Raw genomic sequence first — 66,741 nt, 5'->3', positions numbered from 1 at the left:
ACAGCTGACCATGGACCCCCCTCTATCTCGGGTCAAGGAACAAGCAGGGGGACGAACGAAGATGTGGAGAGTGGGGTCTGCTTCTCCCTCCCTTCCTCCCTCCCTCCCTGTCCAAGGCCTTGCAGGAAGAGGAGCACAACCACGAGATCCCTGCTCACGTATGAAGGTAAAGGCTAATAGCTGCTTTCTTTACCATGCAATCCATCTGTCCTTACCAAGTGACACCTAGCCTTGGCCTTTATCTGCATCTTAACTCCATCCATATCACACTGTACTGCCTTGGATGCTTTTGCATTTTGAATTCTCTCTCTTCCCCCAGCAACTCCACAATCAGTCCTTTCACATGTAGTTTAATTTTTCTTCTGAAAGCACTTAAGTCTTTTTGAGTAGCTGCCTGTGCTTGGATGGTACTGTCTCATAGAGGAAGACAGTTCTGATGGAAGCAGATCTCAGGCTCTGAATTTTTCCTCTCCCAACTGAGATACAAAGTCGGGAAGGGACACTTTGCAAGTATCACCAACCGGATATGTTAGATTCACTGACCTTTCATGTGTCTTTTAATCATACAGCTCCTGTGGCAGCGGCAGATGAGGCTGCTTTTAACTAAGTTGCAGAGGTATGGCATCATCACAAATACAAGGCTCTAGCCCACCTAGAAAATCCAGCATAACATTTTTTGCTTCACAGAAAGAAAAGAGGGTATGATGCACTACACAGGGAAAATATCCATTGATCGACATTACGTCGGCCTGAAACAAAGATTTACTTATTACCCAGTTTGAACAGCAGAAGCGCGTAAGAACCCTTGTAATGCATCTCTTCAGCACTTCACATTGCAAGTAATGTGTGATCAGTCCTCATACACAGCAAAGAAAAATGTAACTTCTACTAGAAAGTCAGTGTTACTAATCTCCAACCATGTTTTTTTTAAGGTGCTGCCAATCTCACACTTGCTCAGTATCTGCCAAAGTCATAAAAAGGGTATATAATCACAGTGAATATGCCTCTTGGGTGGTACACACAACACCACACTATAAAGAAATTTGTCGAAAACTACTGAAGTATCGAAGATTTTAGGTGAAGGCTAAATTTCCTTAGCCCAGTTCTGGAAAATTTCTGTCCATATCTAGTGTTCCTACTAACAAGTCCATTCTGCTCAGACACGAGGCTCTGCCTGCCACATGGGCCTTCCTTTCCTGCAGGAGAACTGAAGAAGGTCATCTGATCTGTAGCCTCTGGAAAGCATTTTTTTGTTTGTTTGTTTGTTTTCAGCAGTTAAGGAGCACTTGACCATCAAGAGCTAGGATGGATAAGGTGAGAGAGATGGAAGCTCATGCTATGTCCACTTTAAAAAAAGAGGTATGCCTTAGGTTTCAGATTGAAGGTTGGAATTCAGGGCATTAAAATGTAAGCTTCTTAGTATGTAAAGATAAAAGAATTTACATTTTTATAAGACAAAACCAATTCAGTATTCTAACTTTTGGACAAGGGCTTTTTAGTTTCTCAGTTTAATGTTTCAGAAGTTTATTTTCTGCCTGATTCATTTTACTTGTTTATTTCAGTCTGCCTGAAAGCCTATTATATGGTTGTCATCTGTAGAATGAAACACGATGTGGTACTGAATCTACTAAAATTATATACTCCCCAAAGTACTCCATTGAAAATTACAGTAAAATCATATCTAGAGTAAGCCCTAGAGAAAAATATTTACTGCTCTGGTGATGCCCTCTATATCAGTAAGAAAAATGTGAATGGTGAGGCATGTCCTGCAGTTAACAGTTTTGTGCTTTGAAAGTCCAAATTGAGCAGGCAACTTAAAAATTGGAGAGAGCAGACAGATTTCTTATAGTTCAAAATCCTCTTTGGCATAGCAACTATCTGAAATTTATACATCTGCAATAGGAAGTCAAGGAAAAGGGAACAGCCATACTACTACACTTCATAAACTGCATAAATACACTGCCTTTCTCTGCAGTTTCATTGATTTTCTATTATTTCAGTTACTCAGTTCCCCTGTGATATTTCAGAATTATTTTCATCTCATGTCCAAATTACTGTTTTTATTCCCTATGAGGGCATGTCACAGATTACATTGTTAAAGCAATAGCGTTGCCACAAAAACCTTTGTTAGATCTTGCATTTTTTCTGCAAACCTGTATTAAGCTACCTTGTTGTAGCAATGTAACCACGTTATCATGCAGCTTGGCACAGATCGCTTGGTTTTGCAGTCCTGGCTTTGCAGTCCCAGCTCCAGTCTCTGTTGACTTTAGTATATCTGGCTAGATCTGCATTGTGTTTTAAAGCTACCCTTGACACTGGGCTTACAGCCAGGTTTGCTTGCTATCCATGCTACATACCTGAGATAGTGTCCCTCGCGCTGGCTCTGTGGTAATTCTGCTGATACTGTGTGTGGGGGGAAGGACTTTTCAGGTGCGTACTTTGCACTTCAGAGTCGTGCCAACTGCAGTGTGGACTTGCCTCCGCACCCCATACTTGGCACAGCCACTTCCATTTATCTCATCTGCGGGAACATTGTATTGACATCACACAAAACCCTTTTTAAGAGAAGTCTATGTTTCTGCTGCAGTTACCTGTAGTGGTAATCTGTGTATGGAGCAGTGGAGTCTTTGGGCATTCTGGGTGTCAAACTGATCCTGAGATCACACAACCCAAGTGTTGCCCGAATGGGAGCTAATCAGCTTGCGACTGTGTTGGTGCTGCATGTTCGAGTGACAGACAGGTTTTTGCAGTAGTATGGATGGAAATAGGTGTGATTGGCAAAGAGCTCCTGGAATTTCCTGGAAGAATAAAGCACTCTTCACCTGGTCAGTTTTGCTTCCTTGCAAGGTTTGGAAATGGGTTAATACTGACAATGTTTTTGGCTTTACTTCTAATATCATCTGCCCATGTTGCCCCTTTTATCAAGAATTATCAGACTACTTTATTTCTTTATTTTTAAGATTGCCCACTACATAATGATACCTCAAAGTAAAAAGCATACTATTGGGACAAATCTCTGCCACCATCTGATTTTGAAGATTAATAGGTATTTTAAAGATCCGCTGCTAATAATCAATTCAATACCATGTCACTTAGGCTGTATTTTGCTACCCTAAATTCCTTTCATGTACAACAGCAGTTGGAACAGGATAGTAAAAGGTGACAACAGTAACCATATTGATAAAATACATAAATATAAAAGATAAAGAAATATAAAGAGCTTACTCACTGAATAATCTTATTATTTTTTTCTCTGTGATATGTGAAAATAAAATATTTTAGATCTTTTTTCAGATATGGTAGTCCTCACTTTTCTACCAATATGAATAATTACATCCTTCTTCATTACTGGCATTAAATGTGGCATGGTAATTCTGTTAATGCACATTCTTAATGATCTGATTATCTTTTACCTTCATCTGATTCACAAAGTACAACAGACAAAGCTGTCAACGTTTAGCAATTATTTCTTCAAGATTAAGCCCTGTCTTTTCAGGGCACAGCATTACTTGGAATTACACCAGCTGTTGGTCCAAAATGTCAGTTAAGTTTTGTTTTGAGACAGGCTTACTCCCAAAATTTTTTTTAGATTGTTAATGTAAATGTACAAACATATGCTTTGCCAGTCAGACAGAATCTCACCAAATGGGAGAGGGCTTTTTTAATCTCCTGGCTTCAAGCTGGTTAATGACAGTGGTAGATATGTTAAATTGTACCTGGTAGAATCCATTTTGTTGACTGAAGGTTCATGAACCTGAACATTTATAGCATTTCCTTTGTGAAATAATTGATCTGCATCTCTGGCGGTTACTCTTCCATCATCTTTATATACACTAGGTTTTGTGGGATATTTAATGTTTCTACTTAATTTTTCCTTTGAATCAATAATTTTTGGTCGTATGGGACACCAGTTGCCATAGTGAAGATAGTTTTGAGTGTTGTCTGTACTGTGCCTTTTGCTTGACCCACAGTTTATGTTTACGTCTTTAATGACATGCACATTTTTGGATCAAGTAAGCGTTAGTCACAAGCTACTTTTGAAAGAATTCTCTATGCAAGTCCTTCTTTGGATTGTGTAGTTTCTCTCCAGTTCAGCATAACTCTTCTAGTTCCTGTAATCTTGTTATATATTCAGAAGTCACTTAATTTCTTTCTTTATTTTGTTTATAAGGCAGAAATATTTTATAAAAAGTTGCGTTTGGGGGATCTGTAGAGTTTCCACAATCTCAAGTCTTTCGCACTCGTAAGAGTTTGTACACTACCCAGCAGGCAGCATCTTCTCCTGTAGCCATATATCTAAAGGGGCACCTTTGTCTTTTCATGTTGTTAGCATGACGGACCTTTCCAGTTTGTCTAATTGGTTGGACAAAGATCTAGAGAGCAACCAGACAAGTCTAGGTTCCCCAAGTAACCAGGTTTTTTGAAGTCTGAACATTTTTTCTCCTGCAAATGAGCTGTTTATCCTTGAATGAGTTGAGCTTGCTTCCCGGTTGCCATCTGTGCCGTTACACTATCCTTTGTTGACTTCATGCTTTGGCATACTGCCTCTGTCCCCAGCTATCTTGGCTTTTGCTTTTCTGCACAATAGCTGTAATAAATGTATATGTGTGTGTTCATATTACTAACATCTAATAGTACTCACTTGATGTGTATATTATGTGATTATATGATATGTGATGTGTATATTATATATATAGGTGCTGATAGTAGCTCTGGTAGGATGGGTGAGATTTTCTGAGCAGTCTTTTGTGTGGACCATGCAAACCATGAGCACATGGAAGTTCACCTGTGACTCGCAGGGGTGCTAAAACATCACCCTGGAGGAAGAGAGGGCTTCCCCCAGCAGGAGGAAGGATTGCAGACAGAGCAGGTCACATTTATGCTGGAAGAGTTATGGTGAGATGCCTGGTTCCTTGCAGAAGGGCCGGCCTTTGCCCATCAGTACACTGTGGCAGCCTTTTCCACACTCGAAGGTGCACATTGTGCTCAAGGACTTTTGGTAGGATGTGATGCTTCTTCCACAAATGGGAGTAATTCAATTTTTTGAACTGTACTGTATGGTTTATTCTTTGTAACTGATGTGCATGGAATTGCAAATGCTATTCGTTTTGTCAGACAATCACTATTTTATTACGTTAAGACCTACTTTGCTTCTAATTGTAAAGTGTATGACTTTTTTGTAATAACTAAAGCAGTAGTTTACAGTTTACTGATAAAAAGGGAAAGCATCTGACGCATTTTAATAGTCAGGGCAATGAAACACTTATTAAGCTATCGAAGATGAGTCAAAATCATCCCTGTTGTCACATTCTGAGAAGAGAAATGAGCTTGCAGTAACGGTCTGTTTTCTCTCTGGTATTACATAGTTCTTCTTAGTCAGCTTGCTGAAGACATTAAAATCAGCCAATGGCAATATTTAAATTAAAAGAAGCCTCAAGGAATAATAGATAACATTATTTTTCTTAATGTACCTGTCTTTATAGGCTGCAAAACCCTCTGAGCTGTCTGTTTCGGGATTGTAGAAATAACTCTGTGTGTGAGAAGGGTTTGCTCTGTACAAGTGGGCTATTCCACGAGGGAAATAATTGCCCGGGAGCTGGGGGGTGGCGGCAAGCCAGTCGGAGGCAACATGGTCCTGCAGCAGTCAGACCAGGAAAGCAGAGCAGATCAGGAAGAGCCAAGTGTCTATCAAGGAGACAGATCCAGGGTCAAGCCAGGAAAGCTGGCACAGCAGGTCAGGTATAGGATCAGCAATGTATCTGTTTGTGCTCAGTGATGCCTGTAACGTAGCTCAAAGGCCTGAGGTGAGCAGCAGCTCCCTGGCAGAGGTGAGGTACCTTGCAGCCTCCTCCACAGCCTGGTGCAAGCCTTGAGGCTTCCTCCACAGCCTGGTGCAAGCCCTAGTGGCTGCAGCGTGCCAGGGCTGTGGCCACCAGAACAGGCAGCCAGGCTCCTAGCCGTGGGGGGGCTGCAAGTTGCAGAGGCTCTTGGTGCAGGCAGGGTTTTGAGCTGACATCTGTAATTGTGTAGCACAAAGCATGAAGCCTAGCGTTGGTGGATATATCATCAGGTGAGCAAGTTAGCCTTTAACCTTGAAAAATATGAATAGATTATTTAGAGCTACACTCTGTAGTGTTAATTTAAATACAACCAAATTCTTGCCCTCTCTGCTCCTTTCTCTGTGTGAAAAGCAGGTGCTTCTATCATGTTTTGCCTTTGCATTTTCTTTTGACATGCTTTTCTGTTTGGCGTGCTTTCTGACCAACGCTGGAAAATGTAGTTCCACTCTTATTAGGTGTATCAGCAAACTATAAGACAGAGGAAGTTATTACAGAATTTTAAGGAGAAAAGAAATATCTTCTGTCTGTTCTTTCACTGTCAGCATCCATCTCCATTGTATCTATTTTTAAATCAATCACCCCGGTCCTCAGTTCCCCAGTTCTAAATATTTTATTTTGAGGATGTAATTTACTAACTCAAGAGCTCTTTCAAAAGCTTTCTAACTTGATTACTGTCATTTGGAACATCTGCCTGACAAACTTCTGCATTAGCAGCTACTGAATGAAATGTGGGTTTTGTTCCTCAAGAGATTCATAGGTTTAATTCCAGGAATCCTTAATCCATAAGTGATTTTGCATGAAGTAAAGAATTATCCCTTGCTTCCTGTTTCCTTAAAATGAGCAACTTTTTTTTTTTTTTTTTTTTTTTAACGGAATAACAGAACATAGAAGAAAGAAGAATTCCAGAGCACAGACATTTTTAGCTGGAATCTATTGTCAGTATCTTTGAGAGACCAGAATGAATAGCCTCATCATGACTCCAGGTCTGGCGACACCTGCACAATTAATAGATTATATTCATTACAGGAAAGCTGAGTGGCAATTGACCTATTTTGCAAACAAATACATAAATGTGTCTGAGACATTTAGTAGTTACAAAACTGTTTCTTGAGTCAGAATTTAGTGCTGTACCATCCAAAGGAAAGCAAAAGATGGAAAAAAGGGTGTTTTCTCTTTTCCAAGTTATTTGTCTTTTTTTGGGATATATACCACTAAGAGTAGGGTTTGTGTGACTATTTGTTGATGGGCTGTAAAATGAATAGTCGTTGAAAGCTGGGGCTAAAAAATCAGTAATTTGAACATGGTTTTATTAATAAAGAATGATGCAATGGAAAATTATTCCCTGCATGTTTTCAGTGGGTTCAACTAAACGGCATTGGCAGTATTACTAAGAATTTCAATAGCTGAAATCCTTTCCATTTTTCCTAATAAATTTTGGGGGTTACTTCAAAGGGGAATGACCACGTGCATTATTTGGGGTTCAGAAAAGAAAAGGGAAAGCAGAACTCCAGTGTCAACTGCAGGACTATGGTTTTGAGCCGTCCGTGTTGCTAGATGCAATGTCCTATCATCTGTAAGAATTTACAGTGAGAGAAGCTCCACGATGACCAGCAGCTGCCAGATAATGTGAATAAGCAGTTGTAATACAAATTCTAATTCAGAAAAACTTGTAGTAAGATTAAAAAAGCCTGCAGTTATGGAAACTGGACATACATTTTTCAAGTAACTGTTTCTGGGTGACTCCAGTCTTAATGTCACAGCAAATATATAATTCTCTTGCAGCTCAAGAAAGATATATGTAGAACTATTTTTTCAACAGAATGACATCAAAATGAGTCATATGTTTGTGTTTCAATATTTTATTAAATGCGGCAGGCCCCATGCTATCTGGTATATTGCTTCAGTTGATTTCACTGTTTCAAGGTCCTGCTGGCTCCTGTACAGAGAATACCTAACAACTTTTTATATGAAACAGAGACAGGATGGTGGTGAAACAAGGCAGGATACTGTGATTTATGGGATGCGAAGAGAATGATTTCCATTTAAATCCTGCAGATCCCTGAATATACAGATTCTGAACGTAATTGTGGGAATTGCCAACAGGACATGTACAGTGCAGCTAACACGAGGGTAATTGTTATCTAGTGCCTGGCTGTGTAAATGAAGACTCACCTGAAAAAGCTACTGGTAATTCACTGGCAGTCCTCATTTAGTCCTGGAAACTGTTTTTCTCTAGAAAGAGTTTTTAGAAGCTCCTTTTCTGACACTAGTCTTTGTCTACCAAAGCAAGGCAGAGATTATCTTAACTAGGTCACGTGTTGTCTAAGAAGAACAATAATTCTGCTGAACACAACATAGAGAGGGTCACAAAAAATACAGACCATAAGATCAACATTTCAGTTAGTGAGGTCTTCTCTTCGTCTAATGTTGTCATCCAGCTGAACAAAATGAGTCATCTCAAAAGTATTTGACAATATTTTGCTTTCTTGTATGCCACATTTCTCTAAATAAATTTAGTTTTAATATAGCACAAGAGGAAGCCAAAAGGTCTTTAAAAATAGTCTGTACATCTGGAGAAAACTTACTACCTCCAGCTAGCTCAGAATATACCTGACAAATGGCACAGGGACTCCTCATTGTAGCGGACATGCCATTATAAAAACGGACTAAGACAATGGTGAGTCATACTTAATGTTATTTTGAATGATGAATTTCCCAACAAAACCAGTTTGTTAATGGCAGATTACAGGTATTTGGGTAGATGTAAGCTTCTCTTCACAAAAATTGGATTTTTGTGGCCAGCAAAATAGAAATGGAGTCATATTGCTTATACTTCAAAAGAGGTTTTCCTCCTCTTGTGACACAATATGGCTTTGTTCCTGCAGTGATATATGACTGATTATAGTGCTTTCACATGCCATCAATAAATAATTTCCTCTCCTATCTTTAATTTATAATTCTAATGAAATGCTTGGTTAGAAACTGAGCTGAATACATATAGCTATCCTTTTGCTGACAATCTGTAGAATTAGAAGCATTTGCAAAAGAATTGTTTTTGTGTAATTCCAGGAGAGAGCTCAAATATCTCTGTGCTCCCAGCAAACGAGAATTAGATTCCTATGTGCTGGCAGGAGATGGATTTAAGACATAATCCTCTTCTCACTGTTCCCCAGTAGTTGATTTAGGCAGTTCTTGCTCTTTGAGCTGACTTTTGTGGATCCTATTCTCAGGGATATAACCCCCCCCCTTAGATTTTTTTAAGGCGCTGTCATCCAATGGGATGGACGGATTTCACTAAGCATCTGAGCTCTTCAGCTAGGCACTGAAACAATCCCTGTAGCAACCCCATTTCCTTCAGCTATTCAGCTTCAAAAATGAGCATCATTTGCTTCTAAGTGTGATGGCTTCAAATGAAGTAGGAACTCAGATCTCTCTTGGTTTTTTTTATATATGTATATATTTATGTATATATAAAAAGATACGTATTTGAAGATATGCTTAAAACAATAAAAAAGATGGTAAAGCTGGAAGATTATAGGTGGAACAGCCCCAAGTAGTAGGACTTCAAAATGCACTGCACCCTTGCAATTTGATGCAAACTTTTCCAAAATGATAGTCTCTTAGTCTCTTTGTATCCAAGATTTTGATTTGGATTATTATGGAAATAAGGATCCACTTACAAATCCAGGGTACAGACCAATTTTTCATATCTAATGTTTTCATTCTTTTTTTTTTTAAAGAATTTTCACAGGCTAAGGACTTCATCCCACTTTCTTATGAAACCTTACATAGCCAGGAGTAAGTGCTAGTCTCTACCAGAAAATGGTAAGGGGTTTGAAACCACCTTTTTCCTCCCTGTATCTCACTCTATCTGATTGGCTTTATCACCTCCAGTTCCCCAACTTGCAGTGGCTGATTTGGGATATACCGTGTTGACTGCCAATTTGCAGCTTCTTTAACAACTTTATTTTAAAAAATGTAGGAAAGGTATCATATGTTTGCACCATGACATGCACCTAATGGAGATATTTAAGTGGTGTCTTTTTCAGCTACACACACGGTGTTCATTTAATTAGAACTACAATAGAATTATACTCTAGAAGTATTGAATTTCATTGTAATGTTAGTGAAGTGGAAAGCAATCTACAGTTCCTGCATGCTGTTTTTTGGAGCTGACAGGCCTAAATACCTTTTAATTTTAAAGCTCTACTTTGACATTTGAATTAATGACAGCATTAGCTTTTTCAGCATCCACTAAAGGTGATAGCTGGTAGTTTTCCTTGATAAAAAAATTAAATGTCAGAAGACAATTTTGCTGTTCATGTCAGTTTTGCTGCCTATGAATACTCTTTAACTTCTTGAGAAATCTTACCATTCAGATGTAACTGAAATATAGATCTGAGAGGGCTCTCATGTACTAACGCAAATGTGTATGTGTAGCATCCTGTTCCTACGTACCTTTAGGACAAGAAGCTGGTAGAAAGAGCTAATGCTCAGGCGTTCCTCTCTGGAGAGCTACGTTCAAATTCATGCTTTTACAATTCCAGTAAAAATGAATCCTTATACATGGAGAGTTCAGTTTGGCACAAATTAATCCCTCTCCGCGGTTTGCTCATGAGCTACGTATAACTGGTATAGCACAGGTGTTTCTACCTGAGCTGGAAAAGCTGTGTAGAAAAGCATGTCCAGTGCAAAAAAACCCCCCTAAAACAAAACCAAAAAGCAGTAGTATAGATCAAGTCTTTTACTAGTAAAGTGCAGTCCACTCAGTGGAGAAACTGTTAGCATATGATGGAAGGCAGGTGTGTTAATACATTGTTAGAAAAGTACTGCAAGGTCCCTAGTAGAAATGTCTTCAGAAAAGAACCCAAACATTTTGGAAATATCTGGGTAGCTAGGCAAGTGTTTAATGATCCCATAGCTACCTAAATTTTATTTAGTTATGTTGGCATTCAATAATATTTTTTTAAATTAGTGTGGTTATGTCCTGCATTTGGAGAAAAATTTGTCATTCACCAGATTTTCAAAGGCAGGTACTTGGTAGTCTGTGTGCTTAATTTCTGTGCTTTTACGAACCTAACTAGTCCAACTTATTTTAAAAAAACCCCGAGTACATTTTCACATATCTGGTATAAGAATGTGTCCAGATTACTAAGGTCAGTACTCATTATTTGGTCCAGCAGAATTCCCTTGTGACATGACCAGTTTCAGGATTAGTGTGCTCTGGTCCTAACTTACTATTACCAGTTTTTAAAAAAATTAAGGATGCAAGTATATTTTGTTATTAGCAAGGAGAAAAGAAAGAATGAGAAAGGAAGGATAAAAAGAAAATTGAATGGAAATTGTGCTAATCACTACATGTTTTTCTTGAATCATGAGTAACAGTCTAGTTGGCATTACTCACAAAGTCATCATTTAGTTTCTCTGCCATCCATCAGTCTGTACAGGAACCTTTTGCTCTTTACATAAGTATTTGTTTAGGTTGAGTAACTTTAATCAGAAAATATTATCTTAATGCCCATGAACACTTTCATCTTTAAAGCTGTAAAGATCTGCACCTGTATATAACTGTCTGATTAATTATTGTTAACATAAGTAGTGTCAGAATTTCCCAATTACACATACCGTCCATGTAAACTAGATTAAATGAGCTTGTCTGATTTGGGAACCAGTGAGTCTATTTTGGCCATGTATAGTTAGCAAAGATGCACGAATACCTGGAAAAACAAGATGAGTAATAAATTTTACCAGACAAATAAATGTATACCAGAATAAGCCTTCTGGTTTTGGACCAAATCTGCTCTTTCAGATGGTATTTTAAAACCAAAAGTATGTCCTTCTTATACAGTGAGCACTGTAAAAGACAGCTCTGTTTATCTGTACTCAGCAGGTTGCTCTGAATGAGCAGGACTCTTTTCATGTTAGAATTCCCATCAAGGCATTCACTCCTTTCTTGCAAAATATGCTTCAAATAATTGATTGAGTACTCTGTGCTCAACTTGTTGTAACATGGGGTTTTTTTGGTTTTGTTTTTGGGGTTTGTTTGTTTTGGGTATTTTTTGTTTTGTTGTGTTGTGTTTTGTTGTGTTCTGTTTTGTTTTTAAGGTGAACTGAGCCATTTAGTTGACTTCTAAACCCAGAACCACCACAAAGAGCAACGTACCAGACTTGGCCAGTCCTACACAGATAACACTGTCCATACATACTTCCAAGAACTATTATTTTTGTCAGCATCGCAGGATCAGTAACTTGAAGAAAAGTTGACAATGACAACAAGTGGGTTTTTTGCCAGTCCAAGGGCTCTTTTTATAGGAATTATTCCTGTATATGGTGCAGCTGACATAATGCAAACCGCACCCCTCCCCGCTCCCAGACTTGTAATGCAGGACTGTGCAATAACGGGAGCTGTGCAAACCTCATGGTGCCAGCAACAGGTCCAGAAGGAAATGGGTCAAAATATGGCAGCGATGAAGACTGCTTTGTTACAGTGCAAAAGCAATTCCTGACCGTTCAATTTGAACTGTGCCTGATGCAGTCCTTGGAGAAACTGAATGAAGACTATTTCGGTAAAAGATTCTCAGACTGTGGAGAACTTGTGGATTTGTTAGTGATACAGACATTTCATTTCACTCTGATAATAACCTGTTTTATTTAAAACTACCGTTGCCATCTACATCATATAATCTAGTTGCCCAATTAAGGGTGTAGTGTGTAAGGTATTATGTCCTGAATACCAGAACACAATCGGATGATCTTCTGATGTTACCCTTATGATGAAATTAATTATCAGACTATGCTGTCAGTTACTGACAGTACTGCTAATAATATACATCACATTAAATTTGTTCCTAAAATTACTACTATTCATGTACAACTTTCTTTGGCTGTCTACTGAATCTTTGAATCTAATTTTACTAAAATAAATAGCATTTTTTGAGATAGAAAATTTTACACAGAAGGACCTTATTTACTTGAAAGTAGTTTTGAATTAATGAATAAGGTATGTGTCATAATTTCTGTTGTGTGTGAGAATGCAATGCACGGTTGCATTGTTAGCTGGGGACAGGCTACTGAAAATGGATCATCACTTTTTTTTTTGTCTTTTTTGTCTTTCCTCCCTTAGCCACCCAGTATCTTTTAATTTAAAAAATGCAAACAGGATTGCTCCTTCCTTTACCTCCTTTTTCCTCCACAAAAAAAATAATATGCCAAACCAAGAGTAGAAGACATTTTCTGTATGTTGTCTGCAGGAAATTTGTAGGTCAATTGAAATACATTCTTTATGGTGGCTGTTACAGGTGTGGGAATGCTGGTGGAAGTGTGAGGGATGGTTTAGATGCTTTATCGCTTGAAAAGCTGTATCTGCCTGACTTGATTGAGGACAATAAAATTCAGGCCATGATCTGCTTAGGAACTTTGCATTTTTTTACAGTTTCCTGGGGAACCTGAGAATGATTTATGAAAAATAACCCAGGCTATAACTGTATTAACTGTACCAGATTCACTAGGACAAGACAGTGGATATGTGTTTACCCTTGGAGAATTTTACCTTCCCTAAATGAGAATTCCAATCTCATTTTTTTTTAAAATAAACATTTCTTTCATCATCAACCATCCCCAGTTGCAGAGGAAAACTTCACAGCATTAAATCTCAAAAATAATTGCTTTTATTTATTTTAATCTCCCTGTCTCTTCGTTTTTTAATATGTGAGGTTAGCAGTGCAGCTCTCCATCCACACCTCAGCCACCTTCAGCTGCTTCTTTACCCCTAACGACATGAAATGAAACTTCACGGTCACATACTGGGGCATAATTTTGCAGCGACACTCAAGCCATCAGCCCTCAGCCACTCCACGTGTTGATTGGGGTATGAGGGTAGGAAACAAACAGGTTGGTCCAAATATTTTCTCATTCTGAAAGGAAGGCCCTTTCTGGTGTTTGATGTGAACATCATTACCATTCAGCCTAACTTCAGTGCCTGTTCAACAATTTACATATCCATGGGAAATGTGACATTTTGCTGCAACATGCTCCAGTGCATCTGCTGGCACCTAGCCTACTGGCTAAGAGAAAGGAAACTACTGGATTGACAATTATACACGGTTTTCCCTTTAGGAAATACAGAGCCTATGGGTCCGTAGATTTTCCCTTTATTATTTCCTTGATGTCATAAGCATCCTGTCTCTTGAGACAGTGCATGGGAGTAAGGAATTCTGTATTTCTCTAGTGGTCACAGCTGGGAAACAAACACCTGTAGGCTGCTCAAGCCAGCCAAGTTAAAAGATTCCTGCTGCTGCTGAAATGCACCGCAGAGCTCAGAAGCACCAACTGGCTGCCCTAGTAGTGGACCGACTGTGAAAGTTAGCACACGTGCAGTTTTCTTCCTCTAATGCACTCTCCTCCCTAACCACTCCACACAGGATCCATCTTCTTCATCTTAGGTACTTTACAAAATAAGCCACTGAATGGTGACACTCATGAACATGTTTTTGTTTCCTTTTTTTTTTTTTTTTTTAAATATGGAAAGGTATTTACTTGTTTCCTTATTTGTTTTTCATTTTTTCCCCCTCTCATTTCTGCTGCATCTGAGTGGTAGAACCTTTTCACTAGTCATAAATAGTATCAAATACTGTAAAGCAAAATAAATTCAAAAAAGTCGTAAATCTGATATGCAAGCAAGCTAAGCATTTGATTTCATTATATTAATTTATATTCTATTACAAGATTAAACATGCTACTGTGGAGCTCAGGGTACTTTTTTTTTAAATGATTTTTAAAATAAATTATTTGCCATAGGGACTGCATAATTTTTACTGTTGTAATAAAAGAAAAGGGATCCTGAAGTATATTCAGCACACACTTATGGTAAGATTGGCATAAATTTGCTCAAAATTATAAACTAACTTGCAAAGTTGTGTTTAACTTTATGGTAAATACTTGATTCTTAAATTTGCAGTTATTGACTAGGAAAGCGCAACTATCTGCAGAACAGAGCAATGGTACTTCCCTCTGTCTGAATAAGCAGCAAACCTCCCCCAGCTTTCTGTCATAGACAACCATTTTGGGAACTACATAAAGAAACAGGTATGAAAAGTGGGACTGCTCAGGAACTGCTAGACCATCGTGATCCCTTCCATCCTTACCCAGCAGTCCTCTCCTTTCACCTTTATGTACTTAACAATTACATTAACATCTACGCCAACATAAAGCATGATGTTGGCGTAAGTACTGTTTGGTCTTGCTGCTTTGTAAATCACAAAATTGCAAACTCGCTTATTCAGAAATATAACCAAGCTATGAATCTTCGTCTGTTTTTTACTGCATCCTTGGTTTGGGTTTTTAGAGGAAAATTATGAAAATGATAATCAGAGGGTCAAAAGCTGACACAAGTTCTAATGTCATTAGATGAACAAAGTAGAAAGGAACAAGAAAAGATATTTTTTTTAAGTATGTTACATCCTACTCTTTCATAAGAGCCTGGTTTAATACCACAGTTATGATAGAAGAGAGACTTCTGATGCCCAGTGTTGAAGAGAGTCACCCTTTCAGTTATTCTATGATACTGCTTCCAGCTGATCAAAGCTGGCATCACAATCCATTAAAGGAGGACACTGTGCAAGTAGTGCTTCCAAACAGGCTACAAAACAGGCTTTACCCAATCAGACTTAAACTGAGACAGTACGGAATTTGGTTTAGATAATCATATACTTTATTTAAAAACTTTTTAAAAGCAATGCATTAGAACATATGATGTAGACTTTTAAAATTTCTGCTCTATTTTATACTCATAAAATAATAATCTCTGGCAGTCATTAGTACGAGTAAGGAAGCTATTTGTTAGTCAATATGCATGACAAAGTGCTGTAATAAATCTATTTATGCTATATAAGTGATTTTCCCCATTAAGTGTGCACATTTTCTCTGCCTATTATTGTTTTGATGCTAAACATTTCACAAAAGTTTGCTCTGTCTTCAGAATTTGACACTCCAAACAGCCAGTTTAACAAATGAAGGAGCACAGATTACGGCAAAAAAATCTCAGCAGTGATGTTAGTATAAACCTCTTAGTTTTGTGTTTGGAGGGCTTCTGCTTCACGCTTTTTCATCTTATGTTCCATCAGAAAAGTCATCTGCAGATTTTTTTCTTCCAACCACTATCAAATCTTCATTTCTTAAAATATATTCAGATGTATATATGAAATGTAAACTACTTTTAAAAAAGATGTTCCTGGCATATTTTCACTCTCTAGAAACAACAACTTGTGTCACGGTACCTTTATATGTCAAGTCTCTTTTTACTATGTTTTATAACACATATCATTTATGTTCACTTATTACTATGAGAAACTACCAGACTCAGCATTTATATTCCAAAATTAAGATAAAACAGATTTCAGTCACGTTTTTCAGAACACATTTTCAGTCACGTAGGTAATTTACTTAGAAATTGGTCTCAAGAGGTAAAAAATTATTAGTGAATAATGATCAAGTGAGGAAAGATACAACATACATCTGAACGTAAGTATCAAGTATATAAAATATTATTCTGGATAACTACGTATAAATACAATAATCAATGCTACTGTTTTCTCTTACAGCAGCTTGTAGAGACTGTCCCTTAATAGCCTATTATTAGGTTAATTAAAGTTTCATTTTCCCAGATAAGATCATCTCATGTACTTCTTTGGTTAACAAGACATATGCTTTCTTAGAATTATCTAAAAAATAAAGAGGATCAGCAATTGTAGATGGATTAAAACCTTCATCCACCAGTTGAAATTTTTGTTGTTTGAATGTTCCAGTCATTTCCATTTTTTCCTATAGAAAAGAGAAAGATTTATTATTCAAGAGAAGAGTGCTCACTTCCACATTCGTTTTTGAAAATCTTACTTGATACAAGGTTAATACGTTTATTCTCATTACACTGGAAAACTAGAACTTTTGTGCTGCTATGGCCCCACACCCGGAGACACGGTGGAAAAAAATTATGGCACATTGCTTTCTGTATCGCTGTGCAGTGTCTCATTTGGTGCAGCCCCAGCCTGCCTGAGACAATCTAGCTTTTTCATTTGCGCACATCATAAACCTACACATTGTAAGGAATCTGAGAATCAAGAACTTCTTAATGATAAAACTCAGGAAATTTTCTGTATCTGTGATTATTGCCACGTTAAATACAGGGTTGAAAGAATCACATACTAGATCAACCATACTCATACTCAGCCAGGTCCAAATAAAGGTGGATCTTTACCATACATTTTATGTTTTCAAGCTTCTTTTCAGTGTCACTGTGTCCCTTGGAAAAAGTAGTGTGAGGAATCTCCAGAGAGACTCCTTTCTCTGTCCTCCCCACCCCTTCTCAGCCCCACTTTATGACCTCTCTCCATTATCTCCTCTCCTGTCTTTACATTTTTATATATGTGCAAACAACCTCCGAAAACAAAAAATTAAGTATTATCTCAGCTATTCTATCTACTCCAGATATACCTCCAGATTGTATCTACCTGCTTTTGTTGGTCTGGAAACATTCTGACATCTTCTAAAGTGTGATTACATGTCACATCAAACTCAATAGGTTTTTCATTTTTTCCCTTGAAGTTCCACTCGCTACCTTCTCTCTTGGTTAATGACAACAGTACCAACAGCAATTCATCTGTAATGTAGGCATTTAAATTCTAATTGAATTCCAGATAGTTCATATCCAGCCTACGTCGAAGATTCAGATTCCTGTTGCCCAGTGTAAAGGCTTTTTTGTACCCCTATATAGCAATAGGTTTTCATGATTTCGTAAACTGACTACTGCAACATTGGGAAGTGTAATCTTGCTTGCTTGTATCAGAACGCTGCTGCAAAAGGTATCTTCCTGGATTTATGAGACAGATATATATACTTATATATAAATTTCAATTTCAAGGTCCTACACAGACTTCTCCTTTGCTCCCCTTTATTCTGAATCAGCATTCAATCTCTCATTGGCCCAGGGAACCACCTTCCAGAACTTATCTTCTCTTTTCAAACAATGATTATTTTTTTTTATCATCTCCTCAGATGTAGGAGACTTCTTTCATAAATACCTTCAAAAACATTTTTCTGTTTGCTTTTTTCATGATGTTTTCAAAACACCAGAAATGAAGATATTCATCAGATTTCACTTACCATGATGATCAGTATTGTATGTTTTATGTACTCTCCCACTTTTCCTAGCCATATGTAGTCCATTGTATTACATTTACATTTTTAACTCTTTGGGAGAGGGACTATATTTTTTTCCAAAATTGGACAGTTACTACAATAAAGTACCAGTACACAAATAGGGATGACAGATGATTATGGTAGAGACCATAATAACGTACATTTTTAATCGACCTTTTCAATTTACCTAGTACCTTTTAAAATGCTTTAATTTTTGTCATTACACTGCAGCAAATAACATTTCATTTATTGTGCACAGTCTCCTGCATCTATTCTCTCATTTCCACTGAAGAAAATGGATTTTAGATTATTTTCTCTAGAAGCCATTGTTCACATTTTACTAATCTGAATCTTTTTGTTTTGCCATGTTCATGCTTCTAATCTCCCTAAATCCTTTTGTATGATGTTTATCCTTACTTGCATAATTCCTCCCATTTAACATAATCTGCAAATTGTATTCACTTTTTGTGAAATTCCTTTCCCAGGACTCCATTAATGAAGACAGCAAATAGGACCAGTTCTAAAACCAATCAAGTGATATATGAACAAGCACTTTTTGTTGTTCATTTAGCCATCTCTGTGTTCAAATGATGTAGATATTTGTATGCACCGTGCAATAATGCAGCTTACCTGGACTCTTAAAAAAAGAGGACAAGCATAACTTGGTAGATAGGTCACTACTTGCTTATACATTTGCTCCAAGTCTAATGATGTATTTGGCTTTAAAATAAGAGAGACCATTCCTGCTTTTCCTTCATGATCTGGGGGAAAGGAAGCGAGATGAGAATTTTGAAACATGAATAAAGTTGACATTTTAGTGATGAACCTTAAAAAAAGAACTGCAATGCATTAATAAACTGGCAGTCATATATCATCTTCTGAGTTTCAGTAAAGCTGGAACATTACATTCATATTATATAGGGTATTACATACGTTTGGAGATCATTCAAGTGCTCAATTAAGCAATAAGCTGTAAATGAGTTTGGCAGGTAAGAGTAAATTGAGTCCCATGCTCAATATTAATCAATAAATGTGTATAAACATCAACACCATTCCTCTCACAAATGTGAGAGTGCTGACCCTCTTGCCCAGCTTAGCCACTTATGTCTCCTCCTCAGTTTTAGCCTTTCTCTCTTGCCAGTATCTTCTCTCAAAACTGTGGATCTGAATGTTGTTAACAAAGAGAGAGAGATTAGAAGTTCCTACTGGTTTCTCTGGAAAGAGAGAGCACTTTGAGTCTATGGGAAAGACATATAAAGGCAATGAACTTCAGCAATCAAAAATAACTGCACACTTTAATCATCAGCTAGTAATAACAGCAGAGACATTCTGCCAACCTTATCTTTTTTCTCCTTTCTGTATTTTTTTTTTTTTGCTAATGCTACAAAATCTGTGAGGAACTCGATTTGTTTATGTTTAAGTGCAATTATCAAGGCAGTCACATAAACTGGGTAGGAATCTGCAGGTAAATGTTTTATAGGAAAGCAGAAGCTCTAATTTTCAGTCAGCCTTCTTTATTACAATCTTGTATGGCTTTAAACTAGAGTTAAGTGACACCTTTTATCACATTTTTAACCCTTTTATCATTTTGTGCAGTATTTACGCTGGACAACAACCAAGCATCCAGCCAGCTTCTCTCTCACTCCCTTCTCCCATGGGATGGGAAGGGAATAGAAGGAAAGCAAGAAGACCGATATATCAAGATAATGGTGCGTTAACAGGGAAAGCAAAAGCAGCATGCACAAGCAAAGTACAAACAGGACTTCATTCACTATTTCCCACCATCAGGCAGATGTCCAGCTACTTCCTGCAGGGCAGGGCCTCACTCAGCGCATGCGGCGGTTGCTTGGGAAGAGAAACGCCATAACCACAAACATCTCACCCTTTTCTTTTCCCCAAGCTTTTATTACTGAGCATGGTATCATATGATATGGAATATCCCTTTGGTCAGTTTGGGCCTGCTGTCCCACCTACATCTGCTCCCACCTTCTGGCCCACCCCCAGCATACTCGCTGCAGGGAGAAAGTGCAAGCTTCGCTCAGCAAAAGCCAAGTGTTTGTTAAGTTATCAACACTGTTTTAGCCACCAATATGAAGCATAGCACGCTACGGACACCTATAAAGAAACTTATCTCTATCCCAGCCAGACCTATACACATTTTAGAAAAGATTTAGCATGAATGGGAATCAATACCAGATGGTCTAATGAAAATTAACACCAAAAAATTATTAAAAAGAAATTAATGGGTTCTTAAAAATAATTTATTTATTTTTCTCTTCATTCTCTTTTTTTACCTAGTCCTTGGGCTTGTAATATACCTGTTTACATATGGTTTATGAGGCTAAGTGAAAAGTGAAGTAAAATGGAAGAATGTCTTCATACACTTTCCTTTAGAGTTACTTTAATTCTTACCTTGTTGACATTTTATTTTGACACATGGATGTGTGGATTTTCCATGGATGTGAATTTAATAGATCTTTAAAATTTAATTTAGATTATGTAGCTATCACAAATTCACGAAAGGTAATTTTTCAAAAATACGCATCACTGCATACACATAAAAATGCGTGATTCAGTGTCTCATTCACAATCTGGTGGTATTTTCTTTATCTACATCTACATTTTAGCTAGGTATTAAACAGATGACTCAATCAGAAGTGATTTACAGCTTTAAAGCATGAAATACAAGAGTTATGAGGGTTAAGAACTGTCCTAGGGGAAGAAAAAAATACACCTAAAGCTTCTTTTACCTGGCACAGATACACCATACACATTTGCTTCTTGTATGAAGTCCAACATTACAATGACATCGGCAACTTCTGTAGTTGCAACATTCTCCCCCTTCCATCTAAAACATGTGAAAAAATAACAATCCCATGAAAGCATACAGACACCTCCTCTTCAAAAAAACATTAACTTTCAGTGTAACTCCATTCATTTCAGGCTAATAACACCTCAAATTTGTTCCCACTCGTCACATTGGTATATTGATCTGATCACCAGAAGGCTGCTTGCAATTCAAATGGTGCTGCATATTAGCTATATAGCTAACTATATAGCTAAAGCTTATAACTTTATAGCTAACTATAAAGCATGATGAAAGCTTATCATAATCTGATATAATAGTTTTCAAAATTTTGGCATGTATGTAAATGTATCAAATGTGACCACTCTTTACTATTTGGCACTTTTTTCTCCACTTCAGTATCCAACTTCCTTGCTCAGAGCAAAACCATCGCAAGTTTCTATGCTCATGGGAAGGACTGTTGCAATTCCTACAAAACATTCTGGAAATGAGCTGTCCAGCTCCATGGGAACACTTTTTACAAAATTAAGCCCCGGTGATCCCCTTCAAGATCATTATAAACTACATCACAATAGTAATAAACTGAACACTCCTGGCTGAAAACAAATAGAATGGTATTATTCTATTCTGCATGCCCATGTTTTTTTAATGAAGAAATGTGAAAAGAAACAATGATTATACCTGAAGGTATCTCCAATCCTGTCCCAAAAATAAAGAAAATTTTCATGGTCTTGAACCATTAGATCTCCAGTATTAAAATAAAGATCTCCCTTCTTAAATACCTCACAGAGCAATTTCTTTTCTGTGTGTCTCTTACTGCCAGCGTAACCAAAGAAAGGGTTCTTCGCATTGACTTTGGAAATGAGAAGACCAGCCTCACCTATACAGAGAAGTAGAAGGAATGTAAACCTAAGGTATCATTGCACAATTCCTGTACTACACATTAAGATTAATTTGGTACATATGATTTTGCAAGACCAGGAACCAAGTCTGGCAGGGTTCAGTACATAATTCCCAATAATAAAAACTTAACTGTTTCTACTGCTTTACAATTCCTACATGCAAAGTAACCATAAAGACACAGAATAATATTGTTCGCTGACATTCCCAGTCTTTTGTGTTTCTTCCTGACAATTAATCAAACAGTTTTCTCCCAGAACTGTCATTTATCAGTTGTGAGTTCACTAGTTGGTTTACTATGCTCTCAAAGTGCACACTTCAAGTGAATAATCTGTCCCACTCCCCACACCTTATTGAATTTCCAGTGATAGGTCTCAACTTTATCAGCTTCCTACTGAAAAACTAGTGTTAATAAAAAGCAGGTGTTCAACCCAGGCATTAAATCCCTATTTAGTCTCCTTTCAGAAGTTCTGAGAACACTTCTTAGAATCATAGAATCATTTAGGTTGGAAAAGACCCTTGGGATCGAGTCCAACCGTCATCTCCACTATACAAAGTTCTCCCTTACACCACATCCCTTAACACTACATCTAAACGAGTCTTAAACACATTCAGGGATGGTGACTCCACCACCTCCCTGGGCAGCCTATTCCAGTGTCGAACCACTCTTTCTGTGAAGAATTTTTTCCTAATGTCCAGCCTAAACCTACTCTTAAGAATTCTTAAGAATTTTCATTGTGATACAGCCTCATTGCTTTATTTTTGGAGCAAAATATAGAAGTTTTGATTTTTTTTTCTCAAAAAATAAGGAGAGATGGGGATAGCATTACCCTGTTACGTATATTGAGCATCAGATTGTTCGTTTGCTGAAAGTGGAATAGTTGTATGTACTCCTAACATTTTGTAAGCACATTCTGAACAATAAAGTTTAAGAGTTACATTAGATGAAAGATTATAAATATGACAATATATAAAAATAAAAATCTGTCAAAAGGTAGGCACAATTTTTAATTTAAGACTGCCTTCTCATAAAAGATCCATGCCTTTTTTCCATAAATTGGTTGTGTTTACGGTGAAAGCATTTAGTTCACTGGTAGTGGCACTGTGGCCATGATGCTCTGAAGTCTTATAGATAGAGATAATACTTTTTATTAGACTGACTGATATAATTGGAAAAAAAATAGACCAGGTGTATAATTAGTGCATGTGTTCCCTTCACAGGTCAGTCTGACATCCCTAGAGATAACTTCCTAAAAATTTTCACGTTTTGGGAACTGTATTTTCCTGAAAGTGCCCATCTCTGATGAAGAACTGTTAGAGAATCTCTTAAGTCCTTTGAAAAATCTATTTCAGCTGCCCTGACATTTAATATCAGTTTTTCTCACTTCATCTTCTAGGCATTAATTACAGCTGTTGCGTTCCTACAGTACAACAGAGATGCTTCAGTACCTGATAAACACTTTGAAAATAGGAATAATCGAGAGATACAAGATACTTGATAAGTATTTTGAAGACAGCTATAATCATATAACCTCTTTAACAACAACAACAAAAAGATAAGCATTTACTCTAATCCACCAGTCTTTCTTGTAGATCTTAGACAGCCATCTCACTATATTAACCTCCTTTAAAAAACACAGAGGTCATTATCTACATGTTCTGACATAGTATCACATGACTTTTGTACACTGCTCTTCTGTGAATATATCCAAAGATCTTCTAAGTTTTTCTGGTGTCAGCACTGGTATGTTTCATAATGTTCTGTCTTAGATCAAAAATTAATATTACTTTTGTTAGAGCAAAGAGTGATAGCTGATGTTGGCATAGTACAGTAACACAATGGCAAGGCTCCTTAAAAAAATTCTCTGGAGTATTTGCATTACAATCAAAAGGCCATTATAGCCTACTAAAATACATACTTACCTTTCTTAACTTTTTCACACCAACCGTGCTTATTTCTAATTGGTTCATCTTTTTGGAAATCATACTTGATTAAATCAAATGGGAAAAAAAGCTAAAAAAGGGAAAAAGGGTCATCAGTTATTCATCTACACAGTGACACCTAGTGGCAGCAAATATAAGCAAGGAAACCCTTACTCAAGTCCTGCTCATCTACAAGTAGAATGTAGTTTCATTTAAAACTGAAAACATTCTGTACGTAGACTTACACAATTTCCTGGAGGTAAGCAACATCAAAACATTTTTCAAATCTTGTAGCTTTCAAAAATACTTGGTGAATTAACTGTAATTTTATTAATTTCCTTATAAATAAGGTATGGGATCCACATGTCAGTGGTAGAGCCTACATGAGTCAGGATATCTAGAACTTAGCTGACATTTAATGGTGGTGGCTAATATGAAAAGTGTTCTTGGGGGTCTTCTGACATCTAAACTGGCAAAGCAAAGGCCTTAATCTCCTTACAAAGGGAAACTTGTTTCCTGTTGGGCTTTACTCTTGTTTAACTAGCCTCAAGCTTTCTCAGGCTGGTGTATAGTGGAAAGCCTTATCACGAGCACCAGAGGATATGTAGTCCCACATCATCTGACATGGTTATGTAGCTGTGCATGTTCCACAGTTATGTCAGGGTAAGTTCTGTGTTTTTCTGAAATACTGCGAACCCTTGAGTCCTGACACTGCTGACCTAACTTACCTCTTAGTTATGTTTTGCAACTAACCTTCCTCTTGTGTAAGGATCACAGAGAACGTGGCTCTGAGTAAGCCGAAGGAGAGGGCAAGATACCCTTATCAATGCCAGAAATTGCAATACTTTTTTTCTCCAGTATACAGGGTCTGATTCTTATTTCACTTCATTTTTCTACTGTGACATAAATCCAAATTAGACCCTTGAGAGATGCTGACAAACATCGTATGTCTGGTACTATATGGATCACTGTGTTTGCAGTTATTATACTAAGGCTTCAGTTTACCCAGCTAGGAATTCTGATTTCACTTTTCATAAAGAAGTATATCAGCAATCTATTTAACAGCTAGTCAAACCACGGATATACAATTATCTTCTCCTGGAGAAATCCTGGCAAGCAGAGAAAATTTTAAAAACATATGAATACACACCTGCACTCTTCACAATACAGAAGTGCAATATAATTTAAGGATGATGTTACGGAAGTGACTGAAGTAAAAGGCAGAACAAACCCTTTTGCTTTCCTGCAACTAATGTTGGTGAAGAGTCGCATAATTATTTTATCCTAATTTGAATTGTTTCTGTAGCTCCAGCACATCATTTTGTTTTCAAAGAAGTCTGAATAAATAGCAACCTGAATCAAACATCAAGCACACAATTTCAGCTTCCTATGGACAAACTTGTTTCACCGAGTCTTTTCAATGTTCACCACTGTGTTTTCCTTCTACCCCAAGTATGAAACAAAAAGATACTTTTAACAGCTGATCAAAGGAACAAGATCATAGCATGCAAAATTAAGTCATGGTCCAAGAATTGGACGCTTTTTGAATAAAGTGAAGACTATTTTTTTTAATAACTACAGATTATAGCATTTATCAAAATCAAGAATTTCTGGGCCAAAAAAGTTCACCTTAGTTAGACAATAACTGTATTATTCTTGATGAACAGAATGGGAGGTATTCATAATAAACAGAAGTCATTTTTTCTTAGAGTCTTTTCTTTTGGCTGTCTACATTTAATGCTGTTCTTTTTCACTTATTTTTTATATAGATACTTTAATAGGCTTCATATGACAGAACAAATGCAATGAATAATACAAATAATAAGAATGAAATGGTATAAAATGAAATGTTATTCTGATATTTTTGTGTTTGATTAGAACAGCAGTGTGCCCTGTTCAGTTCCATTTTTATCTGTTCATTCCTCCAGAGCTCAATAGCCGTATCTCGTCAACATATTAGGCTGTATGATGCATCATTTTAAGTTGTTATAAGTACTCAGAAACTTTAAGTGTCTGACATGATCTAAAAACCATTGAGGCTTTTACTATATTTTTGTTGCTGCATACATGTTTTAGTGCCTCCAACTTCAGAGTATTAACTATGCCCATGCCACTTAGCTTTTTGAAATAAGTCAAGCAAATACATAATTAAAAGGTGAAAACACCACATATTGCATTAGACACGCATAATGAAACTATGCCAATATACATTCTGTGCAAACAGCTGCTGCTGCGCAAACAGCTTTCTTTTCATATTAAGTACTAGAAAATGAAAGCTCCAGAGCAAAGCATTTAGTCTGGGTACAGGCCTACATTTATTTTATCTCATTATTTAAAGTTTATTGGAAAAGAGGGCCTGAGCTGTTGAAGCATTACGATATTATTTTCACAGAGTACTGCATGCAGCATTCATCATTTTAATCTACATTTTACTCCCTAAAGCACCACATAAATGGACCAAACAAAAAGCACCATTTATCTAACCGAAACTTAAAATTAATTAAACCGCAACATTATTGCCTGTTAGTATGCTTCCTGGATGTTATCTAATGACAGCGTCCCACCCCCTTCCTTTCTTTTTTAATTGACTGGAAATGTGTGAGTTTAAATATTGTTTTGAAAATAGTTTTGAAATTCCTAAAGTTTCAACTTTTAGTAAATGCTTGCAGAACCTTCATCAGAGAACAAAGATCACAAGCTATTGCTTTTTATTTAGTTATTTGTTTTAGAGATGAGATATTGTTGAATTCTGTAGCAGAATATCTGTTTATAAAACAAAGCATTATATTACAAACCATTACTCCATTTGGGGTCACACCAGAGAGACCCCCACCTGAAGTACTGCATCCAGCTCTGGCGCCCTTGGCACAGGAAGGACACGGACCTGTTGAAGTGAGTACAGAGGAAGGGCACAAAGATGATCAGGGGGCTGAAGCACCTATGCTATGCGGACAGGCTGAGAGAGTTGGGGTTGTTCAGCCTGGAGAAGAGAAGGCTTAAAGGCGCCCTACAGGAAAGATGGGGACAAACTTTTCAGTAGGGCCTATTGCAATAGGACAAGGGGTAGTGGCTTTAAACTAAAAGAGGGAAGATTTAGACTAGATATAAGGAAGAAATGTTTTACAATGAGGGTGGTGAAACAGTGGCACAGATTGCCCAGAGAGGCGGTAGCTGCCCCATCCCTGGCAACGTTCAAGGTCAGGCTGGACGGGGCTCTGAGCAACCTGACCTAGTTGAAGGTGTCCCTGCTCATTGCCAGAGAAGTTGGACTAGATGACCTTTAAAGGTCCCTTTCAACCCAAACTATTCTGTGATTCCATTTACTATAGTTAGTTCCAAGCATCTTAAAAAACTGAAATGTAAGAAAAAAATAATTACGGAGCATAGTATCATCCCATCTTATAAATGTTTTAAAAATATATTTGTAATGTCTTATTTATGCTCTAAAGAGTAGATGTATAGGTCCTCTGCATAGTTTTGTTAGCAAAAATATACAAACCAAAAAAATTAAAACTATGCTTGATATTAATTGAATCACCACATATTATAATAAAATACCTTGGAATACACTTGAAGTACCTTAGATTATTTTAGATACCTTAGATTATTTTAGCTCAAAACTAGTCAAAAAAGTGAAACAACACTAATTTTTATTGGCCAATGAACAAAGATCTTCCACTGCTTGGAGTAACACATCAATGTTCTTTCTGTGAATCCAGTTTTCCAGGGTCTTAAGATTTGCTTAAACCTAACTTTGTTTACTTCTAAACTAAAAAGTATCTCTTCTGACACTTAAGTTCTGTAACTGTATGAAAAAAGTGCATAACACTAATTCTCAGTTGCTGTGTGAAAGACAGAATACTTTATATGTTGAAATGATTTATGATTTGTTATAAGATTTAAGTGTTTCTCAGCTCAAAGCTAATTTTGATCCATGCAGTTCTGAGTAAGAGAGACTGAGATTCCTGTAATGGTTGGAATACGTATGCTTAAAATAATAAAAAAATTCATGTATAAATAAAGTTTGGAATATTTTTTTTACGTGCTGTTTTTTTTCAGGTGCCGTGAGTTTTAACTTGCCATGGGTTATTTTTAACCCTTCTTACAAGCTTCCTTGGATCTTGTTAGTCCCATTCTCCTATTGCATGTTCTTTGTGAGAATTTCAGTGTAAGAAAGAGATTTAGATATATATTTGATAACATGACTGAGAGTCTTACAGAGTTTTCCCATACCACATTTATATAAACACACACACACACAATGTATGTCATATATAATAAAATTAATAATTAATGTTAACTACATACATATGTATGTCAGATGCACATATTAACCAGTAATTTATTATATTACTATGTTAATTTATACACTATCTTCTTTGCAAAACATTTTTAAGCTTTAACAACTAAAAAGCTATTCACAGGCTTCTACTTTTCTGGTCATTGACTTTATATGAACATCCTTATTGAAGGATTTGTTCATATACCACAGTGACACTCTCCAGCATATGAACCAACCCCTCTTATATAAAGGGTATAGAATGAAAATAAGTAAGTGCAAAGAAGAGCAGTGCTTCAAGTTAACATCTCGCACCCAGTGGCTTCTTGGATGTCTGGCAACTGCTGTAACATTCATTTGTTTCTTCCTATTAACTTGTGTCTTCCAAAGTATTTATGAAAATTAATGTGTTATGTAGAACCTTAATATTTATAACAAGTATTTGTCTCCAACCCGTGGCAGCTACTGATGGGATAGTTACTTTGCTCATTCTGAGAGCTCAATTTGTCTTTTAAAGCTGTAACTTTTGCCTGCATTTCACCTTTAGAAACTGTGCCATTCCCACTACCTACAACAGAAATTCCTTCATATTTCTTTTCTTTTTTCCCTGCTAAAAATATTATGCTTTGAACCTACCTCAGTATCTGTATGTATGGGCTTTTATACTGCATTTACTTCATTCTGACTTGCAATTATGCCAGTAGAGAGAGTAATTTTCTTCCTTTTCCGTTACTGTAACACACAGTACAAACACACAAGCCTCTTCCCCTTTCTCAGTTCTCTCTCTATTTCCAGTTCAAGAAACAGGTGTTTAGGAAATCCCTAGAGAGTACGTCTAAGGGTATCTCCTCGTGTCATCCCATGTGTCAAGGGAATAAAGTTTCAAAAGTTGTAGGATTTCCTTGAGGAAATAAAAAAAAAAACAAGAATTGGATGGCTGGGCCTTGTCAGTGCTATTCTCTGCTTTCCAGCAGGAAACAGTCTCCCTTTCCAACTTCAGATCATTCATGGGTCAGCAAATCAAAAATGAAGCTGCTCTCCTCTACATACTGCGAGATGTCCAGCAGATGTCATTCAGACTGAAGTAAAACGAACACATCAGCTACACTTCAGAATGCATTGTTTAACAATCTGTTACCTGTAAAATGTATTTAGAAAACCCCAAACATGGCAAATGCCTTAAATAAGTCAAAACGAACTTATCTACGGCATTAAAATACATAGTTTGTGTCACAATACTCACAGATTGTGGAGTGATCAAAAATACGTATGAAAGGACCCCAAACTTAAGCATTTCTTTAAATATGTACTTTAAAAAAAAATAATAAAATCACTAAAAAGTATGTCTCATGATATTTTCAACATTCCTTTCTCTCTCAGCCTCTTCTAGACTTTTCTGAAACTGCACTGTATCTAAGCCCTTGTTCATGTCAACACTACTCTGCTTCAGCATACAAGGGAGCTAGCTGCTCCTGCAAACAAGTGTCCTGAAGCAGGCTGAAGGAACTGCCATCCAGAGGAACCGCACCAATGGCAGAAGCAGAGCCCCAGTAGCTAACAGACTGCAGAAATGTTAATTTGAGACCTGTAACTATTGTAATATTATTAATACGCAGTGTTGTTCCACTGACACAAATTCCTTCAGAGAAAGAGACCATGTGCATTGCACAACCATAAATGCTCTGGATAAAAACATATTACTTACGGAAAAGCTCCTGATGGAGGAGTCTCTTGAAACATCCTTGATTTGGAAGAGATTTTGGGCCATTCTATTTCCACATAAAATGGGTCATATGATCCACCCACTGACCTGGCTAGACATACCTTGCCAATGTAACCAAGGTGAGGTTTGTCGCAGCACTGAATCTGGTTTTTGGTGACAACCTTCATTCTCCCCTCAAACTCTAGTCATAGAACACCAAATGTATATGCACTGGGGAAGGCTTAGGAGCCAATAGACCTCAGGGCCCTTGGAGAATGGTAGCAGCTGAATATTGAGCCTGCTCACAAATAATGTGCTTTAGCTACTTTCCTTATGACGGAAACTACAGAAATAACTGAAGACTTACTGTAGACTTATTTCTAGGGAAAAGAGAGCATTGAAAAAGACAGAATAAAACTGATTTCAAGCCAAGCCAAATGGAATGAATGTCTTTTTCTGGTTCATAAAATATCTTATGGTCTTTCCATATTCATACTGAGTGAGCAAGGGGAGAATCCATAATTATCTTAGCAGACTATACTGACGTTTCCACAGACTACAACAGTTCCAACTTGGAATAGTATATAAATTATAGCAATGATGTCTAGTGAGATCAAGTATTCAGTTACAACTGCATTTGTTTTTTAATTGCAGTTTACATGAGCTATTTTTTCTCCTAATCTGCAGTGACTAACTCAAATCATAAGTCCAATCATTAAAGAAGAAAAAGTAGGATATTTCATGTGCAAAAAACCCCAAAATAATAATATTTTCTTTTGGAAACAGAAACAGCATGTTATTGACATATGAAGTGCCACTATAGATTAATGCAAAACCTCCACATTACTTGATTAAAAATGCAGATAATTAAATCAAAAAATAGGTGATTTCAAGTCTAATCCTTTATCTGCTGTAACCTTTACATTGTATAACCAAAAGGTTAATGATTTATGACAAAACTCTGTCAAAAGTTCTGAAATACTGAAAACAAGTTTACTCAGGTTTGAAACAAATTTAAAATTTCATAAGATTAAAAAGTTTAAAATAATTAATGCATGTGACTTAGAAAAGTCTGAAACAAAAATTAACATGGGCTCTAAGGTTCCTGGTGCACCTACTACTCCCTAAATTCCAGATTCCTGATTTCCTGTAGTGGTTCTGTACCCTTCTAGAGACACCCATCAGCACCACATGTCCACTGTGCGTACTACAGAGCATCAATCATGCAGAACAGAGACCCAGCAGAGCCAGTCTGCTTAAATTCCTGAGCTCTCAACAGTTTCTGAAAAACACACTCGCTCTTGTGGTGTTTTTCTGAGTGTTTCCAGGTTCCTCCCTGCAGTCTGGGTTCCCATCCCAGAAACGAAGAATTTCTCTGGCCCCAAGTTGTAAAGTAGTCTGCAGTGATCACGATGTGGTGATGCTGTATTGAAGTTGTGGACCCTGGAACGTATGCTGCCCAGAAACCTATTTGCATGTCACCAGAAGATCTCTCTGATGTATTTCCAAACAATAGTGTTACATCATTCTCTGAAAAAAAGTTTTGTCTGGACATTTTACTATCAGTTCTCCTCAGGAACACAAATGCCAGTTAAGTCAGCAGGATTTGTATATATAGACAGTTATCTCAGTATGGATAAGTATCTCAGTTAATTAGCACATTCTAGGTAATGTGTGTAGCCCTATTTATTTCAAGAAGAGTAAAAATTGGCAAAAAAAAGAACATAATGTTAAATATCTAGTCTCCTTGCTAGAAAGCCTTGCTAAGTAATCTTTCATATTATTAGCTTAAGTTTGGGACATATGTTACTTACTAACTTCTCAAACCATTTAAGAGGTGGTATTAATAGGACCCAAGGCAAAAAATCTATCTGAATTTCAAGCTGAAATAAATTCTTCTTCATTTACTCAGATGGATGAAGGAAAAGCCAATGTATGTGATATAAATAATATGTATTCCTCTTCCCCAAGACATATAACTTCCATTGTCAAAGCTGATGAAATACAAAACAGAGATTATTGAATAAGCAGTGAAAAAAAGGTATGTTTTTTTCTTGGTTTAGTAACATAGAATGAACCAAATAAATATAGCAGACTTGGTAGATAAAGAGGCGTAGAATTTTTAAATTAACATCCTTGGCAAGTATTCTCTGTCACTATTACTTAACAGTGATTATATTTGTATTGTGATATCTTTGAAATTTCTGAATAATGATACAAGATGTAGTTTGTGTTACTTATGTTTAATTGCACCTAGGTATAAAATACCTCTTAAAGTTATATCTGCCTGTAAGTTACTTTAAGTACTATTAATTCCCATTTATGCCAAATATTTGCATAGCAATATGCAAAATGCAATATAAATACACTCTTTGAAAACTGTTTTAAATATAATGCATAGAACACCAAGTCAGAACAGGACACTTGTATGTTTATTTCACAGATAATGAGTCCTTTGGTAATAAAACAAATCCGACTTCCTCTTTTGTCCCTTAATATAGTAGAGATTTGAAATGACACTCGTAACCTACTCAAAACTGTCAGAAGAAAGGCAAGGCCTTTTGACTTGTGAACTTCAAGAAAAATCTAAGCATTACTGCTGAAAGTATCACTGGGTTGGGTGCTAAGCACTATCTGCAATACTTTGGCAGCCAAGATTTTACAAAGGGTCAATTCAACTTGCAATAACAAAGTTAGAAAATTTGCCTTGGATTTATGACTGCTGCCCCATGTCCTGTGGTCAAACTGAGAAACACATTTACCTTCAGCACTCCCTTTTACAAAGTACAATGTAAACAAATAGTCACCTTATAAAAGAAATTGGTGCGTCCAACAGATCCAATTTTTCCTGTGTGGTTCATGAAACAAATGTTTCCTTCAGTAGCACCATAAAACTCACAGATCTTAACAGCACCAAATCTGTCTAAAAATTCTCTCCATACATCAATTCTTACTCCATTTCCAACTGCTAATCGGACTTTGTGATTTTTTTCTCCTTCCTTCTGTTAAAAAAAGAAATAAATAATTTAAAATATAATATACTGATAAATGCATCTGATTGTTGCATATATTGTGGGGAAAATGTACCTTCTTTAAATACATAAAGTATAAACAACAACAAAAAAAGAAAAACAGAAATTAAGAAGTTAAAGAAAGCTGGCATAGCTCGCCTACAGCAACAAGGTAGCAAACTGCAATCAAAAAACTATTATCTTGTTAAACAAGCAAATTATTTCCTGAATAATGGCTACATTAATTTATATAAACACTTCCACATTTTAAAAGTTGTATCGACTCAGTCTGTTTTAACTCAGACGAATTAGAAAACTGGGAAGAACAGAGAAAAGCAGGAATTATTTCTGTCAAGGGATTAAAGTCTGCATAGATTAATAGTTACTTTATTGTGTCTTCAGACTGATTATAAGCAACAATCAGATTTCACACATTGGTAATATCTGTTTCTTCCCACACATTACGTATGAGTCATCTTCTGTATTTCTTTCAATATTAAGACTTGCAAGGTTTTGTTCAATGTTACTTGGAATACATTATTTCTTGGTGATCTTGAGGCTTTACTGTTGTCAACTCCCATGTTTTATTAACAAGAAACACAATAGTTTGTGTCCAGCCAGTTCAGTGAGACCCTCTAATTTTATGAATACATGCCTAAACCTTGCGATTGGGTGGAGCACCTTTAAAATACAATCCGATTTAAATCAAAGTATCAGAAGGCACAAGAGCTAAAATGTTATTTTGTTGTTTTTGGTTTTTTTTCTGATTTCACCTATTTTAAAATAAGGCTCCATTTTTAATCATTGCAAATGGCAATGAAGAATGCCTGAGAAGTGAGACAGCACAAAATAAACACAGGTACAGTTTGTTACCACATACCTTTAGAACTGCATAGCACTCTGGTACTGCAACACTGTCTGTATATACCTCTAAATATGTACACTTATACAAACGTATACAAACACATATACACTTACACACATATATTCACACTTTTTTTATATCTGTATATATTTTTGTGTATATATATATATACACACATCCACATACATATACTAAAGAAAGCAGATAGTCCCTATTTTCTGTTCTATTAAAGTTCCCCTTCCAACTTTAATCCAGTATGAATTAGGTATGTCTTTAGAGTGAAAATCCATTTTAGCACCTTTAATGTGGCATAAAAGTACAGCAAATTATTTCTGTGAAGATGAGATCTGGTCAGCTGACTAAACCAGGAATCTTTAAGTATTTTGGATATTAAAACCAGTGAAGCTTCTACTGAGTATATAGACAGGACTGCTCCTCCGAGGGTTATGTCTTCGCCAAATTCAATTTTTCATGAGGATTGTGAATTCTCACTTGTGTAACAAAAACTGCAAGCACAGTAAAATTTTAAGTTCCTCCCCTAAATCACAAAGATGAACCGAGTTTTTGCTCTTCCCTCTTCAAAACCAATAACTCATAAAGAGATAAAAAGTTCCTTTATTAAGCTTCAGAGTCTTTCTTCTGGAAGTTAAGTCCCTCTTGCTGGAATGATTCACCTATTTCACTAGCTGCTGGTAGCTCTTGGCATATTACAATCTGAGGCATTTTCCTGCTATTTTACCTCAAAACTACATCACTCACCACTTCACTAACATTTTTTTTTTTTTTTTTTTTTTTTTTTTTTTTTTTTTACACAACAACCCAATACTTTCCTTCTCCCTCTCTCTCACCTCTTACTTTAGATGCAAAAAGAGAAAGTGTTTCAGTGCTACTTTGAACTTTGTCTGGAAAGCTATAAACTCTTTTTTTTTTCCCCCAGAAGACTGTCTGCCATCTTTTGAATATTCCAGTCAGATCAACTTAAAACTTTTCAAAGTGGGTTATTTCCATTACAGTTTCATTGCTAAACTGAAATTAACATGTCAGTAACTGAACTGTAGTTACCCCTTGCTGACGCCGCTGAATTATTCAAATGTACTGCCTTTGCTCAGATATGAAAAATAGCACTAGAGATTCTTTCACAAAAATCCTTTGTTCCAGAATGAACAGAAGAGACAAATATGTGCGTATCTATACACACACTAATTAAGTGGGTCATTAATCAGGCTAAGAACCTTCAAAATCTCTGGAGACCAAGTTAATAAGCAGGTGAGTTTGCTTCTGTTATTTATACTTTAAAAAAATAAACGCATTTAAGTCTATTTGCTGAAAAGACACAAACTAGGATGAACCAGAAAACAATGGATTATGTTGTGTGTTTTTTTTTCAAAAGGACAAATACAGCATCATTTATAAGTGCAGTTACTTCAATACCGTCAATTCCTCATGTTACAGCATCACAGAATCACAGAATTGTAGGGGTTGGAAGGGACCTTTGGAGATCATCCAGTCCAACCCCCCGGCCAGAGCAGGTTCAAAGAATATTTTTGCTGGTTTATTTTACTACAGCACGAAGTTGTTTCTCTAGTGGAAAAGACGCAGAGTAAACCTGACAGGTCAGCATTCTACTGTGCTTGCAATGTTAACACCTGTCAACAATACTACCTCACTTTAGGAAGTATTCTCGGAAGGCATTCAGCCCTCCTGCAAAAATACAAAGAAGGTGTATGATGTCATCAAGAACTCATCACAGAAAGTGAATTTTCTTAAAAAGAGAGGGCAGCAATTCACTTCTTCATAACTAAGGTAAATTTTCTGTTCGAGTGCTTTGCTGCAACTGCCGTATTTGTGATTTAGTCTGTTCCACCACAGCTCTACCCATCTGTTGATACAAGACTCCCACTGCAGGGCTTTCTGGGGAAAAGGCATTAAAACTGTCATGCATTTAGCAGCCTTTCAACCGTAAGAATGGAAATTATACGTAATTTAATCTCCCAGCAGGTTTAATAAGTATGAAGAAAATTATTACAATGAGGGAAACTTTGAACAGTGATAATTCACATTAGTTTTACATGTAAGTGAATTCATATAGCTATTTTTTACATGTTTTTATCTAAACCTTTGTATAATATATGACTTTAATTCATGTTGACTTTACGTGTAACTAACTTTCAATGGAAAGTGAATCACAGTAAATAAAATGGAATTAGCCATTTTAACACCTTTTTCATGACTTGATCTATATATTCATCATCTGTACTACTCTCCAGATCACTGCCAGAGTCCAACTCTAGGGCAGGCGTGTTGGTATCCATGGGCACTCTGGCTGAAAATTTACGCAGTAAATAAAGTGCAATAAATAAGAGAAGGGAAGGTAAAGCGATGATAATTCCAACAAGTTCTAGAAACATAGTTGAGTGATGCACACTTAGGGTGTCCTAATGTATGAAAATTGAAATAAATTAAGTATGCAGGAACTTATTCTTTAAACAGACTATGGCACCAAACAGTCATGCTTTGAATTTCTGCCATATTCAGATGGCATTTCATCAACTAGCTTCCCTCCAGTACAGTAGACAGAATTATAAGAGCAGGAGGAACTCCAAGGAGTCACCTAGTTACCTAGAGTCATCTCTTCTGGGAGACAAGGTCTACTATCCCTGTGCCATTCTTGACACCTGAACAAGCTGTGGCACGTCAGCCAGTTACCGTGCAACATTTGGTATGCAGCTGGCCAGCATGCGTATTGTCAGCCTACTGCAACAGCATAGTACCTAGTTAATACTTCCTTCACTAAAAGCTGTATTTCCTCACAATATCTCATATATGAAGGATTCAGTGCCTTGCCATTGTCAACCACCATAAGTAAGTTCAAATAATGTGAAATAAAATGGGGATTCAGTCTATACCCACTTATTTCTAACAGTAAAGGTGAAACATTTTTTTTCAATGCCTTTTTGAAGCATTAATAGGGAAGAACTGTTCTTACCTTACACCTGGACTTTTCTTAATTCTGCTGAGATCTTTGAACCGTATGCCAAATATCTGCATGCATCATAAAGTTTCTGACGCACTGTTTCTCCATTCTGAGTGCTTGTTTCATTTGTATAGTAATTAATTGACAAGTCAAGATCTGCCCTATTACACTAAATACCACATACCTGGGATTTTTCATCTGCCAGTCTTTCCTCCTTAAGTGTTCTTTGTAAACTATGTGGACTATCTACATGATTAAGTAGTTGATAAAAGAAATGCCTTTTAAAGTGCTATCAACAGTATATTAATTGGTACGGGAAGGATTCATGACTGCAGCTATATAAAAATGTACTTAGCAGTTGCTTTAAAAGAATACAAGAAAACAGGTTCTTTGTCCTACTTTACCATTTCTGCAGCAGGAAAAGCCAAATGGAGAGAAGCAAAGGCAACTTCAAGCAAAGGAGGCATGAAATGTTTCCTGTATTATGTCCTTGATGAAACTAAAAGCGATCTCAGAGCCTAAGAAATGCAAACATCTGTTAAATATAAAATATGATGGACAGACCATGACAGGATTTCCATTCACGTATTTACAAGGAGTGCATGTAGCAACACATTCACCAGTTCTCTGCTGACACATTAGCCCTGAAAAAAGGGACATTAGGTAGTTAGTAGAGAGACTGTAAGACGAGAGATGTCCTGCTGCCATTATGATGACAGATGTAATAAATTCTTCAAGATGCGTGCTTAACATTCACTTCTCAGTAATGCCCAGTTGTAAATTGCACTAGATTTTCTGAGCAAAATACATACCCAAGTTTAAAAATACAATTAAAAGAAAACAGGAAGGGCACTGAAGAGATGCACCATAAGAAAGGAATGGGAATTTTAGAAACAGCACACATCCTTCTAGTTCAGGAACTGGTTGTTTACTATTTAGCACAGCTCACTTTCATTAGTCAGCCTCCTGATAATCTAATAGGATTAGATTCTGACAGGAGTTTTCTTCCTTTAGCTCTTCTAATAGGAAATACTTTCTTAGTTGTACTTCTATTTCCTCAGAAAGTATCTACCAACAAAATAAAGTTACTTCTATCTGTGTTCCACCCAGTGATACGAAGTAGATTGTTGTATTTTTGGTGATTGCCCCAGGAGCCCACAAGTCAAAACAAATTACACAAAATTATCCAAAGGTCAATTCAGAGAATTAAAGCACGCACAGATTATTTCTTGCACTTCATATTGCACGCAGTATTCTGTGAGCAATATGAAGCTTCCCTTTTAAAAGTATGACTGTGATTTCTAGGCTTCACTATCAGGTCTTTTTCTGCATGATTCCACTATCTTAACACAAAAGACGAGTATCTAGGAAAAGAAGCTGTAAGGAAGGAAATGGGTCAATTTAACTGCCCTGTTAAAGACTGAGAGAGGTCTTGAGCCACCATGCTAAAACCAATAGCTGACATGGCAACTAGCCTTCGGTGCTGTTTTGGGTATGGAAAACCAATGCTTCCTAAGGCCAAAGGAGCTCTACAAACATTACAGAAGACTTTTTCAGGAAGAAAACCTGAAAACCTTTACCATTAGTAGTGGGAAGAATGAGAAAACAAACACAGAATCATTATGTGGATGGAGTCCAAGAGAGATATGCCAGTACACACATCAGAAGACAGCAGCCAAAATGGACGGGATTATAATCTCTCCTTAAACCCACTTTTTAAAAATAACACTATTGTAGTCATGGCAATTTAAAGCACAGAGTTTGGTGTGATATACAGTATACTTTTTTATTAGATCAACTGATATAGTCTGGAGGGAAAAAAATATAAGCTTCCAAATCCCAGCTCCATTCCTAAACTTCATCTCAGATGTGCTGACTATGTTTGTAGTCTAAAAAATCCATTTTCTCTAACTGCATGTACAATGAATGTTCAATTCTCCTTTTAGGCACTGTTAACACTGTGGTAAATCACTAACAACTTGGATTAATAATGATATCTGCTTACGACATAAGCAAGTGCTTGCAGAATTTTTTAAAAAAACCACAGGTTACCAGAACAATAAATAAATTGCAAAATTCTCCCCAGTAAATAACATTTTAATGACATATAGAGATTATTCAGAGACTTCAAATGGAACACACAGATGTGGTTGCCTGTAGCTGTGACACATCAGTGGTTTGGCGTATTTAATAAAATGTGTATGCTGAAAACCGTCAACGTGCTTGACAGATTTCCACTCCACGTTTTAATGGTTAAGGGAAAGAACAATTTTCAGTACTGAACATAAATTGAGCTAAACTTTAATGGGGAATAAAATGTGATGCCAAGCAAAATCTGCATTGTAGAGAAGTGCCTGCTGACTCATTTTTCCTTCCTTACCTGACCATCAAATTCCCTTCCTTCAAAGAAGCTTTCTTCTAGGTGGGATAGAGTGCTGTCCAACATATATAAACTCCATTCTTACACCCCTTATAACTAGAGTCAACAGCAGGGAAATAAGCATTCATTCTCTTTGCTTATCCCAGCAGCATTGACTTCCTTGTTTCCTCCTTCTGAATTACAATTGTTCTAACACAGAAGAGTTTTAATAAAATAAATCCTTAAGCATCTTTTCTAAAGTCACTTCAGAGATCTTAATCCCATCCAAAGAAACCTTGGCCAAACTGGATCTAGTAGAGAGACTGGCTTGCTTCAGCTTAGCAAAATAAAGTCTGAAAGCTGATATACATGGTCTTATACGCTTGAGGTAACCCCAAGGAAATAGGAAATGCTACTGATGCCAAAGGATAACATTGGCTCAATACAAAACAGACATAAAACAGGACAGCTATTGAAAGAAAATTTCTAAGCAATGATATAATTAATTGCAAAATAGAATTTGAATACAAGTAGAAGTGAACTTTTGTTTTAATAAAGAGCTTACCAAGTTCATGCAAAGTATCATAAATTATACAATTAATGTCATAATGTATGACAGCTTATGAGAGTACAAGACAGGATACAGTGATCAAGAAAACTGATTTCTAGCCTCTGTTTGTAAATCATTTCAGGATTTACGTCTCCTTTATGGAAAAGCAGGAAAGACGTGCTGCATTACCATTCATATCTTTCCAAAAGCTTCAGGACGCTATGCATTATATAAATAGCTCATTACTTCAAATTCGAAATGAATCTGCAAGTACATTAGGAAGATTTTGTATACACTTTAAATGTTAAATTTTAAATGTGTTGCAACCTTTGAAGTAAAATGTATCCACAGATTAGTAGAGAAGTATTGCCAAGGCTTTTGCCTGGAGAGGAAATAAGGAGCTACGCTATGCCATACTTCTGAAATTTCATAGATCACTGTTAATAGAGGCTTTGAGCAATGTCAGCCAGCAAGACCAAGTTAATAATTTGCTGAATATTCTCTTTCACTGGAGTAATCATGCTAATATCTTAGAGCGGAATCCATTTTGTAGCTACTGATGGCTACTAGCCATCAATGCTGGCTCTTGTACTTTCACTGTAATCAAAAGACTGCAGAAAAAAAGCTTGGAAGAGGGCAGGCATGAAGTTTATTCAGTTATTTAGGAGCCCAGCAAAATCTATGAACATCACATAATACAAAGTCTTTGTACTCGTACTTAAGGAAAAAAGACAACTTCCTTTTCTAACAAATGTTCTTTCCAGACAACAGGTTACTAAACCGAACTGGATGCAGAACAGGTTTCAAAAAATTCTACTGCAAAAGAGTCTTCAAGAGCTGTTGCAGATGTGAGTGGGAGGCAGAAAGATCAAACAAGAAAAAACTAATACGGAAAGCTAAGCCAAAAGTCTATATGCTACAGAGACTTGCCAAAAGTTCTGTTCAGAATCTATGAAATAAAAGGCCACAATGTGGCCTCCAACTATTAGAAATATACCATTTATTTCAAATTTAGCATTAAATAAATGAACGAAGTACTTAAGGTAATTACTGTGGTTTTAATCTATGTTCATTAGAAGGGCTGTATGGTACTCTAACCTTGAGAACACTGCCCACCTAATATCTTCGCAGAGCTTTAAAACTTGCATTAGCTGTATCTTTCTCATGCTGCCAGTACATATAGTGCTTTTTAGTTAATGAAACTTAAAGAGAGATAACAACTGGGCAAATTATTTCACCTACTTGAAAAATAATAATGGATTGCATAACATATTTGAAATCGTTCCACTTATTTGTGTGAACATGTTTCTCTTCCAGTCTTAACATGAAAAATACTTACTACTTTTCTTCAAGTACCTAGCTGTCAAACTGATTAATTTTATAATTTTAATTTTTCTTGATGAGGTACATTACTTTTCTCTTTAGCCAGCTAGCAAAAAAACAAAACAAAACAAAACCAAAAAAACCCCATAGACTCACAGAGCAAAGAGTTTAGACATGCCAGCTCCTGGAAAGTATGCACATAAATTAATAAATAGAATAGTTATACAGTTAATGAATAGTTAATGATGGTACAAATATACTATATACTATATAATACTATATATACAAATACTATAAAATATACTATACTATATATAAAAATACTATATATACGAATATAGTATATAAACAGTTAATGATGGTATAAATAACTTCTTAAACTTATTTAAAACTTCTTAAACTCTACGATCGCTTGATATGGATTTAAAAATGAGAGCCTGTTTTAGAAAATGAAGTATATCAATCTATCATTCTTGCTTCAGGATACTGAACTGGATAAAATGGGTAAAACAAAATGTCGTGCTCTAACTGTGCAGTTAAAGGACAGAAAAGGGGAGCAATTAGCATCTGAGGCTGCAAACACAGCAAAAGTTGGCAAGTGTTGGAGAGAAGCAAGATGACTTTGAGGAAATCATGTTAGCCTAGCAGTGAAAAAAGCCCAGTTTGTAAAAGCTAGGCCCTTCGTATGTTTTGATTTTCCTTATGGTCTCTGATTTTTTGTTACCCTGTAATTTTTTGTTTATTTTATTATAAATTTAAAAACCAAACAAATAATAAAAAAAACCAACAAAAAACCCAAAGAAACAAACCAAAAAAAAGAAAGAGAGAGATAAAGGTATTGCTACTTTGGTTTCACATCACAACCAGTGGTGGTCAGTGGGACGTCAGCCATGCCCTCTTTAATTCAACAACACTCTCCTTGCTGAGGCATGCATGGATAGTGCTGTAGGATCTATGACCCACCGCTAAATTACTTGAACATGTTTCTAAAAATCTTCAGGAGAAAAAAAAATCCAATGTCTTATGAACACTGACCTTTTCCATTCTTGGGTCAGCAACTTGAGATATTAATGCAAATTGTTATTCTGCTGGAAAACAAGACTGATTTGCATTGTCTTCGAATTATAAGAACTGCTTAAGGAGGTTTTTCTGGAAAATCATAAAACGAGGACTTGGATTAGAAAAGAATTTTCAGATTAATTAATTTGAATTATTGACACCATTTCCCAAGAGATGAGTCAATTCAATAAAATTCATTGACAAGGAAGTAAAACACTGATTAATTTTTTGAAATCACAAAATGAAATTACGATAGAGGCAAAGGGAGAATGTTCAAAGAGATAACAATTGCATCCAGCTTTCGTACATTTTCACAAATCTCTTTGTGTTCTCCTGAACATTTTGTTAAATTAAAGGTAGTTACAGTTCTTTTTGCTTAAAGTTATGGAAGTACTTGGAAGTTTTTATTTATTTTTATTTAGTATCCAAAATAAAAGCTGTTTATGATCATAAGTAACTGTGTAAAGTCATTTATTAAAATGCTTAATCGGGTAAGATAATATATGATGTAACACTTAGGATTTATTATTGAAACACAATAGGAACACCTGGAGCTCATAAATGGTTGGAAGCTGCCAGCATTAGCAAAATGACTTTTAGTTCATACTGGACTATGTTTGTTCCATATTCACTTTGACACATTTAGCACAAGCATTTGAGGATAGAAAGTCAGTTAGGTGTGCTATGCAACAGGGTATATCCATCCTGTCAATATTATTTTCTACATTTTGAATTCATTCCAATGAATTTTAGACATTTAGCTTAGCCTAAACATCCTGGGCTCTCTCTATCATCAATGGGTAGATACAGAAACATATCAGAAAACAGCCAGTTAATTATCAGTTAACAGCCAGTTATTTCAGTTAACCTCAGTCAGCTATACTTGGTAATTACAACAGGTTCAGCATACTTCATACTTGATACCATGTAGATAGACCATCACATCATTGGACTGCCAAGGGAAAAGAAGTATTTTCAAGTTAGGGCTAACACAGTTGCAGAGAAGAATGTCACTTTGACAACTAGCTTTGTTGTCTGGAATAGCTTCCTAATTGGAACAAAAGGCATTCGTCCTTTGAGCTGCTAACTTAGGCAAAACCCCTTTCAAATTTTAAAATATGGTTTAGATGGTCTCAAAACAAGCACATTCCACGAGCCAAAACTGCGCTAAAACATCAACTACAAAACTTGAGACCTCTGATATACTTATGTGCCAAGAAACAAAGTTTTGAAAATTCTGAAAAGACATTGAACAGTAGTCCTGGTTTTCTGAATTTACACTGTGAAACTTTGAAAGAATATTTTTTCACCAAATTATACTGATCCAGTTTTTAGTGTCGAAATCTTTTCTTTTAACACTTCAACATGTTCCTGATTCATGCCATTTGGGCTTTTTTACAGTCTACAGATCACCAAATATTTTGAGAACCTCACATAAAAAGAAGGGCTGAGGGACAGGTTCAGTACAGTTTTGTTACCCTTTTAACACAACCACATTAAGAACAATAAATGTACACATCACTTACAGACGAATAACCATCATTTTGGTTCCGCTTACCACTGGCTGGCTGCAAAGGTAACGGCAAAGTTCTCCAATGTACTGGATGACAGTCACATTGTACTTTTTGCAGTCACTCCAAAACTGACTAGCTGAGAACTTCTTTTTTAATACACAGGTTGCACCTTTATGGAAACAGCAGAAAAGGAAATTAAGCATTTTCTCTATATGGCAGCTTAGCTAGCTGTGTTCACTATTTCTAAAAAATAGGACATAAGAGGAACTAAGAGCAGCCTCATTCAGAGAACTATACGGTATTTAAGCTGCTTTATTAGAAGATGTGTGTTCAAACCTGGTAGACAAATAAGGGAGATGAACCCAGCCTCCTCCTTGGTGAGACAGTAAAGAGGTTAAAAGCAAGAAGACACCTTCTCTTTGTTGGTGTTGTAACATTATTCAAAAGAGTTTAACTGAAAACATCCAGAAAAGTCAGCCTGAATTAGCAAATCATTTGGGTATCACTGAAACCTCATTTTTCAACAAAGCAAGTATTCATCAATGCAAATTCAGACAGAATTAACCCATAATACAATGATCTTTCCCTTGCTCTGACTTGTCCTTGATTCTTCAGGAAACAGGAAGTATTCGCCATCAAGTTCCAAATAAATCTTTTATAAGAGTCATTAAGGACATCTACATTGTCTCAGTAAAATATGTATTTTACTGTCCATGCCAAAACAGCAAAATGGAAAAGTTACATATCATCTAATGATCTATGACAAAGCTGAATGTTTACTATAAATGTACTTGTCAGTCTTTTTCAGTTCACCAAAATATATTTTAGTTCTATTCCACCATACAATGCTTAGTCTGTACATATACTAATGCACTGTACACACTGCCAAAATATTACCTATGTCCTTAAATTCCTTTTAACCTAAATATAAAATAAAGTAAAAACATTTGTGACACCAGTGACTATAACTAATTCTTCTCCAGTACCACAAAGACAGCTTGTAAGAGCTCCTTCGCTATTATAAGACCCCACATCCCCAAATACAGAAATGTAAAGCTATTTCAAAAAGACTATTCATTTGATTTCAGCAAAGCATTAGCTTCCCTAATGGCAGTGAACCTAAGTGTGTTTGATACATTTTTACAATAATTAATTCTCTATTAGCAACACAATTAAATGAAACAAGCCCTACCCAATTCTATGCATCCACCGATGCCAAGAAGAGATGCTGCACTGTGATAAAGCGGCAGAGTAATATAAATGATGTCTTCTGCAGTAGCACCAAAAGCCCACAGTCCAGCAGCTCCTTTAAGAACCTGCATGTGACTGATGACTGCGGCCTTTGGAAGACCTGTAATGAAAACACAAAACCATGCATAAAGCTTCTCTTAAAGAAAACCCAATTTTTTTTTCCATGTGTAAGAAAATAGAAGAATCTATTCTTTCTTCCCTAAGCAAATTTTCAGCCATCTGTTCAGATGGCTGTTAATAAACAACTGGCTGTTTAATACAGTATTGCATGTTTGTTCTGTACACATAAAGATACATAAGCCAGTTTGTAACCTTGTCTGTTAGTTATTTAATCTGATGTCAACTAAATTCAAATAGGTGGAAACATGGTTAGCACCCTATGAAATTATCTAGAGGCAACAAAGGGCCAAAAGCATTTACTGTACATATGGACCCTTTAACATAACGACGCAACACACTAGATCTCTTTCAGGCAAGAGCCATAGTGACTGTAACATAATTAAGAAAGGTATGGAATCTACATGAAGTAGATCACGTAGTGGGTGCTTATCTAAGATGTGTACATGTAAGTCTACCTCTTTGTTTTAGAACGCTATGAAGACTAGGAAGAATTTAAACAGAAAAAATCCATGAAAAAGTCCCCTCCAGTTAAGCTGTTCTTAATGAGTTTCTTCAGGTTCAGCGCAGTATTTCTGTTCAGCAACACACGGACTCACACGCAAGAGCTTCTTGGGCTACTGCTCTGGCACCTGTTATTTTGAGTAGGGGATGTGTTCTTGCATCATATATGCTCTCACATACATGCACAAATTTCAGTCTGAGTCCTGATCATGAACAGTGAAAACTGTTAACAATCTCAAAAAATGTAATGGTACAGAAAGTCTTCTCTCCTATTCTAGCAAAGCTAGCATTTATTTGAAGACTTAACCAGAGGTGTTAACTGCAAGTGTGATCTATGGAGATGCTAGCTACACATCACAGCTATTCCAAAATCCATCACGCTAAAGAGAAAACGCAGTAAGCCTATGTTGCCAATGAACCACTTATAGCAAGAAGTGCACTACAGAGTCCCGAGATTTTTCCTTCTGCCTTTACAGACAGCCAACTACAGACCATGGAAGATACTTCTTTCTTTTAACTAAGTTTATCAGTCATTGATTTTAGGAGCAACTCTATGGTCTTGTTTTATCAAAAAGTGTAAAAATGCTCAGTTACTTTAGATTATAATTAGTTACTCCACAGCCTTCAGACTAACAAACATTGTTATTTTAGCTACATAGTACATAAAAGAAATCCAATGTAAATTAATGTAGTACATACAAGCACTCAAAAATGTTTTAAATTCTATATAACTAAAATTCGAGACTTCACACAGATATTCTGAATGTAGTTATAACAACAATATCCTCCCACCTGGAGAATTCTATAATGGTTTTTTTAGCTAAAATGCCTTACTTTTAACCAGCAAGCTCAACCATACTTATATTAATAGTATTACAAACATACCTGACCTCTTGACAATATTTATACCTTCCTCGGTTTTTTTATTTTTTATTACAGACTAACATTTTTATTTCCTAATTTTCCCCCTGAACCCGCAGGAAATAAATTAAATAATTATTTGTATGACGGAACAAAGCCATAAAACACACCTTTCTTTTAAATCTTCTTGTGACTAAAACTTGTGTTCAGCTGAATGAGAATGCCAATCTGCTTATCTTAACGACATCATGCTGCTTTTCATGTCAGTGATCAGTTTTTTCAAAGTCTTAGCTTCTTAGCTGCTGGAGCACTGGTAATAAATTCAGCCATCTGTTTCTAAACTAAAAGGATAGTAACTTAATCCTATTTTCTGTCTCTACAGTGACCTGCATACAACATGACTTAATGAAAAAAAAAACCAAATATCTATTTGCTTCTTTGAAGATTGTTTTTTAAAATTCTGCATACAATGTTAGATATATTAGGTACACTGTGGTATGCGATCACAAAATAATATTTATTATCATTGTAAATCCACAGAAAAAGCAAAATGTTTTATAAAAACACCTTAACTGTGATATAACAAGAGGCCATAGTGTTGCACAATGTGTCAGGAAAAAAAAGAAGAAAAGCCCATAAATCACTGAATATAAACGGTCACTGACAAGAAACATGCTTATTTGCTACCATAATGCTTCTAGATAAGAAATATTCCATTCTACTATGAAAAGATGAACCAAAAAAATTAGAGTTTTTGAAAAATTAAGTTTCTAGATGAAAACTGAAGGAAAATATAGATTCTCTAGGAGACCTGTACCTGTTGTTCCTGAAGTAAATATATATAAAACAGTTGACTTGAGGTTGTTGGCAGAGCGTCGATTAACTGGAACAGGGTCTTCAGATGCAGCCTCTATTTTGTCTAAAAGGGTATGCACGCTTGGAAAAGTGGAATCTTTGGTCATTATCCAAACACTAACGTCTTTTTGGAGGTTAGGAAGAATTTCTTCCAGTGTCCCAAGCAAATCTTAAAAATAAACATAAAATAATATTACTTACATTATGTCTTCACAAAACTAGTGAATAAAGTATTTTTCCTCTGAAAGTTTTACTTCCTGTAATAAAAATATGGACATAAATAAATTCAATAAAATAATGATGAACTAGAATTAAAATTCACTGAAAATGGGATATAATGTGGTAAAAATACTGCTGACCCCACAAGGTCTAATTGTCAACTAGCCCTCAAGGCAAATGGGTGAGCCTTGATTATTAGCTCTTGCTTTCCACCTCATTCTGGGTAACCCTTGATCATTGCTGAGACCAGAATGAAGTGTAATTAAGCTTCAGCTTCAAATAAATCATGAAGAAATCTGTTGAAGATGCAAGGCAAATATATATATACATAGCTGGTAATTACACTGCAGGTTTCCCTGGATGCCCTCAACAACAATCTCTCATCAAACAGTATTTTTTTCAAAAGCACTGAAGTGACTAATTTAAAAACAAACACACAAATGAAAAACTATATCATGTATGTAGGTACCTGAATTTCACAGAATAGAAATACGACACAGGCCCATGGCTTATTCAAACACTGCCAAAGAGCCATGTGCCTGTTTGTGTAGTGCTCTGAGTGTTTGAGATACCTTAAAGAATCTGATTTTGGTTATGTCAGACAATTTTATTTTCTCATAATCGCATGTTCATTCACTGAAAGCCATTCCTCCTATTGGCTTTTACCTGAATGTACATACAAAATCACTTTTATAAAATAAAAACAGATGAATAACTAAGATCTACTTTGTTTGCTTATTAAGAAAGAAACTGTGTGAGAGAGATGGATTACACAAAAAGAAAAAAATATAAATAGAGGCCAATCCTTAAGTAATACATTTGGTATTTATATTTCTAAGCATTTTTACAATCTGTCACTTTTTCAGAACACTGCACAGGCATTAAAGTACCAATACAGGAAAATTCTCAAGAATAGGAATAATACTGCTTTCAAGAGAACTATTCATATACTTAAAGACTCATTTACACTTAAGTGCTTTGCTGGATCTCAGCCTATGTAATTAATCTTGCAAATATCCCTGTGGGTATAAATTTATGTTATTATCTCAGTTTTTATAGATGAATAAACAAACAAAGTTGACATGACTCACCAAGAACCTCATAACGAGGTACTGCCAGAGCCCGCATTTGAAATCCTGGTGTCAACTCCAAGCTCATTTTGCAAATATTAAATATGGACACCATTAACAGAATACCCTTACATAAATTTTACACCAAAATAACTGAAGATATTTAATCTTTCAGAAAACTGCTTCCCTAATGACAGACTGCTGTATATATTTTAATGAATGACATATTAGTGTCTATTACTATAACAGAGATACAGCCTACTGTCGCCAACTAAACGTATGTCTTACAAACCTAAAGCCTACTAAGTACAAGTTCTATATATTTTCTGAATGATTAGCAAATAGATCTGATGGAGCACGACATTAAAATTCTTGTTTTCTATCTTCCTTGCATTGCAAAATGGTTTCAGGAAGGAATCACCCAAATAATAATGAAAATCTAACAGATAGTCCTTTTTTCAATCATTGGAGTACAGTCCCTTCTCACTATATGTAGTAATAGAATGAAAAAATGTGAATAAAAAATAATGTTAAGGACAATAGTATTAACTGTAGGAGATCTGACGGACTGCAAGTAAAGGTTCATTGGCATATTAATTTTGTTTTGCTGTCATATTATAAAACTAGGGTATATTTTTCAAGTGATATATATGAAAATTCCACAGTGTGCTTTCTAATGAAAAACCGCTACCAGTGAACCAAGTGTTTACTTGGTTTACAGAGTAACAGAATACAGAGACAGATTTTTTTTAGGTTTTCAGGTTTACAGAGACAGAATAACTATATTCTTACTACCTTCTAATACTGATTTTTGTCTTCCTATTTGCATATATATACATATATGTCTCCTAAATAAACTAATGATAGTTTGTGTAGGTACAAATTAGGCTGAGAACCTAGCAAAAGAAACACAGGTGTCAAGTGGCTGGAGCTCCATTTCTGTTCTCAAAAATAGTAAAAGAACATAGCACTCTCTGTCATTCTTTATTGGTGCAGTTGCTCCAACTACAGTGCCAGCAAAATGTTAAGTATTGTTAATTGTTAAGGATTGTTAAGAATTTATTGGCTCCTCTAGCTTCCTTTGAACCAGACTCAGCTGTCCATCCTCTGTAGTGTCCCTTCCAAGTAACAAACATGACTTACAAATATTGAGAAAAACAGCCCGATACAAGTCATCAGGCAAAATTATCCTGAACAATTAAAGTGTAATTGTAAATGAAATTTCAACTATTGTTTAATTGAAAACTATCCTCTTGCAAAAGGCCTGTCAAAAAACCCCTCAGTGAGTATTACCCTTTTTAAGTACTGCAGATACCAAATGGACCATTTTGGCATTTCCTTATTTTCCATAGATAAATTAATTCCTTCTTGCATTTCCTTGAATTGTTTTGCTTTTTACAGTTTTGAAAGTGATGAAGATGAAGCTGTATTACCTACCAACTCCTAACTTCTCTTCAGAAGACATTTTTGTTTAGGACTGCACTACAGGAAGAAATTCACAAATATTTATAAGTTTTTAGGATTCAGAAGTTCTAGATAAGATGTGCACCAAGTTCTCTGCGTATTTGCGTAACATAAAATGCAAGACTGTCGAGAAGAAGAGGACTTACCTCTTCTTTTTACTTTTCCCTCTTTTCTTTCCTTCCTTCAAAGGAAGAAAGATGGCAACTATTAATTTCAACTCTACAAACACAATCATTTAAGAGTCAAGAATGTGAGGATGGCATTTAGTAGACTGAAACATATTTACTCTAAACAATTAAGATTAATTTTCAAATTAAACATACACAATCTTTATTGTTTCTCTAAACACTCAGAAAACCCATGTTTTTTCTTGTTGCACAGAGACTTGCTTGGTTTTTTAACTACTATGGAACTATGAATCTATTATACAATAGAATTTTTCTTCTGCACTCACGAATCTAGTACTTGGAAGAATATGTGAACACCTTGTAATTATACGTTATCTTGAAAGAAATTTCTAGTTAGATAGCAGAGAACAGCAGAAACAGTAAGTGATTTCCTGAATAAGAAAGGGTAATTTAAAACAGCTGCATTCAAGGTGCCAGAAACTGAAAATTACTTCTGGAATACACAGGAGCATGGGGTTTTTGAAGATAACTCTCAGTTGTACTAATATATTTCCAAAGAATAATTCTAATGATAGTCAAGTAATATTTTGTTCCATGAACAAAGAACTTCTGTGCCAGACATTGTGTAGGACTCATTGGTCTTTACACAGCGTCTTGTCCATATGTCAGGCAAAAACAGGCCTCTTGGAGGACCTAAAGTTGATGATTTCTGGAAGTACCTGGTATGTGTACTTTACCATACAGGAAAGCAATTATAGTACATCAATTTAATTATTTAAGCTTGTGGTTTGTCTCAAGTAATTGTTTGCTTTTTACACTACAAAAATATATTCAGGTTTTGGTTTATTTGTTTTGGAAGAAATGGTGGCTTATCTGAAGTTTGGCAATGTAGTCGGCAGTTCTGTGTGCGTTGTTTACATAGTTTGTATATGAATATTCACAATTTGCTAACTATTTGGCTTCTACTGGGAAAAAAATATCTGTGATTTGTCAAGATGAATATGCTTCTCCACTTTTTTTTCTGCCTTCTCACCCCGGGCTATTAAAGCCTTTCGTTATTCATCCAAAAGTTTGTGAAACTATTACATTCAATTTAAATGAACACATTAACTCAGTTACATATTTTGAGAAAGCAAGGAAAATATCTTTTGGCTTTGAACTACAGTCCTAGGTTTCAAGTTGCACAAAAGGCTTTTTATGTTATTTTCTAGCAAAGAAACAATGCAGCCTCTTGGCAAGGACACAGTCCTACACTGATGAAAGGAATACATCAGATTATGAGATCAACTTGTACTGAACAGAAAGTTACTCGGAAGGAAAACTGTATGAAATGCCTCTTACATAACTTTGATGTGCACCCTGGTAGACATGCTCAGTAAGCTATGGCAAGTCCAAAATCTTGCCCACACTGTCTGGCCTTAGAAAATAATTGTTATTTGTACTTGATCCCCCAAGTGACTCCTTATGCTCAGCACTTATTCTCACTAAGTAATAATAACAGAAATTACAAGTCAGCTGGGGCTAAGGGTAAGTGTTGGTATCTTGAAATGCCATTGAAAACAGTAAAGGTAGTAAAACAGAAAATGGTTTGGGAATCACAGTTGGCACTGTTTTCTGCTCAAAGGCCATCTGTGACAAACACAGACTGCGTAAAAGCAAGTGATCAAAGAGATACAGTGTCTAATAGAGCAGAGTGTCTTCTTCAGGTCTTCTATGGTTTCCTTGTCCTCAATGTTTACGTCTAAATAGCTTTTTATTTCAAATAGTTAAAAAAAAGATGTTTTTGACAAAATGTTTTTTTTCACTTAGTGACTAACATACGAGAGATGATACTGCTACTTGTGCATAATACCATATGACCTTAATTCACAAACACCAAAAGAGTTTGTTTACTTTCTTTCTCCAGGATGTAGACACGCTTCTGTCTGAACTGTACTCCTGCCAGCATAAACCCTGGTTCTGAGCTCAGATGGCAAGAAGTTCAAAATGCACTCAGCAGCAGCAGAAAGCACTGCTGGTGCCTCAAAGGTAAAGAATCCCAGCCAGGAAAATGCTATACGTGCACAGCTGGGAGATGTACTTCTGCACAGAACTGCAGAATCAAAGAATGGCTGTGGCTGGAAGGGATTTCTGGAGGTCATCTTGGCCAGACCCCTGTTCAAGCAGGCCCACACAGAGGACGCTGCACACACCGCTGCCCACAGGCTGCAGCAGGTACACTCCCCAAATAGTTTACATCAGTCCTGACAGCAAAGGCTAATCTCATGGAGTTTAGTAAACCAATCATTTCACAGTTGAATCCTTGCATCAGAAGTCATGATGGCAACCGGGGATGTCCAACTAAGAGCTGAACTCTTCTGAGTAGCAACACACTATAAATGCACTGGCAAATTCCATTTGTACCTTTCTGGGGCGTCACGAGATTCTAAGTGTTGTTTAATAGTATTGCCGTTACACAGGTACTGTCCAAAAGATAAAACGTAATCCCTTGTTCAAGCAAGACTCCAATGAATAGAAATATTCACTAGAAAGGACACAGTGCCTTAAAAGGTGCCTTCATTTTAAGCACTACCTTACTGCTCTGTTAAATCAGTATTTTTTAAATGAATAAGGGTTGCTTAATCTGGTAACAAACATAGTAAGAATGAACACCTTTTCAATGGGTTAGATTGCTTTTAGAGTAAGCTAATGCTGGCAGTCTGATAGAGGGAAGGGCATACAGCTTCTTTTTTTCTCCTTTACTAGTTCCTCCTTCACTTACATGTTAGTTAACGGCTGTTTTATTAAAAAGGCAGTTTTAAACTCCAACTTTTGAATCTCTTTCAACAAACATTCCCCAGAATGGGAGTGGTGGTAGACAGTGTTTCTGGGAATGGAAGTGTGAGAATGTTACACAACAAATTAAAGCAAGAGCTCAGTGCTCTGGGAACACAGCAGACAAATGCAAAAATTCTCTCTCTGCCTCAAAAGGCAAATGGAAATCCTGGAAAGGAACACAAAGTCTAAATATTGGCAAATCAGAGAGTCTACATTTGCCTTACAGCCTGTGGTTGGATGAGAAGGAAAAAAACAAGTTACTAGGTGGTGCTAAATAAATTAAAAGAAAATTGCTGTCGTAGAAAAAAATTCAACCTTTTAGAGATATCCATTTCATATAAGAAACAGACAAGAGGGAGAAATTTTGAAGTTTTTATAACATATCCGAGGCTTAAGAATAAAACATTCAATTGACGAGAGTTCATAGCATATATAAGTCAAAACCAAACCCCTAAAACTTAAGTACTATTGGAAGACTCCTATCTGAAGTTAGAAAAAGCAATCAAAATATCAGAGAATTGTCAGACCAGAAGAAAGTCTGACTGCAAGTGCTGAATGAAAGACAAGATGATACTAATTGGACCAGGTTACCAAACCACAACCTCTGAAAAATCCGCAGGCACAAAAAAAACCCTGAAGAGTACAAATTCCACAAATGAGAGTGATCTTTCAAGAGGCAGCATGAAAGACTGAACGAGGCGTGGAAGAAAATGGAACTGTAAATAGCACCCAGCCTATTTGGATAGAGGTATCACATTTGTAAAAAATAAAAGCATTTTGGAAAAATTACAAGATATACCAAAGGAAATTACACGATGCAATCATCTCATGAAGAGGAAAGCTACACCACCATTCTGAGCAGGGAAGATTTAGCAATAAACAATTATCTGTGGGAACTGTTCCAGATACTAGCAGAAGGTGGAAGGTTCCCTTCAGCACAAATAAAATCTTAACATTAAGTGGATTTGAATACGGGTTCCCGGTGCCATTACAGACAAGAATATCAACAATAAATTTGTTCTTGTTCAGCACAGATAGTTAATAGTCAAATTGTTAAGGGGATGATTTCTGCCATGTTGTAGTATATGAACAAGTTTGAAGGTTATCCAAAATATCGGAAAGATAGTTTTGTAACTGTTAAAAGAAATGGAATTGATAACTCAAGCCTGTATTTGTTTGTGGAGGGTGAAAAAACGACATATTTTTGAAAATTAGAATTTCCACTCTGCAGAAATAGTACACTAATAATACCACTACATACTAATCTCTGGTTAAAAAAAAAACAACAATCTTGGTTGCCAAACATGATGCCTGACTATGACAACGATAGATATTGGACCACAGGTTGATTGTTTTTAGGGTAAATATTTTGCAAAAAAGTATACAATGTTCAAGCTACGCACAATCCTGTGGAAAATGGTGCCAGAAGAGCAAAAAACACAAGAAAGTTTAAGTCATACCTAGGTATGACTTAAAGGTATCGTAAGCCATAGCTTCCAAGATAAGGAAGAATCCCTTGAAACACTCACTAACACTGGACAAAAAGATATTCAGTAGACCTCTGAGAAGTATCTGACTGTGTAACCTTAGTTTTAAATAATGCCCTGCATTTTTTGTAAACATAAGGAGGAAATTACTATGTACCATAATTATGTAAAATATGTTTTTGTTTCAAGCGTGGTAGGAGTTAGTTCTCACAGTCACTAAGTGGTATATGAACCTTCAGTTACAAAACCTGGAGTCCTTTGGAGAGGTTCCTTTTCCATATGATGTAGTCAATAAAAAAGGACATAACAGAACTTCAACTCCTTTCACAGATACAAATAAAAAAACCAAACCTCTACATCCCAAAGAAGAACACTGTGAAGCCTTGCAGGCTCAAGGGACTGACAAACTTACTGCAGAGACTAGAACCCATGGATAAAGTAAGACAACCAACACGTAAAAGACCTGCTCAGAGACTAATTTGTTGGTATCTCTGTTGCATTATCTGTCTGCACATAGCTCCTCTTCTGTGAGGAGAGGCAGACCCTGAACAAGTTAGTTCAACATAGGCGCTCTTACCATCAGCTGCTAGTAACAAATTAAGAGTGGAGAAACACAGACCCGGTTCCTGCTTTTCAAATGCTCTTTTCATTCATTAGTTAATATCTCCTTTTAATAAAGGCTACTCTTAGATGGCAGTTTTGATCCAAAGTTCTCCTTCACCATAGTCAATGAGCAAGAATATCCTAAACATTAATTCCACTCCTCAATCCATACACTCAAAATCACATATTCATGAAAGGGTATTAAACGAGATCTTTTTTATTAAGACAGCAAAACTGTCAATTCAGAAGCTGTGTCTTGGGATTATATTTAAATTGGCTTTTGTTTCACTAGCTTGTTTTAATTACCAAGCAGTCTGAAACCAGCATACCATATACAATTAGAATGACAAAATTTATAATTAAAAATATGCAATTTTTGAAAGCACAAATTTGCAGCAGCAGAGAACAGATGAAGGAGATTCCACCACTTAGGTGTCATGGATGCAAAACCCTACAGTCTGTGTAATACAAATAAGGCAAGAAGTTGTGAAATAGAAGTAAGGCAGAGTAGACTTGAAATTATAATTTTAGAACGGAAGGACAACATTAGTATTTAATATTTTGAAACATCCTCCTCCAACCAAATGTCAAGGTTCTGTGTGGGGTTTTTTAGCATTGCAGGTTCACTTGCATTTGATCATAAATACTGAGGCAAGTTTAGTTTTTGGATCTGTGTTCAGATTATACATCTCTAATTGAAGCCCAATTTGAATATGCAATGCACACTAGGCTTACATCAAGATTTTATAATCTTTTGAAGCACTTAATAAAAATGTCATACTTCATAAAATTACACAACAAACACTATTATCTCCTATTCAAACACAGCAATTTCTTCCACAATCCAATGACAATAGTATGCTGGTTATTACAAATCAATGTCCTATGTGCTGCACCTGTAAAAAAAACCTCTCAATTTTAGTCCCTGGAAGACTATTGTACCTCTGTGAACAGTTTTACAGCAGAGGTTGTACAGTCTGAGCTTAGACCTTCTAGAAACATGCGGAGATAGTACAGGATAAGAAAGTGCATGACTTAAGTAAGATTAAAATTGACTAGTTGAAATGAATGGGAAATTATTCTTAATAGATCATTTTAATCTTTTCTGAGACACATTAAGCATCTACTGAAGTAATTAAATGCTTGGAACAGGCTGTACTTTGACATTGCAAACTTTCTTGCAATGCACATTTTTCAGGAAAAGGTTAAAAGGATGTCCCCAAAGCATGGATATACCTGACTCTGCCTGAGAGGCTTAAGCTTTATGATCTCTTGAGCCGCTTCTAGCCCTCGGTTTCTTTCATTCTGTGAACACCTGAAAATCAGGTTTTCAATAAAGGAGCTGGATGGACACACACCGGCATGGTGTGACATTAAAAGCTTTGGATGTATGAATCAGGCGTATACTCTACCTGCTCCCACAACCAGTATCTTGGGCTCACAGCTACTGACGCAGTGCAGGAGAGACCTGGAGCGCACATTGAAGTTGAGGAAAGCCACCACGCAGCCCAGCTTGGCCAGTCCGAACCACACATGGATGAAGTCCGGTTCGTTGCCCATCAGCAAGGCTACCGTGTCGCCCTTCTTCAGAGCCCCATGCTGTAGGAAGACCTGTGCTATCCTGTTACTCCTCCTGTCCACATCCCGGTAGGTGTGCACCATCCCTTCATAGATGAGGAAGGGCTTGTGGGGCTGCTTCTCAGCCAGCTTGACAAACTTGTCCAGGACGGTGACAATCCTCCCTTGCAGCCGGTACACCTCCACTGTCACCCCATACACCATTACTTTCAGCAGGTACCTCAGGTCAGCCCAGAAATAGGGGAAGAGGAGTTTCTGGATGAGGTGCAAGGAGACAACACCGGCGGCAGCCCCCGGTACCCAGGAGGGCAGCATCGGGAGTGGATAAAGGTGGCTCCAGCGACTCATCTTCCTACGGCCAGGCGACTTGACAGACGGAGCCGGGGCGCGGGGAGCAGACGGGCCGGGTGCGGACCCTGCAGAGAAAGCCGGTGAGGGCCAAGGCTTTTCCCACCCTCTCTTCCCCCCCGGCAGCGAGGCGCGCCGCCGCCTCGGGGAGTCCGGCACCAAGCCCCGCTCAGGCAGCAGCGGGGCCCGGGGAGCCGAGCAGCCGACGGCGACGGCCGGCCGCGCACCTCGCCCCCGCCTCCCGCCTCAGCCCCGGCACGGCCGCTGCCCGCCCGCCTGCCTCAGCTTCCCCCCTCCTGCGGCGGGTCCCGCACCTGCGGGACGGCACCGCCCCGGCGGGCAGGGCGGGAGCTTCTGCCCTCACCACGGCTGAGGCGAGAGCCCCCCCCTCGGCCCCGGGACTCACGGACAGCACCGAGCTGCTGGCGGGGCGGCGGCGGCGGCGGCTTGCTCCCCTGAGCCGGTTGCATAAGGCGCGATCTGCTGCCTGCCCCCGCCGGGGCGGGAGCCCGGGAGGTTGGCTCCTGGGTAAGGCGGCGGCCCAGCGCAGGAAGCCTCGCCCCGGGACGGCAGAGCGAGGGCCCAGTCTCCGGGTAGGACGGTGGGTCGCGCCGGGGCAGGCAGGTAGCCCCCCACCCCGCCGGGCTGTGCCCTCGGTACTTGTAGCGGTTCGTCCTCAGAAAGTCAGTTGTCGCCGCTGGTCCTTGGGGCTGGGCCCCACGCTGAGGCGTCGAGCAGGGCTCGGCGTCCAGGCCCTGTTGCCATCACAGAGGCCCAGGCCAGCCTGCTGCCAGCATTCGCACACGCTCTGGCCTCAGGAGCGGTCTTAGATGTGGGAGATGGGTGTTGCAACGAGCCCGGGTCTGGGAAATCCCTCTAGGACCAGTTCAGTCCACTTGAATGCTGGGTGCTGCGTCAAGGGTACCATGTGAATCTTGTCTTTGTGCTGAAGGGATGACGCTGACAAAAAGCAGCCACACCGGGCTGCAGTGCTGATCTGGCTGCAGCTGCTGAGGTCTGTCACCCCAGGCACTTCATCACACTGATGGCTCCCTGCCATCCAAAGGCATCCACTGCCGTTGCCCTTGGTGAGGCGCATAATGTGGTGGTCATGTGTTTTGGTGCAGCTGAGGCTGGAGTTACATGGACCGTGAGAAACTGAGGTCATTTTATGAGTGACACATTTTCTGCCCTTGTGTTCGCCACAATTTGAATTCATGACATTGTGCATTGAGACAAAAAAATCAGAAGGTATTTACTTATATTAAAACTGTAGCCTGTAGTAAATGCATTCTTTTTTTACAGGATATGAATGTGCTTTTGAGTACTTCTGAATTTTCTAAAATTGTAAGACCCTAAGCACTGGTAGTTTACAGTGTGAATTCCTCTATCTGCCTGTTGCTAATAACACACCAGAATAATCTAGCCTTTTGTCATGTTCCACACCCCATCCTATTGTTTGCCTCATGGACTGGGCCAGTGCTCCAGAGAATTCCTTCAGTATCTGCAAGAATACTTCTCATCCATCCAGTTGGCACTTGATATTCAAATCTTTTTCCTCCCCAAAATGGTACATCTTAATTGTGAGATCTGACAGTGTAGCCCATGTTTCCATTGTCTTTTTCAGATACCAGGCCAGTCTGCTGTGTCATTTGTGCATTTTGGAGTCAGTGAGGAATGTCTTCCTTCTCTGGACAAAGAAAAAATTTACATACCAGAGGATATTTCTTCTAGACTCATCTTGAGTTTTATGAATAGCATGGAGGGAATCCCATATCTGAAAGGATACGCTAACCTTCTTTTTGAGACTGTCTAGCACAAGTGTCAGTAGAAACCCTGAACAGTAAAAGCAACTTGTTACTCAGTTCTTTCTAGTATCCTCCCTTACTACATCCAGGCAGCGTCTCACAATTTCTGCTCTGCAGGTCTTCCGGTCACTGCTCATGCTTCCATGCTCAGAATGTAACAGCCCTGACAGACCTTTGCTTCTCTAAAACACTTACCTGATATCCCATTCATCCAGCCTGCATCTAGCCCATTGGCCCTGTCAGCTCATCTGCTAAATCCCCAGCTGTTCCCCTTTGCTACCGTCTACAGCTTCTTCTCTTTTTTTTTTCCCTTCCTTTACCCCCTTTCTTTTCTCTTCTGCATGAATATCAGCCACTCTTTCAGCCTGTAAATCATTCTATGCTATACAGCTTTTCTTTCTAGGGCAGAGGCAATTTGCATATGGCAATTTAAAACCTTTAAATATTGGAAATACATGTGACAGTTGCAGTTTAAACATTTCATATGTTAAGCAAATGACCTAGATTTGTCCAGGCTCCTTATAAAAATTATAACTTATTTTGAACCATGGCATTTTTCCTGCAAAGTTTGCTTTGTCTAACTTCTGTGGGTTTCTTAGCTAAGCTCAGCAAGAAACTTCTGTCAGCTTCTTCCCCTCTTTTGACCAAGTGTTGCTCTTTATGTCTAAGGATCTTCTTACCTCTTTTAGAGGCTTGTGACAAAAGCAAGAAAGTTGGTATCAGTGAAGTGTCAATGGAAATTTATGGGTGAGGAAGCAACAGCTGCAAAAGATCTGAAAGGACGATCCATACTGATAATGAAGAATGCAGTTTCCAGGCAATCAAATTGAGGAATGTATTGTTTCTGGCAAACCCAGGAGGCTCACGCTCTGATTAAACCACAGCACAACCTGCCCTCTGACCAGAGGAGGATGACAACAAGGTTGCAGCATATCACATATGCCATTGCTGTCCTGTTTCCCAATACAGGGTAGGAAGACCTTCAAGGAACTAATAAAGAACTCAAGAGATGTAACGCAAATGCTGCAAATAGATTCCTCAAATTATTGTATTATTACAAGAAGACTTTTCCCTCCACGGTAAATGTGATACAGATTTCTGTTCTACAAACTCGAACTCTAAATCACAGTGCACAGTCTTCCTCAGTGTTTGAAAAAATGACTACAGAAAGATAATAATGGAAACAACAGATCACTGATTTCTCAGGCTTTTTGGTGTATGTTCCACATCGTGCAGTTGGAGAATTGGTACTTTGTTGCTGAGTGAAAAGACTTGATTCATCCAGAGCTTTTGAAGGTAGATCTTGTACCAATACCCCACTAATCTTAACAGGAGAAGTTCAGTTTATTTTGTGGTTGGTTTTGTGGGTTTTTTTTTCTGCCCCTGAAACTGAGAAACACAAGGAGTAATGGAAATTTATTTCTGAACATTTGACTGAAGCCAAAGCTCAGCTTCAAGCTTATTTCTTCATGCCATTTGAAATATTTTTTAGCTCTTGCCTTAAAACCCAGGGAATCTCATGAACTGTCTTTCCTGTGGCCCCATATGCACTGAGAATTGCATGAGAGGATCAGGGAAAAAGGTGGGCAGAGGCAGCAACAAACACATTGAGAAGTGGCAGGCAACAGCTTCTTACACCACTTTTCAATACTAAGAATGCTTCTTACTAGTGGGACATCTCTCCTTTAGGTTGTTGCGTAGTCAAGCTATGTTAAATCATGAGCGGTCTTTGTCACCTCCATCTGCAGAGACAATCAGTTTAGCTCAAAAATGTATGGTTCTGACTAATTTTTATCATAAAGTTTTTAATCTAGGCTAACTCATTTGGCTTTGTCTTGAAGGAATGGAGGAGAACACATGCTTGAAGAGTTGAGCTGTGTTCTCTGCTGGCTCTAGTACTGTTATTTTTGTGGTTTACCACTAACACGGAGGCATGATTAGATTAAGAATACACAGAGACACAGCTTTGTTATATGAGTACTGGCTGGACGTCCATTGGAAACAAATTCAAGCAAATTAAATAGTGCAAAACTAGATTACAGATAGATTTCATGTCTCCTTAAAGGCGATAGTGGCAGTAGGCTGATAGTTTTTTATTGATACGGTAGTGTTCCTTACTTGTAAGGTGCAATGGAGGTATCTGTATATGTTGTATCCTATATAGGTATACATTTACAGGAAGACAGAAGTATTTAGTCTTTCAGCTGGTGAGCATCTCTTCTTCCAGAAAGACATTTTGTGAGGAGATAGAATTTCAGCTTGCTTTTCTTAGGTGAAGGTAACTTAATTTATTTTTAATAAATAATAAGTAAATTAAATGCCACAATAGTCTGCACTTAAAGTAATGTAAAAGAAACACTATAGAGTTATTTGGTTGACTGGAGTTTGGCATTGTTAACTGCTATGTAAATGCATAAACAATGAGTAACAGGAAAGACTGTGAGCTTTAGGGAAGATGTATACTTACATGTTGATTTGAAAGAAGACAGAGGGAGGTTGAAAGATACTCTTGTTTGCAAGAATTACTTTGAAAAAGGCAGAAAGAAAGCAGAAGGAGAAGTATTCTGCCCTGAAGTGCAAATGTGACAAGAAATGAGAACAAAAATACTTGAAGAGTCAGATCTATGAAAAGCTCAGGGTATACTGATGAGAGTGAAAGGAAAAGCAGTAGGTGATAGATAATTGATAGAGCACAAAAGGAAGGTAAATACAGAATGGCCTGTGGATGAGAGAGATGTATTTTCAATATACTGTGCTGTGAGCTGAAAATCAGACAGGAAAATGAGCAGGAGATTGCATTTACTAAGGTGACTAACGACTAGCACATCACCAAAGACATCAGTCAATGAGAACAGAAAGGAAGAATTTTGTGCTTTAGATGTTATCAGCGTTGCTAATTCCAAAGAACAGAAATGATGAGCAAGATCCTAACAGAAAAACTCTGATACTCTGAAATACTCAGTTTCAAAGGAAAACTGTGGTTTTGTGATCTTTGAATTGTCCCTGTTCCTCTCAGCTGTGCACAGAAATGATATTGATCCTCTGTACTCACATCCAAGTTTCTTTGTAAAATTAACATTAATTTACTTCTTGTTGTCTTCCTTGTGGGAGGAAGAAAATTTCTATGGTGTGTGAGTTGTTTTTCAGTAATTTTCTCATTTGTTATAAAAATGGATAAGCTGAGGCAAGAAATTTCAGTAGACAATGAAAGAGTAACAGAATTCAGGTGAAGCAATACTGGAATTGGATTTGATCCCTGCCTGTTCCGGAATTCTTGTGTGATACTGGATTAATCATGCCCTCCCCAAACTGGGTGATTTGGGCAAGCTCTATGCCTTACCTTAGACTTTAAGATCCTCTTATATTCTTGATTTTGTGGTTACTCAAACAACTATAGATTAAGACATGGGGAGCCATGCTTTGTATGCCATGCTAAGTGGAATGGTGAAAAATTGAACCCTTAAAAATTACCAAGTATATTTGGCTAATTATTCTAAGTCAGGTTCAGCTCATAGGTATCTGTGAGGTAGATGGGTGTCTAGATGTAAGCATTGGTTATAATTGGAGGTTGCACCAAAGAAGACTGAGTATGACTAAGGGAATTTAGGGTTGCTTGTCTGACCAAATGCTGATGTCTAATTTGGGATGAGTTGAATTGCTTGCTTGACTATACTGATAAGGTCTCAACTTAACTGTAACAGCAGTGTAAGAATGCAGCTTATATACAGGCATTTTCTGTACGGTGGGCTTGAATCAGTTGCCCATGATTAGGGATCTAGTACTGTTTTATATTCCTTGGCAATAAATGCCTGACCTTTAGGTGCCTCTGCAGAAGATGCTGAGCTTCTGAGTCGTAGTTGCCAGTCTTAGGGATCCCAAGTGGCACTTACATGCCTCAGTTTATATAGCTGGTCTAGCCCCTAAAGTTAGGAGAGCTAAATTTACCCTTAGTATTTTTGGTCTCTATAGTTTCATTTTTTTTTTCCAATGGAGATACATGCACAATTATTAATATTTTTAAAGTAAATAGCATAAGGTTTGAAAGGTTCACAAAGAAATTAATAATTTTATTTCATGTTAACTACTTAGTATCAGCAGTGAAGATAAAATTTTCTGCATGCATGGGTCAATGAGTGTAACACAAACTACTGAACTGTTGTTAAGTAAATATGAGCTACTGTGTGCATGGAATAAAGCACTAGTTTTCTGGGAAAAATTGTATGTCATTATGAGATTAAAATTACTAACATAACACATACTTGCAAATGGTAAATTCATATTGTGAAGAAACCTTCATTAAGGCTATTCCAAAGGTTAACTCTAAAAAAACTCTAAAGCACCTTATATTTTAAGTGTAGTGATATTTATTTTTCAGTAAATAAACCCCCAAAAGAACAGCAAGAAATTTACCCGTTAATCCTCCTCTTCTTGCATGTCAAGAGCTGGAATTTACTCTTGATGTTACGTAGAACTCATAAACTCATACCACAGACAAAGCACTGAGCCCTGAATTATTTAGTATGCTGTAATTATTCTGCTCAATTTCCCTTCAACAGAAAACATTTGGATGCCCGAGAGTATGGTATGACCCAATAATGAAGTATAAAGGAGTTTAATTTTCTTCTGGTGGAACTCAGATGGAAAAAAAATTTCTTTTTGAAAAAATGTGATTACATAAAAGTACAACATTTCCCTGTAACATCTCAATGTAGCAAGAAAATAGACACAAATTACTGAAATGCTTCTGTAGTGTAAAAAACACATAGTTTCAATATTATAATTTTGACATATTATGCCTTTCAATATCCAGATAACACAATATAGTGCTGCAAGTATATTTGCATTAACTCTGAACCTGATTAATATGCCTAAGGGAATTAGCTTGTGCTATTTTAGTAGCGTAAGCGTCAACAAAGTTAAATACTCTGATTTTGGGGAAAAAAGGACTTGTCATTTCAGTATTTTATATGTATGAAGTTTTTTTTCCCAGGGAAAACAATAGCATAAATTTTTAAGTGTCATCTATTTATTTCAAGTTTTTCTTAAAGTAATTTTAAAGTAGTGGCTTTTCTTCTGGAATAGAAGTTTTGAATTTTACAGCAGAAAAAGGTGAAATAGAAATTCCTAGAAGATGAGAGTGTCCATGACTTAAAAATAGACAGCTAGCTTTTTAGATTGTCAAATTATGCTGTGATATAGAAAAGGAAGAAAATAGCTTCACAGTCTGAAGATCATCTTGCAGATTGTCCCCCACTATTGAATTCTTCCTTAGTATCTGAATCTTCTTCTATATTTTAAAAAATAGAAACCTATAGTCTTGAAAATCTATATAAAAATAAGCATACTTTGAAAATGCAGTTCCCAGCTCTTCACATCTCACTATTCAACTACATCCCCATTAAAGTAACATAATTATATCTAAGTAATCGTGTCTCTCAATTTTCACCATTTATTTGTGAAACTTATGTCTAGCAAAGTCTAAAATCTTAAATCTAAAACTAGAAAAGTAATAAGGAAACCAGGAATGGGGGGCTGAGTGGCCCAATCAGCAAGTTGTAGCGCTGGAACAGCCACACAAAACTAACTCTTGACTAATAACGTCACATGGGGATTTGGGTAATGAGTGGTGTGGTCATACTAGAGTTATTGGCAGGACCTGAGGAGGTAAAGACTAAAGTTGTGGTGGCAGGGATAGGATATTATGGAAGTTTTTGATCATTGGAAATCATCTAGGACTCCAATCCATCAGAAATGAAAAATCATTTTTATAATATTTTGGAATGCTTCTTTATTCTATAGCTCTATGAGGACATTCATTTAAAATACTTATATTACATGAAGTGTCTTGTCTCAAGTCATTCATTACAGCATGTCAACACTGCAGACTTGTGTCAGCCTTTCAAGGATGTAGAGAAATATCGTCTCCGGTAAATGTAATTTTATTAACAGAAAGCTTTACTATTAATATAGTAGATCATTAAAAAAAACACAACCACTTTATTGTTGTCTGTTAATTAGCTGTATGGGTAAATCTGTAGTTTTGCCTGAATCCATGAAACTGTGTTCACACTAGGAGCCATTTGCCTTTATATTATGCTAATGTATTAGTACTCCAGTAAAATTTAGCCATAACCTCCCACAGAAGTGAACTGAAATACTCAGATTCTCTCACTCCTTGAACAACTTTGTTGACTGCTGATGGAATAAGCTCAAAATGGTGAGTTTTTTCTATCCTGCAAAGATAGAGTTGAGGTTCAGTCTCACTGTCATATAGAAGTGATCTGAATTAAGAACCGATAGCAAACTGTGAATATAAATCCCACTTTTTTTCTTTTTTTTTTTTTTAAATTTGTTTAGTTGCCAGTTTATACATTTGAGATTAAATATAATAATGGTATGGAAGAGTTTCACATTTTACTCTGATAGACTCAAGCCAACATTTTTGACTTTACTCCTTACACAGCTCCTGCCTTGCTAATCAAGTATAGGGAATGGTACTGACCTGTCAAAGGAACGCTTAGCTTACTTGACTCTTGAGGATAGCTAATTGTTTGTAGAGGATATTCTGGTGCAGTTTCAGGTGTAAGGTATGCAAGAGGACTGAGTCTTTAAAGCCTAGGGAAAACTCAGGACATGAACTGAATGGAGAAGGAAACGGACTTCTTAGAATGAAGTGCCATCATTTTCACATCCTTTAAATAGATTCTTTATTCGTTTTTTAGTTTAACTTGACTTAACTTGTGGGTGATTTGAAGGTATCTAACAAATAGGCATTCTGCGCCTTTATTTTTGGTTATTCTTATAATTGTTTTTCTAGACTGCTAATGCAGAGCATAGCATCCCAATCCATTTTTTTAAGAGGTGTCAAATAAGAAAAACATACTTCTATGTCATCTTATGTTGGCTTGGAATAGGATAACACAGGAGTCTGGCAGAAAGTTTTCCAGTGATCACCAGGGAAATTGTCTGGCATGTTGGCCTGTGTCAAAACAGTGTGGAGCAGATCTAAGGCATGAGGATCTTGAGCAAAACTGCTACGATGAGTAAATATAACAAACTGTCTCTAAGAAATCATCTCTGAGCTAGATACCTACCATTTCTACTCTGTTTGCTTCTGCTTTGCAGGTATGTACTAGGGAGACCGAAGTTAACTTAAAAAAATAAATCTTTCTAATCAGGGTGTTTTGAATAGCTACCTGTGGGAAGTGTTCAGTCTTTTTATTATCCTGTGAATTTCTAGGTGAAAGGGCTGCCGGAATTATCCTTCAAAGAATTAGAACAGGGTGTTTGCCTTCTGTGCCTTCAGGCATGCCTAAGATAGTTTTCAACTTGCCTCTGTTTTCTGAGCTTTCATGTTTCCATCACAGAGTTAAACGGTATGCCAGAGAACATCTGTCCCTTTTTTGTGCTTTCATTATTTTGTACTTTGATTGCATTAGAAATTTTACCTGATGACTCTGGAGATAGTATTATCCATGTTAGCTGATATAACAGTTTGTTACTATGGCATCTTCTTGCTAGCAGTACTTGTACTCCCATTTCTGAATCTGTCCCTATATTTTAACAAATTGTGTCTTCTATATGGAACACCACTTTCAGAAATACTTTGTCATCTAGTATAACTGGGCTGTATTTCTTTAAATTCAGTACCAAAAACTTTTGGTTGTTTTCTTAGTTTTCTCGTCGCCAGCTCCTTTTCTGTTGTATGGAAATGAAGAGGCAAAACAACTCCTGAAAGCCCAAGAACCAACTTAGAATGGGCAAGGGAGAAAAGAATTTTAGATGCTTAAGAGTTACAGGTACTTGTACTTCTCTGCACATGTTTGGGCCATTTCTTCTTAATCCTGAAACCACAGTCATTTTGTGGTGCAAGAGACTCATTCCTCAAGCATCTTCTACCTAGATCCTGGTAAATGCGATTGTAAGGCAAATTGTTCTTCTATTAAGTCTTCTGAATTGAGTTGGCGTGTTTTTTTACAACTAATAAGAGTTTCTGGCACACGTGAATTTCAGGCTTGCCTGAGGCAATGTTGGACATGCTCTTTGTGTTCCCCTTTTTTCCTGCTAATCTCCTTTCCCCCTTCACAAGGCAGCTTACTCTGAGAGATGACTCAAGAGAAAACTCACACTTCACATTACTGTGGCTGTATTTCATATAGTAAGTGTCACCAAGAAGCAATAGAAGGGCTATCCAACAAGCTGTGGGACAAAACAGGTGCTGAGGATGCCCACAACACAGGTGGTAGTGCCCTCCCTGACCAGAGAGCAGTCCTGCTGCACCTGAACACACCAGGGTCTGGAGTACATCAACACAGGGGCTGTCAGCAGTTCCAG

General features: G+C 37.1%; 1 protein-coding gene across 2 annotated transcripts; it reads right to left on the bottom strand.

The window, feature by feature from the left end:
* Positions 1-15,529: 15,529 nt before the first annotated feature.
* LOC141735894 (long-chain fatty acid transport protein 6-like) lies at positions 15,530-57,297 on the bottom strand. Of its 2 annotated transcripts, none has more exons than XM_074569349.1 (11): positions 57,006-57,297; positions 56,086-56,667; positions 46,848-47,054; positions 44,490-44,648; positions 43,342-43,466; positions 32,450-32,644; positions 23,662-23,752; positions 21,520-21,718; positions 20,783-20,880; positions 18,663-18,793; positions 15,530-16,658 (listed from the first exon to the last, which is right to left on the bottom strand). In XM_074569349.1, exons 1-11 carry the CDS (start codon positions 57,067-57,069, stop codon positions 16,482-16,484), a joined length of 2,028 nt encoding a protein of 675 aa, XP_074425450.1. In that variant the 5' UTR covers positions 57,070-57,297; the 3' UTR covers positions 15,530-16,481. The 2 variants fall into 2 exon arrangements, with proteins under 2 accessions (XP_074425450.1, XP_074425449.1); XM_074569348.1 differs by having other exon boundaries at positions 56,914-57,035.
* Positions 57,298-66,741: the final 9,444 nt, after the last annotated feature.

This window comes from Larus michahellis, chromosome Z (assembly GCF_964199755.1).
Source record: "Larus michahellis chromosome Z, bLarMic1.1, whole genome shotgun sequence".
NCBI classification, from domain to species: domain Eukaryota; kingdom Metazoa; phylum Chordata; class Aves; order Charadriiformes; family Laridae; genus Larus; species Larus michahellis.
Note: the sequence above shows the minus strand (reverse complement) of the source record. Positions and strands in the feature narration are given on the sequence as shown.

What these genes read in the sequence shown, in the direction of transcription:
- LOC141735894 (XM_074569349.1), bottom strand. Translation starts at nt 57,069, where the DNA reads ATGCAACCGGCTCAGGGGAGCAAGCCGCCGCCGCCGCCGCCCCGCCAG. An exon ending in GATACTGGTTGTGGGAGCAG is followed by an intron (nt 47,055 to 56,085) that starts GTAGAGTATACG and finishes TTTATTTTTAAG; the next exon opens with ATTTGCTTGGGACACTGGAA. An exon ending in ACCTTTGCAGCCAGCCAGTG is followed by an intron (nt 32,645 to 43,341) that starts GTAAGCGGAACC and finishes TTTTTTTAACAG; the next exon opens with AAGGAAGGAGAAAAAAATCA.